The following is a 67,208-nucleotide window of genomic DNA, read 5'->3' as shown; positions in this document are numbered from 1 at the left end:
TCATAATCAAGCATAACCTCACTTTTTTTTTATTCACTTCTTTTTCTAGGTCATATCTAACCCCAAACACCCTCACAGATATGAGGTATGTGGGACAAAGTCTTATCAAATGAGGCAGGCCTGTAGCCTGATGCGTATCTGTTAAAAGATCCTAGAAAGGAAGAAAAACACAACGTTGGGTTTCTCCCTTGTCTTACAACACTGTAGTAACTCATTTGTAAATGTCTCTTTTGATAAATAATAATCTTTCTCGCTCACATCAGGGGCGGAGCCAGACGCTGTAAACATTCGGGGCTCAGCCCAAAAATAGAGGGTGTCCAGGGGCATCCTCCTCCGGGGAGATTTTTCCCTTTTACGGCAGCTATATGCTCTTTATTTCAAGCCATTGAATGCCTAAAAAACTGCACATCATTTGGGAAAAAGATGATACTTGTAAGAAAAAAAAATCCTCCTGTAGGGCCTACATCCTGTTTTCAATCCAATATCACGTCACAGTGTGTAATAGACCCGTTGGTCCACCAGAAGAAAGCGTGTCAGTGTCACGTTTGCCTGAATATTACACGTCTGTATGAAGGTGCAGTACCAACAGGGGGCAACAAAACCACTCGCTTGGGTTTAGGAAAAACATCATGGTCGGCTTAAAAATAAGTACATAAACTAAACAACGTAACATCAGTACGGAAAACACATGACAAACGTCACTAATGCAACTTGCAAAACAAAACACCGGTCTCCATCACCGGTCTCCTGGTCGGAAGTCCTGTGTTTGTTGGACCCATCAACCTCCCCTACCACCCACCATAAGCAGTCTTCCTCACTTTTTATTCTACGTCACTAGTTCTGAGCGCGGCATATTCACACGGGTGCATTTACATTGAAGTCAGTACAGACTACATGGCACGCCTAAAGCAAGAAAAGCGTTCTTATTACACGCTTTTGCCTTCAATGCGTCATTCACACGTCTTTCTGTGCGACTGGGCTGCCTTTTTTATACATAATTGTTCTCCAACCGTCTTCCTCATTCTGAAAGCATAACACAGCAAATGTTGAGAATGACAAATTTTCACACCTGCCACCTAAAAAGATGCAAAAATCATCTGATGTTACTATTTTAAGTTACATAAAGTACATAGGTAGGGTAGGAATTTGGCGTGAACAGCATTTCTAATCTTGAAACCTATACTGTTTTGTCTTTTTCCCCAGTAATAGAACTTCTGCTCCATTCATTAACCCGGCCAGGAAATGACACAAAGTTGAAGGTATCATAAAAACCAAAAAGATTCATGGCTTTTGATTAATGATTTGGGTCTGGAGTCCCAGAAGCCACCACCCTGCTGCGCCCCTGGCTCACATCTATTTGGATTCAGGAGTGCTCTTCTCTCAGCTGGACTCATTCAAGTACGTTGCTCATGCTTTGGTTCTTGAGAAAACTCAGAGACCACCCACAGGACCAAGAGAGCTATTTGCATATGCCAAGTTTCCTTGAAAGAGGAACAACTGCATTCCTTTAATAATACATGAATTTTCAGCTCGTTCTCATTCTGACCTCGTCACGGACGCTTGGTAAGTTTTTAATACACTGGGTAACCCCTGGCGTTACTTAGGTTTAGGCAACAAAACTACTTAGTTAGGTTTAGTAAAAGATTGTGGTCTGGGTTAAAATAAGTGTATATTACATAGGCTAGTTAACATGCTTACTACGGCTGTCAAAATTAACGCCATAATAAACAAATTAGTTTTAACGAAATTAACTTCTTTTATGCATTAACTTGTGATTTATAAGTTGTAGAGGGCTCAGCCGGAAGATACTGGTATCACATGAAACTATAAGACCGAAGGAATCCGTTGGTACCAACCATGTCATACTAGCTCGTCGGGAAGGAGGCTAAATAACGCTCTAAACTTACACAGATTTTGGGCACAGAAAAACTAGCATGGCCATTTTCAAAGACGTCCATTGAGACCTCTGACCTCAAGATCTGTGAATGAAAATGGGTTCTATGGGTACCCACGAGTCTCCCCTTTACAGACATGCCCACTTTATGATAATCACATGCAGTTTGGGGCAAGTCATAGTCAAGTCAGCACACTGACACACTGACAGCTGTTGTTGCCTGTCGGGCTGCAGTTTGCCATGTTATGATTTGAGCATGTTGTTTTATGCTAAATGCAGTACCTGTGAGGGTTTCTGGACAATATTTGTCTTTGTTTTGTGTTGTTAAATGATTTCCAGTAATAAATATATATATATATATATATATACACACATTTGCATAAAGGAAACATATATGCCATCGTCACATGTTGATAAGAGTACAACTAGTACTTTACAAATCTCCCTTTAAGGTACATTTTGAACAGATAAAAAATGCGTGATTAATTTGTGATTAATCACAATGAACTATGGACCATCATGTGATTAATCGTGATTAAACAGTTGACGCATTGTTTCGCATGGGAAACAAACAGCGGTCTCCAGGGTGAAAGTCCTGTGTTTGTATGACCCATTGATCCAGACCTCCTCCCTAGGGGGACTTTGTATATTTATAGAATATCTATCTCTTTGCAGAAATATGAAGGTGCTGTAATGAATTTCATAAAGACAGAAAAAACAACTATGATTGAGGTTGCAGTGACACCATGAAGTACAGTAAAGTCACTATGACCTCACTCTTGAATGCCATAGGTACAGTAAGTCCCTAAATTGCTTCCACATAGACTCGTACCACCCAATATTCCCATTACAGTGAATAAAGAACATGCAGTAAGTGCAGTTTTCCCACCAACAACACAAGCTACCATTGCTCTAAAAGTCACATCACCATCATTCATCTCTTTCTCTGACCATTCAATAGAAAAAAAGGTGCTCCCTTCATTAAGCCGGATTGCCTGAAAGGATCAATATTTGCCTCTAATATTGACAGGGTATGCGGGGGCAGGAGGTCAAACGGGTCCATAACCTCTCTGCATTTCCACCTTAATCAATAAACTGATTCTACTAACACCTGTGAATCCGTCGGTATTCACTGATTCCAGCCCGCAGTACATGGACTGTCGCGACCGCAGGGTGAGTGAACGCTGAACCAAGGACATTTACATAATCACACAGGCCGTCAGAGCTAAAGAAGTGCAGTGTATCAGCAGGATATCTATGTGTCGGTGAAGGAGAGTCTCAGTGAGGTTCGGCTTAAAATGTGTCAAAAGCTTTAAAGAGATGATATCCAGCAGCTTTGACAGGTCATTGCTACACTGCATCATTCCTTCCTCAACAGGAGCTCGTTCTGAAGCTCCGACCATCATTCAGCACTTTCTTCTTGATGTATCCATTTAATGCTGAATCATGACTTCCGCAACTTATAGGCTACATCCACACTATCTCCGTTCAGACGAGCGTTTAAGGGCCGTTTCAGAGTTCATCTCCGTCCATACTACCACGCATATATATCACATGACCATTCACGAACACTAGGCATGCGCGTACCGGTGTAAACAGGAAGCAGCGCTTGACACTGGGAATTGATGAAAAGCGCTCAATTAATAGCTTGCCTTCTGTGCATGTAGGCAGTAGTATCATTATAAAATACAGAATTTAACTGCACAAAAGATGTTAGCATAGACAACAAGGTCAGCAATGCTTGTCACTTGTTATCCATGTTGAAATTAACCCACTGGTGGTCGAGGCTGATTTGTTTTCTTCCAGAAAAGGTTCACGTGATGGGGCGTGACGAATCAGGGAAGGACTCGTCATGACTGATAAGACCCAATGAAGAAGTGAACTTGGGTGTCTGTGTCATCGTTTTCAAAGGTCTCTGTTTCTACCCATCCAGACTAAAACACAACCCTGGAGTTCAAAATTAAGACGGGGTCAGCAGCGTTTTCAAACGTCTCCGTTTTAGGGGCGTGAAAACAACGGAGGAGTGTGGACACTAGACTTAAACTTAGCAAAAGTTATACGTGTTAAACAGGGATGTCAATTGATTAAAATATTTAATCTCAACTAATCGTGATTGATCATGGACAATCATGTGATTGATGAAAAATTAATCACACATCATTTATCTGTTCAAAATGTACCTTAAAGTGAGATTTGTCAAGTATTTAATCCTCTTATCAACATGGGAGTTTGCAAATATGCTTGCTTTATACAAACGTATGTATATAAAATTTACTGGAAATCAATTAACAACACAAAACAATGACACATATTGTCCAGAAACCCTCACAGGTACTGCATTTAGCATAATTAATATGCTCAAATCATAACATGGCAAACTGCAGCCCAAAAGGCAACAACAGCTGTCAGTGTGTCAGTGTGCTGACTTGACTATGACTTGCCCCAAACTGCATGTTATTATCATAAAGTGGGCATGTCTGTAAAGGGGAGACTCGTGGGTACCCATAGAACCCATTTTCATTCACATATCTGGAGGTCAGAGGTCAAGGGAACCATTTGAAAATGACCATGACAGTTTTTTCTCGTCAAAATTGTGCATAAGTTTGGAGCGTTATTTAGCCTCCTTCCCAACAAGCTAGTATGACATGTCTTTTTAGTTTCATAGGATGTCAATATCTTCACTCTAGTTTTAAAACTGAACCTGCTACAACCTCCGAAAGATCATTTGGGTTAATGCGTTAAAGAAATTAGTGGCGTTAAAACAAATTTGCATTAACATGCATATTATCGCGTTAACTTTGACAGCCCTAGTTTTAAACAAAAAGCTATTAGTGTGGATGTAGCCTTAGACACTTCAGATGAACACAAAGCTATTTTTTTTTTATTCACACACATGTAACACTCTTTGTTTATATCGGTTTCGGCAGCACTTCATTGATTTGCATATTCATTCCCTGGAGGCTTCACAGACCTTAACCGTAACCTAAATGGAGAAACTAAACTTTTTATCTGGAGCTAAATGCAGTTGCAGTTTTATTATGGCCTTAATTAGACGCGCTGTCCAACTTTCAGCTGCTTTAAAGTCCAAAACTGGTCCCAAAAAGTAACACTGTACAGACCACACACAAGTAAACACACACACTAACACAAACACAGCAAAAAGCAATAAACACCCAAACCCCATTTTGGCACTTCCATGATTATTCCAGAGGTGTGACTTTGCAGAGAAGTCGTCTCACTGTGCCATAATTTATTCCCCAAGGAAAGTATTTATATTGATTTCACCTCCCTCATTAACTAGGCCTGTAGTAAATATATTTATGACTCCCTGGGTTTTAGGCACCACATAGCGCCACACCACATCTTGTTAAGGGTTCAGGCTTTCAAACACTGGGGAGATAATGTGTTTATATATCAGAGGATTTGAGTTGTAAAAAGAAGTTGTAAAAAAGTGAGGTTGTTAACACCGTCGTAGAGTGACGGGGCCTCAGCCACAGGTGACTGATAATGAAAAACTTTCAGAATACTTAATGGAAATACAGCATCCTTTGGAAAGTCGTATACTGTAATCTAAGCCTGATCAGAAATATGTTGGTTGAGCTAAAAGAAATAATTAATTTGTCAAGGATTTAAAGGAATATTGTATTTCCTTATTCCTTAACTGCATTGTGAATTATGTTTCGATGGAAAAGTATTTTGTCACTAATTACGCTTGTTTTTGACGTATCACAAATACATTTCTAATGATAGAAGTCCGCAGAAGTCCGCATAGGGATGAGGTCAGGGTGGATGGGTCAAACAAACACAGGACTTTAACTCAGGAGACCGCTATTTGTGTCCCGTGTAAAACCAAAAGTCAACGTTCACTTATTTTAATTTACGTCCGTTTCTTAAATAACGTAACAAACGTAGTCATTTTTGGCCAAACCATGATGTTTTTTAGTAAACTGAGTAGTTTTGTTGCCTAAACCTAACAAAGTGGTTTTGTTGCATTTTTTGTTTTGTTTTGTTTTGTTTCAAACAACAGCATAACCCACGTGTTTAAAACTGTTATGTAAAACTGAAAATTGGTTTAACTCCTGACTTATATGACATCGTTTTGGAGGAAAGAACCGGGATGATATCTCGTTTTAGGTACTAAGAGCCTGCAGTCATGCTAGCCACTCTGTGAGGCTTTGGCTTTGAGCTAAACATCATGCTCTCACTGACAATGCTAACATGCTGATGTTTAGCAGCAGGTTTAATGTTTACTATTTTTCATCATCTTAGTTTAGTGTGCTAACATTTGCTAACAAAGGACGAAGTACAGCTGAGGCTGATGGAGTTTTCATTTTGCAGGTGTTTGGTAATAAACCAAAGTATTACACGATCTGAATTTTGACCTGATGATAGCCCTACATGTAAAGTCAGGTGTTTAGTTTCTATTTGAATGCATTGTTGCTTAAATTGTTAAATTTATGGTTTCATATGCATTTTGTATTTTATTGGTATTATATTGTTTTTAATTCAGTGAATCAGGCTTCTGAGGCTCCATGTCTGCTTGGAATATGTGCTAGTTTGGATGTTCAACGAACCAACGGTTTGTATGATACCTCTGCAGTGTTTAGGCAACAAAACTATGGTTAAGTTTACAGGAATAGATTGTGGTTTGGGTTACAATAACTACGAAAGTGGTGTTACTTAAGTATAAAGGTTATGTAACAAATAAGTCAGCGTTGACTTCTTGTTTTACACAGGACATGAACAGCGGTCTCCTGGGTGAAAGTCTGGTGTTTTTTGACCCACCCATCCACCCCGACATCCTCCTTACACAGACTTTGTCTTTACACTCCGTCACCTGTCTACATTACAGTCAAATTGATTACGTGGGTTATACACCAATTATAAGGCATTGCTTTTCGTAGGCATAGCTACAAACAGTGCATGAGAACAGCCTGAAGTGTTACTGCGGCAGGATGTCTTATATAGCATGTCTCATATATTTGGGAATTAAATAAAGTCACTTGTGAGAGGAAGACCGGTTATAACAGGTTTTACTGTGTCATATCACAGGGTATGTCCCATGACAACAGACGTGCTAATTGGATGATTTTATGTAAAAAGCTGAAAACATTGACATTCTCAACATGTGAACGTGAAAATTACAAGTGAAAAGTGTGAATGTTTAATCATTATTGTTTTTTAAATGTGTGTGTGTGTGTATAATCCTGGGAGAGACGCCGCTAGGTGATAGTAAGCCTCAAGAAAGTTGCCACATTTACAAAATGTTGAGGATTTGAAATCTAAACATGTTTTCAACATCTATTTCCTGTCTACCGGCTCGTGTCTATCTCAGGGTTTCTTTCCATGAAAGTCATGTCTTCACTCTCAGTACCTGAATTACATGCTCAAGTCTGCAATTAATTCAACCTTTGATCCACCATTTTTCCATTATCCCAATATAAGCCTTAATTATAGTGAGAGGGATTTAAGAAGATCTACTCCTTTAAAAAAGAATCAATTTATATGCAAGACCAATGGTAATTAGTGAGAATGTATGGAGGATATCCCTAGTGGACCTGCAAAAGAGCGGATTGATCCTCAATGGCAGTATTAACCGGGGAATTCTCGCAACGCGATGGACTCGATTGATTAAACCATTTATTGCGATTCATTGCAAATGTTTCGCACATTTTTTATCTGTTAAAAATGTGCCTTAAAGGGAGATTTGTCACATATTTAATACTCTTATCAACATGGGAGTGGGCAAATATGCTTGCATTATGCAAATGTAATGTATATATTTATTGTATAAATATTGTCCATTACTGGAAATCAATTAACAACACAAAACAATGACAGATATTGTCCAGAAACCCTCACAGGTACTGCATTTAGAATAAAATATGCTCAAATCATAACATGGCAAACTGCAGCCCAACAGGCAACAACAGCTGTCAGTGTGTCAGTGTGCTGACTTGACTATGACTTGCCCCAAACTGCATGTGATTATCATAAAGCGGGCATGTCTGTAAAGGGGAGACTCGTGGGTACCCATAGAACCCATTTTCATTCACATATCTGGAGGTCAGAGGTCAAGGGACCCCTTTGAAAATGGCCATGCTAGTTTTTCCTCGACTAAAATGCAGCGTGAGTTTGGAGCGTTATTTAACCTCCTTCTCTACAAGCTAGCCTGTCATGGTTGCAGTGATGTAAATATCGACAGTGCACCTTCCTACACCGTGTCCACACTGAATCCCTTATATGCGCTTCTCTTACATCATGTAAACAAACCACGTAGGCTACCTATCAGCTGTGCGCTCGAGATCAGACTGGAGACGTAACCACTTATCTTCCTTCCTTCGTTCTTTTTAAACAGAAAACAGCAGTAGGAAACTTTCAAGGCGAGCGACAGGAATAAATAGTAACAGCTGTGCGTCTGACAAAAGTTCAGCTCAAAATGACGTGCCATGTCGCGCTGCATCACTCACGGCAAGGACATTCCAATAAATAAGAACATGGTTCTTAAGCAGTGTTGTTGATGACTTTGTGGAGCACAAGACCTGTAGGATGAACTTCTAGTGGGTGAGTGCTGGTCTTTTTTTTGTTATTATGGAGTGGAATCTGGGATTTAAATCTATAACACTGTCATTGTTATGTGCACCTATTGTAATCTGTGTCTGTGATTACTATTGGGCCGCTGAGTCCAGGTTAAAATAAGTTAAGTTAGCATTGATAAATGTGGTGCTCTGGCTGCTGTCCGTGGTGCTGATCTGAGGCTGGTTTGCAGTCTCGGAGATGCATGGTGATCCTCTCCATGGTGGCATAGCAATTGTTTGCTTTGCAATTGTCTGGAGTGGTTGTGTGTGTACGTGCGTGTGTGCGCAGGAGCGTGCGCTTGTGTTTGGGGCGAGGGCCCAAGAAAAACATTTGCACCGGGGCCAATCACAATTATGTCACGCTGCTGCATGGTTGGTATCAATGGATTCCTTAGATTTTATAATACCAGTATCTTCACCCTAGCTTTAAAACTGAGCCCGCTACAACCAAAAAATCACAAGTTGTGTTAATGCGTTAAAGAAATGAGTGTTATTATCACATTAACTTTGACATCCCTAAACTGAATGAAACCCACTGATGCTGTGGTTGGTCAGTGAGCTAAGGACACACCTCCTATCATGTACTGAGAGCATCACAGGTTTTGAATCTGACTCTAGACATTGCACCGTGTCATCTCCAATCCCATCTTTTCTGTGCTTGCCATCTCCACGAAGGCCATTGTGAACCGCACTCAAAAGATTCATCCGAGTAGACTGAATGTGTAAGATTGATGCAATTGCTTTTCACTTGAGAGTGCACCAGAGAGTCGTGCAGATAGAAACCAGATGACTGAAAATGGAATTTCTCATTACTGTCTCGCTGATATCTCAGGTTATTTTCTCTCGGAGAACACAACCATTGTGTCTGAAAGCCAGCCGCGAATGAGAGAGCTCACACTTTCAAAGCCCCCCTGTGAAAGCCCCCCCCCTCACACACACACACACCGCCGCCTCAGAACCACAGAGCAGCATATGATATAGACCAGAGCTGTCATCCTGGGCAGCACAGGGTCTCATTACTCAGGCCGTATTTATCCATCCATGCTCAGGAAGTCTGTGTTTATCAGGCCTTTTTATCGATGGCCGTCGGGGGTCATTACTAGGGATGGACAGCGTTTCCTGTGCAGTCATAATTAAGTCATAGCGCTGCAGTCATTCATCAGTAAGGTTATAGTTTGACTGAAAACTGTAAACGCCCTTATGGCCAGCATTTCTAAATAGGGTTTTGCAGAATTTCATGATCACCGGAGCCTCTTTGTCTTTTTTATGACGCCTTGTCAGTGGGGATGTCGTGTTAATTGAGTGGTGTGCAGATACACACACACACTTGCATGATTTGTGGAACCCCGGTGTGTGTGTTTAACAAAACCCTCGTCCTTCCACATATATTAAAATCATTTTGTCATCTCGTACACCCGAGTCATCATGTCCCCAACCCCCGGGGGTTTGGATCAGAGTTATGGGAGTGCTAGCAGGTGGGAGAATTACAGTGGCTTGTGTAATAGTGAGGGCTCAGCATTTTAAAGCTAATTTCAGCATTACTGTCACAGAGATTTCTGCTGATACAATCCTGTGTTTTGACTATTAAAAAAAAAAAAGACAGCATGCACAATATGCAAGACCGGGGAGGTGAAATGGTAGGACACATTCTTGTTAAAGACATACTTGAGATTGTTGTCAACATGCGGAATGGATCAGTGCTTTTACCCTTGCTCTTAATGGATTGAAAAACAACATGGGATGCAAGTGACAAAGTCAACAGAGACCCTCTTCAATTTGTGGCATAAGCAACGAGTAAATGTTGCAGCGAGACAATAAACAGAAAAGACAGTTAAATCTCTATTCATCCCTTGATGGAGGAGAATAACCTTGTTTTATGGGCTGCGCCACAAAGCAGAAAATTAGTTCCTGAAAAAGTCATTAGCAAGTTGCTTGTTTTATAGGGTGACATGCCCTCTTGTGACCAACACTGTGCATTTTTTCCTCCGGAGAAGCTTTTCCTTGACAGATACTTAAACACAGGAGGAGGCTCCGAGTGGAAAAATACTTACAGACACTTTCATACAGTAAATTAGTGCGGTGCTGGTCTGTGAAGGTATTTACTGGAAACAACTGGTTAAACACAAATGTACTGTTATTTGCATAAGCAGGATAACTAATAATTAGTCATTTAAAATCAAAAAGTTAGGGATACAATACATATTATATATATACATAGGATTCAGGGTGTGCACCAGGATTTGTCTGCTCTGAGGTTGTCAAAATTAGATATGCACATGTACTGTACTAAAATCATAATAACACACTTAATGCATAATTTATACAAAAGTCTGCAAAAGTTTTTTTTTTTAAAATATATATTTTTTTTGCCACTTACTTGGCCACATTGTGTTTGAACCCGGTATTTGTGCACAGTTGCAGATAAAGATCAGGCTACACTGATATTATTATTATTATTATCATTATTTTACTATTTGTAGAATTAGATTGTTTCCGACTCGTGTGATCCAAACATTTCCAAAAACTCCAGAAAGTTCAAAAGTCAAAATTTATTGAAAAAGAATTGTTTGGCGTATCCGTCAAGATGTCATCACTTTGTTTATGATGATGAAATTGACACTTTATATTCATTAAATTAAGTTGATTTGATTATAGACTAACTCATTTATTACAATAAATCACTTCATTCTGATTGAGGATTTTGTTTGTAAATATGTAATATATATAATTTGTCTATTCTACGGGCTGATTAATGGCTTTCCAGTACATGGAAAGGTGGAGAAATCTATTAAGAAAAAACATTTAAATTCCCTTAAACACACAACATTTTCATACTACGTATACAAACACTAGTTCTACATGAACAGGCCAGGTCTTTGGGTTTGAAATAAAACTAAACTATAATACTAAACTATAATCGATCATCAGTCACTGTTCTGGGCTTAAATTAAGTTAAATAATCCAACTAGAATTTTTGGTCACACCTTATCTTACGGTACACTAATGAGACGTAATAAGCTTACCTTGTTTCAAATTAGACCACCAAAACTAGAATATGATAATATGCCTTTATTAGACAGTAGATGAACACAGTTATACCCTAATTGGACATCTAAATTATGCTCTGTAATTAGAAACCGCATATAATGCCATATCAGACACGAAATATACTATACACAGACACAGTATTATACCAAATTATACTCTAATTGGAAACCAAATAGGATATCCTAAAACAAAATTAGACACCATTTTACAAGATCACAGTCTAATTAGAAATCAAATACAATGCCATATCAGATCCACACTATGCTGCAGTTACACACTATTCTACCCGTACTACCAAGCTGTAATTAGACACCACATTAAATGCTACCAACGTGGCCCTATCATAGCTTAATTAGACAACACAGGCTGTAATTAGATGGATTTAATGCCGTATGATATCAGACATAGTCTTTATAATAGTCAAAACACCGAGAGCTCAGAAGACAACACATTTATTTGTCCTTTATTTAACATTTCATTTTCTTACGGGGTCATCTGTTCCACATTAGAAGAAAACTGTCAACTAAAGTCAAACCACATCTGGACGCTACTTCACATGTTCCTTGTAGCCTGGATGTTCTCCGGAGTCCCGTGGAGTTTGTGGGTGGTAAGACATAGCCTAATACATGCTTCCTTGACGCTCTACTCCCGTACTAGTTAAGACATCAGACCATGTAACACAGACCACAGTAACAGGCTAATGCAACTTACGTTCCCACTGTTAGATTTTCTAAGAGAGTAGTTTGCAACACATGAACTATAGGGCCTACAGTAAACTAACGCGAAATCACATCCAGCCCAAAACATATATTAAAGCTGTGTTGGTGTAACGACACTTAGCCGTTACTAGATCTCTCCTCTTTTACCTGACCAACCCGGTACCGGGTTCGGCTAAACTGTGTGTTAAAACACTGCCTTTAAAAACTTCATAAAATGCTGTGTTGGTCTTTTTTTGCGAATAGTTTCTAAAAGACGAGGCCTTAACGCTACTAAGACAACACTCCAAGTGTATTTTGTCCAAACAATGTTTGTTTGGCAATGATTTCAATATTTTAGTTACAGCCCGAGGGTGCTGGAAGGTGTGGTTCGCCTAGACAGACATTCCCAACATAAATCAAGAATAGCTCGACAACTACCAGGTCTATATGCATGATCTTGGTCTCTATGGATAGGTAAGACCTCAGCGAATGCATCCCCAGTGCATCCACAGTAACATTGTGACTGTTACTATGCCTGAGTAAATCGTGAAGAATCAAAATGAAAGATTTACATTTTACCCTCGCCTAAAATGTTTTCTAGATTAGACAGTGGATAACACCCTTATAGCAATGATGCCATGCAAAACAATGCCACTGAATTCATTCAGCAACTCCTCGACTTCAACTGTGCCAAAGCAGATATAAATAACACAAAGCACATAGATTCTACAAAGGTTTTAGTAAAGATAGGACCAGACGGACTCTCCATTTGGACACTTGGATACCCAAAGTGTGCCAAATGGGTTTTCTACCTCTTGAAAGGCTATAAAATCCTCCTGATATCCACTACAGGAGGCGATGTGCACACAATGGAGCCTTTGGCCTTGATATTTACCCTGTGCATCATCACATTCTACCATTGTGCATCATCACATTCTACCACTGTGCATCATCACATTCTACCGTTGTGCATCATCACATTCTACCATTGTGCATCATCACATTCTACCATTGTGCACAGTATAAAATCAATAAAAAACAACTTAATTGTATAATTTTGTCTCCAAATGGAGTAGTTTTATTATAATAATGAAATATGATCAAGAAAAACTTATATAATAACAAATAAGATCAATAAAAATGTAAATAAGATAAAAGAATCCACAGTCAAGCATGTACATTCAATATAAAAACTACAGTTTTTGCAAAAAAACAATTTCTTGTGCGTTGATTTTTTTAATAAAGATATTAAAATCATTGCCAAACAAACATTGTTTGGACAAAATACACTTGGAGTGTTGTCTTAGTAGCGTTAAGGCCTCGTCTTTTAGAAACAATTTGGAAAAAAGACCACCACAGCGGTACCGGGTTCATCAGGTAAATATTGGACTTACATTTTCCAGGTGCACGCAAACACAACTCAAAATGGATAATGTTGCTCCACAACTGCTGGATGTGTAAATAAGCCACAATCTGCTAATAATTCAACTTTAAAGGTGATATGTCAATGTTGCGTTCATAGCTTGTTTCCGCTGCCCCCAAGTGGCCAAAAAAAAAAAAAGTTATTGCAGGTTTAAAGTTTGACATTTTGGGAGATGCTCTTATGCCCAAATGACATGTGATTTATGTATAAGAAGAAAAATAACAACAACAAAAAACATTCAGAATGTCAGGATATCTCTAAGATCCAGACAGGGGCCTGTTTTGTCAAAATAGGAAAATATGAAGCTAAAGAAGACATGACACCTTCAGAAGTTTGAAGCCTCTGGGTGAATCAGACACCGTAGAATACTGCTCGAAAACAAGGATACAAAGTTGCTGTAATGTTCACAGCATAAACTGAACATGTGCTGTATGTAAGAAAACAACTGATATAATATTTCTCTTCACTCAGACTCTCGGCTCCTTCTGTACAATCTTTATCCACCCCCAGAAAAGAAGCACTTAATCTCACAAAAGGGAGAAAGCACAGGTGGAACAATGTCTGACTGCCCTTGTCATCATTTATCTTTCCAAATGAAAGAGCATTTTGTCTTTAAAAATAAGCTCCCCTCTCGTATAAACACATTTGAGTGGATATGACTACTTGTTAAGCTCTTGTGCTCTCATTGTTCATTAACTGTTAATGAACAGTGGCGGAGTGTGCAGGGATATTACAGACAAACAATTAGACAGGCACTCAAACAGAGGCTGCACGGGTCAAAGTGCAGCAGATTAATTACCTCAGTCATGTGCAAATGAAAACGGAAGTTACAAGAGAAAAGTACACTGGCAGAGGATGTGTTGTTGTATAATTCCCTCCTAAGCTATTTTCAGGCAAAACAGGAACATGATTTTAAGATTAAAGCCTTCCGAACTCAGAGCTCAGAGAAGAAGACAGCGACATATACTCTAGATACACCGATGTCGCTCCAGTGAATAGAGATATTTTTCCTCCCAGATTGGAAAAAGATCATAAACAGAGGTAGAGTGTAAGGAGGCACAGGGAGAAGTGTAGTGTTTTAAGGCGCGCCACCTCATCACCCACGAGTGACGCACTGATCTTCATTTCCCTGCTCATCGTAGCACGTCTCATCTCATCACACCTTTCCGGGTGCCGTCTTTTCGAGCTGTTCCCTGGTGTCAGCAGCGCCCGCTGAGCTGCTAGAGGACATGCTAACAAGGAGACGTGGAGGGGACTCTGTGCTCACAGCGGGGACATGTGATAATGTGGGACCTAGTTAGACTTAAGATCAAGTTAAGCACTGTCACATACCCTACCCATACTGTGTGTTGGATTTTGAGTATACTGAAAATGACCTTATTTAAATAATCTCCTGAGCGTGACTCACAGTGGGATATTTGTATTCCATAAAGGAATTGCATAAACATTTTATAATGCCCCCGTGGCCATGCTTGCAGACTAACATGTAACTCCAGTGTACCAGACTGCTACCATCTGTCTGATGTCATTAGGCTATAAGTAAATTAAAAGACCACAAATATATCTTCTTATCTTGTTGGTTTCTTATTCTGTCAATATGAAGACACTACAAGTTTGATATTATTCATCATTACAACAAATTATGAATACTGCGTTATTACAAAAAATTGCAACTGGATTCACGGTTTTAGACTTTCAGACGTGTCACAATCCTTCCAGAGGCTTCATCAGTGCATCTGACGGGCGGCGGGGAGTCACCAGGCATTTACGTCGCTCACACATATATGTCACAGGAGGGTTGTTGAGGTCACATGGCTGTCGTGTGATGAATTAGGGTGAAAATTGGTGTGAAATTTCCTGGGAAGTGATGTCAATATAGTACGAGGAGTCGCACCACCACCCCCCTCTCTCTCTTCAGGAAGGATTATTCCAGTTTGACATAGACAACCTCCTTCACTCTTCTCTCATGTCTCTCCTTCGTCTTTCCCTTCTCAATTAGTTTCTTTTAAGTTTTGCTTGATGTTGTTTCAGCATTTAACTTTTAATTGGCCAGCATCGGCTGGGAGATACAGCTTCAAAGTAGATTATGCAGTATGGGCCAAAAACATCATTTATATTATGGTGTGATGTGTTATATTATGTTTGAACTCGGTCTCCTAAAAAGTACATTCATATTTTTTTTTTCTCAACAACATCTTGATTATATGGTTATGTTTAGGCAAGTCCTTACTTGGTTAAGATTAGGATAAATAGTGGCCTTGGTTAGATATTGTTGCTGTTTGAAATCGCATACTGACATACTATTCATACTAAGTATGACATAAAACTGAGTATGTAGTGCGTTCCAACTTTTTGTGTACGTGAGAATGCTCGGATGTGTAATACATTAACAAGAATTTCTGCATATGCCATGTGAGTTTATACTCAACGGCCCCAAAATGCACTGCGTCTCTTCAGACTGTGCAATGGTGGACTGTGAGGCTGGTGGTTGGATAAAATAAACTACGAATGATGGCGAGTGAACGTGAAACAGGAGCTACAGGAGTCAGGATGTTACAGTTTAGAGGAAAAGCGCAGGAACTCACAAATATAATGTACTGTAGAAAAAATATTTAACACCAAAATACTCAATCATTTTAATTTGTCTTAAAATAATACTGGAAAATATAAAATTGAGTGGAAGAGGTAATGTTGATTTACATTTGTGATAAACAATTTTCATTCAGTGAAAGCTCGGACCGGTAACGTTGTGATTGACACAGTCATGTGATGCAGAGGACGTATTGTTTGAGTTTACTTCAGTGTGAACTTTCTGTTGGTATGCAGTACCAACCCGGTCTCACGGGAAGGTGCATAAATACCATACCATTACACGGACATTCAGCGTGTCACGAGGACGCATTTTAGCCTTTTTGCGTGTGATTTGTACGCCACGCAAACGTCCGCAGTTAGGTTTAGGCAAAAAAAAAACACTAATTTCAGGTTCAGGTTCAGTCAAGAAAAACTCTTAGTTAGGGTAAGGATGGTTGTCATGGTTGGGCTTAAGCTTTGTTTAATGTCATGTGACTGTCCCTGTGGTCTCTCAATGAACAGTTGTCAGGTCGAAGGCATCCATGTTGAAATGAAAAGTGCAGCACGCGCGGTCGCTTCATAATTACAAAAATTCAGAGGTGCATAACAGAGCACCGTGACAACTTGCGGAGCCGTTGTACATCACATGAAAGCCGCGATGACATAATTTTCTGGCATGCACACCTCGCGCTGGCTCCACTCTAGCGAACATAAACCAGGCTTTATAATAAGTAAGTAAACTAAGTAAAACTCGTAAGGAAACAACATAACACAACTACAGAAAACACGTGACAAATGTCACTAACTTAACTTACAAAACACCAGTCAACAACGGACTCTAACACGGGTCTCCTGGTTAGAAGTCCGATGTTTGTTGGGCCCATCCACCTCACTACTCGCCCACCATAAGTGGTCTTTCCTCGCTTTTTATACTACATCTTTAACTCTTACCGTAGCACTGTAAAGACACATGGCGTACAAATGACGTGGAAATCAAGAAAGGCGTATTTATTGCACGCTAACTGCCTTGCGCATTATCGTGGAGTGTGTAAAATGCAGTAGGTTAGTATGCGATTTCGAACAGAACCAACAAGTGTGGCACTGCCAGTATTGCTGGAGTGTGATGGAAAGTCATTCTTACACAGGGATCTTGTAGAATGAACGTTTACTTACTACTTTAATCTTATCGGCATCTGCACGGCTTCCAGGTTATCTACATCCTGTCCTTTAATCAAAATCCCCTTTCTTTCACAAACTGAATGATCTTTCCTTCACCTTAACCAAAATATTTATATAACCTTATCCTAGTCAGGACTTGAAACCTGGTCCCCCTGTGTTATGTACGAGGATGTAGCATTTTATGGGATGATGGAAGAAAAAGACTGCCAGGGAACATAATCATGCAGCAATTACATTTCCTCCAAAGTACATTTGGCAAAAAAAAATAGTAGATAAAAGTTCCAGGAGACAGTGTTGTTATGTTGCAAGATTTGGGATGCACTCAGCACAAAAACAAATTATAGATCATTCCAGTGAAATGCAGCCAGAGGCATTACAGCACCAACAACTTCTTTTGTAACAACACAATGCACAGTTTTTGGACTCTCTCGTGCACTCTTGATCATTTCTCTCCATTCACTTCTGTAGGAATGTCAAGTTCTCTGGCACACGACCGACATCGCCCGCCTCCAACAAATACGCTTGAGCACAAACAATCAATTAAGCAAAGCTAATTAGAGAGGAGATCCAACAGCAGCATGTAGTGAGTGGGTTATACAGCGCTGTGTTGACTACAGCAACAATAGTTCTTTGTCATTTGTTGTATTTGGTGTGACAATGAAATGTCTCTCTACGCCTGTCCCTCACTTGTAGCACCAGCCTCCATTGTGGAACAGCTGAAAATAAGAAAAGGATGGGCGGGGGGGTTGCACCCTGACATTCCAGCAGATAGAGACTTTTGTTTCTATGAGAAGTGCACTTTGAAAGCGAGAAACTGCAATCGCTCAGCAAGTTATATTTACATTTTGGGGTCGTGGGCATCCTTAATGTGTACAGTTACCATGGTTACAGATGTTCTCGTTGTTTACATCTTTCAACCGGTCTGTAGTGAGAGGCCACATTTAATTTTGCTCTTAGATTAGTCTGGTATAAGTTTCACAAAAATAAATACTGACTTATTTAAAGCCTAAGAAGTTAGCCATCCTAACCCTAGGCTAACTCAGAACTAGGAGAAATGTTTCCATGGTAACAATCAGTAACACCAATGGCCTCATATGAAAAAAGTGGAAAACACAGCTCATAATTACCGACAGCGACAGCAGTGGCGCGAGTCTGTGTGTGTGTGTGTGTCATCCATAGACTGTATAGAAGAAGTGTACGTAGTAACTGAAGCTTTGGGTTCGGCATTTTGGCCGTCACCATCTTGTTTTTTTGCACCCAGAAGTGGCACGAGGGGTCGGAGCTAAGTACAACCTAATGTTGAATAAGACATTTTTAGGTGACCAAAATATTACAATTAACTTTCATGAACTGAAAACACTCTGTGAAAGGGTTTAAGTTCTAAGACGAAGATAACTCCCAGAACGGACAACGCCGTGGTAGCAAACTTTCAATCACAATGTAGCCACGCCCTACAACATCCCCTGCTTTATGGTCTATTTGACTCTAAATGGGACCATAATTTACTAAATGAACATCATGCTATATTGAAGAAGACTTGAAACTAGCGATTGAGACCATAAACTCACGTTTACAATGTTTACTGAGGTAATAAATCAAGTGAGAAGTAGGCTCATTTTCTCATAAACTTCTATATAATCAGACTTCTTTTTCGCAACCAGAGGAGTCGCCCCCTGCTGGCTGTTAGAGAAGAATGCACATTTAAGGCACTTCAACATTGGCTTCACTTTTCAGACCCAGAGGTTGCCCACCAGTGGGAACTACTACAGAAGCTGTTTCGAGTACTATGCCAGGTGTTTCATATTCCTGTGGACATGACTTAGTCACCACAATAGCGTCACAACCATGCAAGATGCGGTCACGAAAAATGTACGGGTGTGTAGTTGAGATCAAAATTATGGCAGAGTTCAAAACGACACTGCATTGAAATGGTTACATAACCTGTCCATTCATCCCAATATTATTTTTTATTCAGGCTTGTTCTCATTCTGGAAAAAAAGCGGTCAACCATTATTCCTCATCATAGTTAAGTTACGGATCTGAACGCAGTTAAGAAACATAAACCTGATCTGTATAAAGAGTTAAACAGATGGACTTCCTTCATAAAGAAAACATGTCACCTCTCTATTTCAATAAACCTTTACATCAGGTCTTCACAGTTGCATTAGGTAAACTTTTCCACAAACAAGTGAACAAGTTTCACAAGCATAGACAGGATGAAAAGGTCAATAGTATTGACAAGATAGTGCAGCGTTGTATGCAGAGATTATAATCAGGGTAAATAAGGCGGCTCTTACTCCATTTGATAGGCAGACTGTATCCCGAAGCTTGACTTTCCTCACACCTTTCATGGTTCTCTGCTTCCTTAGTCAGCTCAGTGGCAGAGATAAGAGGAGAAAAGCCTGTTTTGAACCTCAGCACAAAACAGCCCTAATGGTCTTAGATCATGTTCCCTCTCTGACACACCATTAAGTGCTAAATGTTAGGAATTGCATTACTGCAGCTTCTAAGATTAAGAGTGATAAGGAAAAGCTGTTATTCCTATCCTCTGAGCTCGCCAGCGCAGGCCATAGCTTTCTGCTGATGAATAATTCAAACAGCCAAATCATCCGCCACAAAAAAAGATAAAGGCCCTCCAACCACTCCTCAAGTGTATTGATTTTTGTTCTCTTTGTATGTGACTGAAGAGTGTCAAATGGATAATGGAAGCACAAACTGTAAAAAAAAAAAAAAAAAAAGAGTCATAAAGCATTTTCGTTCACTTCAAGATATTTTTTCCCGACACATCAAGGACAAAAAAAAGTCGCAACGGTGAATTAAATGTCTGGTGGGAGCTGTGGCCGTCTGATCAAACTCACACCTTTCTGATTCCAGTTTGTTTTTAGTTTTTTTATTGGAATATCTAAAATATATTTACAGTACTACACACACACATTTAAGCTTTGACCCTCTAGAATTCTTCTGGTTATATTGTTTATTTGCTGGGTCTCATTAATCAGGTTCAAGCTATTTAGATTCTGATTTGAAAACATGGTAATTATTTTTTGCCAATAATTTTTTTCTTTGACTTTGAACTTTTTGAAAAATAATTTGCATCTTCAAGTCAACTAAAATAACAAAAGTCATCGGTTTTATTTGCAGTCATAGATCAGGTTAAAGCGATTTTCATATTTATTGTTAATTTTTCTTTCTATATTTGTTTTTAAAACATTAGAAAATATTTCAGAAATGCTTCATTATTCACAAAGCCTCCACGGGGGCGCTCTGGGTCCATGTTTTGACTGACAACTGAGTAGTAAACAAATCTGGGTAACATTTAATTTTACAGGTCCGCAAATTTCATGGCAATTAGGTGATAATTAGCAAGTAACCTATTTGACATTTCTTTGGAATTACTGCCAAATTACCCTCCAATATTTACCTCAAAATTTATCGAAAATTACTTTGTTTGGCTGTCTTGACTTGGGACTTGACTCTGGACTTTTTTTATTATTATTTTACATCTATTATAAACATTATTTAATAATTATATTCCACTATTTCCCAATTAGCAGTTATACATATCTGGTAATTTATTTAATACATTTCCAGTAAAAGAATACGAAGTTAATTGATATGCTTTATTTCAATGTAAAAAAGATAATAATTAGCAAATAACTTCTTTGAAGTTTCAAAAAAAAACCTCCCTGAATCATGACATTAGCTACCAGGTTACATTTGTGTAGACAATAAGTCACACAATGGTGAGATTTGTGCCTGATCAGAAGTTTTCTACGATGAAGAGCAGCCGCTTCTCAAGCCTAAGGACCCTATTTTAACCATTGTATGCTATTTTAGCATACAATGGTTAAATAATGTTTAGTTTTTTGTTATTTATTATCTATTTACCAGCAGACATGGAAATAAAGCATATCAATTAACTTTACATTCGTTTCCTGGAAATGTATTTAATAAATTTCCAGCTATTTATTACTGCTTATTGGGAAATAGCGGAATATAATTATGACATAATGTTTATAATAGATATAAAATAATAATAATAAAAGTCCAGAGTCATGTCCCAAGTGAAGACAGCCAAACAAAGTAATTTCTGATAAATTGTGAGGTAAATATTGGAGGGTAATTTGGTAGTAATTCCAAAGAAATTTCAAATAGGTCACTTGCTAATTACCATGGAATTTGCAGACCTGTAAAATTAAATGTTACCCAAATCTGTGCTCATACCTGTAGTTTACAAGCCGGTAACATGGAAGTATAAATAGAGCTGGATGTGGTGCTCAGCCTTAATTTGTCTCAGTGGCCGCTCACTCTGCAATGAAATAATCCCCTGCGGCCCAAAAATCATTTTCCCCAGAGACCCCCATTATAAAAAAGACTGACTGTTGACTGTAACACTGTTGACAGGAAACCTCACACTGCAAACAAGGCCAATTATCACTCCTCTATTCAATTATTCGCTTATTACTGTTATTCTAACATGATTTTTTTTTAATCAGTGGAGGTTTGCATTTCTTACACTTTCTTAGAGTCAAGGAGAACTATTTGTCACCTTCATTTGTTTATTTGTTTCACACATAAAAAGACAGTAAAATACTATTCACATGAAAGGAATGTAAAATATATGTGAGGGTGTGGTAGAAACCTATAATGGCTCTAACCCACCCGAAGGACATACAAAAGGTGAAAATATTAACATACAAAAATCACCAGTACATTTTAAATATTAGTGTTCAAAAATGTCACGTATAAAAATAAGTGTAGGAGTAAAGTTAAATAAATAAATAATGCAGAGAAGCAGGAGTAACTGTCATATTTACAGTATGAAAAACTGTTTCTAATAGTGATAATTTCTTTCCCAAATCAAATGTTTTTGTCAGCAGAGCATTTCTAAGTCTCTTTCTGTACATCCCAATGTATCGTCTATGGGTCAAGCAGCGCTGCCGTGCAGCCGGCCGCACACAGCTGAAGTAAACCCAGAAGCTAGAGAACTTCATTGGCTTATGTGCTCTATGAGCCATTTTCATTCAAGTGAATGGGCGCCAGCTATGAGTCCATCCAGTTCTTATGGCACATCCATGACCAGTAACGCCACAACATTTTGGTAGTAGTTGTATTGAACACAACAATACTGATGAGTATCAACCCCCGACCCCTTCCTGATAACCCCTGATTAGAAATATACCAAACCATTTCTTCAAAATGCTAACATTGCCACATCACCTCATCCTTTTTAACCCTTTAAAAGCAGCAGACAGTTTAATAATGAGCCTAAAGGAGAGTCCAAGCTTCTTTCTGAAGAAAACTGTTCATCTCTTAAAGGCAAAAACATACCGTATATGGTCAGTATACTGTATTAATACCTGAAATTATATAATGAACTCAGTATTATCCTGAACAAATATTAACATACGGCATTCCAAACATGCTTTCAAGGGAAGATGATTTTGAATTTTCATTTCAGGAGAGGCTGAAACTCCTGTCCGTGTTTATATAAAGATTTTTTTTAATTAGTGCTACTGTATTATTACTGTCTGTTGACTATAGGTTATTCTTTTTTAAATAAGTTGATTTTAAAAGGTTGCATTCACTGCAAAGCTACTGTACATACTACGACTAATTTTCTGATACAACAGAATTTATTTAGGTTAGATTTACTTGAAGTAAAACAAGTTGGATGATCCCACTTGAATCTGTGTGGAACAGCTCATATAGAACACACTAAATACTGTACATCTATAAGGTCAATACCAGCAGTGTTCTTGTTTATAAGTGATGAGACTTTAGCTGCTACGCTGCAGTTTACAGCCTGTGGCTCTGCTGTGTCGGTGTTGCAGGCTGACGTTTGGCAGTCAGTGTCATGTCAGTTTCCGAAAGGAGACAGATACTGCAGCATGCAATTCAGTCTCAAATGAAGTGTTTCGATTAGTTACATGCACGGAGGTTCTCTGTCTACACAGACATGAAAACAAACTTTGGTAACTTTGGTTATTTATTAACAATATTCAGCTTTCAAAAATGCAGTTTTTCATGCTCTGGTCATTTTGGGAAAATTCTTCTTTCAGACTAGTGGAAAGAAAACAACCAAGAATACACATTAAGGTGTTTATTTTACTACTTTGTCTATTTGCGTCTGTAGATTTCTCCTAAATTCACCAAAAGTTAGCATTACATAATTCCTCATTTGCATATTTAAGTATACAATTTCAGAAAACTTGTAATGAATGTAATTAACTGGGATGTTTCATGTTGATCTCTATTAGCTACATGTTTTTTTACCCTATTCACCTGTAGTTTCTTTCAACTTTTAATTAAAGCAGTTTTCTCAAAATAAGTTTTTCTCAGACTCTGAGCCAGAAATCTCGACTTCAGCAGCACTTACTGTACACACACACCAAACTCTCCAGTTTCATTCCTATCTACATTCTGAAGGTTTTTACAGAGGGGTTAGATCATATCTCATTCATAGCCTGATTCATAAAATACAGTATGTTATTCCTAATAACAAGGCGAAAATGAAAATGTGTTGAAAAATGTTATGGCTGTTGACAGTATTTCCTGATTTATAGAGTGATAAAAAGAGATATCCAAAATCCCCTCGGTAAAACCCTTTGACTCTAATATGTCAACAAAATGAAATTACAATTTTGAATCTGGATTTATCCAATGTTCAGATTTCTGTCCCGGAACTGTATGCAGATTAGCACATATTTAATAAGATAATGCCTTGTTTGCATATTCTAACATACATTTTCAGAAAAATTGTAATGCAAAAAATAAATCGCAAATTAATAACAACACATTAACGCAAAGTGTGATTTTTTAGATTGTAGCATACTCAGTCTTAAAGTTAGAGCAAAGATGCTGGCATCACATCAAACTAGGAAACTAAATAATGATCAAGTTACACTAAAGTTTGGCGAGGGAAAAACTGTCATGGCCATTTTCAAAGGGGTCCCTTGACCTCTGACCTCCAGATCAGTGAATGTAAATGGGTTCTATGGGTACCCACGAGTCTCCCCTTTACAGACATGCCCACTTTATGATAATCACATGCATTTTGGGGCAAGTCATAGTCAAGTCAGCACACTGACACACTGACAGCTGTTGTTGTCTGTTGGGCTGCAGTTTGCCATGTTATGATTTGAGCATATTGTTTTACTCTAAATGCAGTACCTGTGAGGGTTTCTGGACAATATCTGTCTTTGTTTTGTGTTGTTAATTGATTTCCAATAATAAATATATACATACATTTGCATACAGCAGCATATTTGCCCAATCCTATGTTGATAAGAGGATTAAATACTTGACAAATCTCCCTTTAAGGTACATTTTAGAACAGATAAAACACATGTGATTAACTTGCAATTAATCACGATTAACTATTTGAATCGATTGACGGCCCTAGTTTTAAATAAAGAAATCAACTGAGGAAGTTTCAAGGCAATTATTGGTTATATTTTTTACCCTATTCACCTGGATGTCTCCCACTTCTTGAGATACTTTATTTGATTTCACAGAATCTATAATCTGCAGCGGCATCTGAGGAAGTTCTGGGTCAGAATTTGCTCCAATGACATTTTCTTTCACCAACAACTGCAAAATTTCATTACATCAAAATCTGATGCACATAAGTGCAAAGAGAGACACGCTTGGTTCATGTGCAAATGTTTCTGCTGTGCCACCTCATTTTAAAATACAATTATAACGCGATCCTGTAAGATCCGGCTCCGAGGCTACGGGTCGGCTTGATGAAACACGGATTGAACGGATGGCCCCTCTTCCAGTACACCTGCTCTGCCATTTGGTTCTTTTAATATCAATAAATACATCGCTTATATGACAGTTGATCGCTGGCCCCTCCTGCCCCCTTCACTCACACTGTTCACTATTCACACCACTGCAGGCCCGGGCTATAGAAACCCCTTCAGGAAGAAGGCCTTAATGAGAAATTTCATGCCGTATATCTCCGGGTCTAATGGGAATGGAGTTGGGAGGAAAAAAAGTTTTACATTAAGAACTTTATCCTTTCAACTTCATGAAGAGTTAGCTCGTGTCTGTAAAGAGAGGAGATGAGTGGTGCAGCAATACATTACAAGGAAGAGAGGAACCCTATGTTGGCTTTGTTGAGAGAGAGATAACATTTCATTGATGAAATAGTGCAGGTCTCTTAGATTTAGTATAAAAGAAGAGACTTTGAGCAGACATTTACTTCACTAGGTCTGAGGCACGAGGGGATTGTATAATACCAATGAGGAGGACTGCCTGTGGACAGTCGGCGTTTTCAGTGAGTCAGTCTGACAACGCTAATCACAGACTGTGACACATATAAAGACAATCAAGTGTGTGACCATAGTCTGAACATGCTTCATGTATTGTTGTCCTTGTTTTAAAGTACTTCATGTGCTTTTTTACGACATGTGTTTTGAGATGTACAGTATTTCTGTTCCTGTTTTAATGTATTTTATGTGTGTTTTGTTATTACACCTGCCCAGGTGCTGCAGTTGAAAATTAGCTAAGAGGCTAAAACACATTTACAGATATATTTTCCTGTTACTTTGAACTGTATAAAAAAGTTTGTAAGACAGACCTTGAGTCATCTTTACATCATAGCTTTGCTAATTCATATTAGTACACGGCTGTGTTGAATACTCAATTCTGATTGGTCAATCACGGCATTCTGCGGTCTGTAATTTCTCTATAGCAGACCGTTACTATGTATAACAGACCTTGCTATGGGCGCAGCTCTGATGTTGGACTCTGGCGGACCATTGTTGTGACAAAATATTGATTTCTTCAGTAACTAGCCTTGTAATAAGCGCAAGAATTTCATGGTTTATTTGATAGGGACGAATACAATGTACATAGAAAACTTAAAAATGTCTATCTGATGCAAGTATCATAGTGCTTATAGCGGATGCTAATTTGCAACACCTGTCCCTAAAAGGGCTTTTTGTGAAAATAAGAGATTAAAACAGAAAATGAGCACAAGAAAAATAAATAAATACAATAAAGCACACCTTTAAAAACATTACATTTAAAAACTAAACATGAGTACAGGTTTGTCGCTGAATTAAACAGGATTTGGTTGCTCTCTTAAAAGTTTAATGTTCAGCTAGCGAGTCATTGTTGTGAAAGAATCCCCTTCAGGGTGATGAGAGACCCCTCCGTGAAGCATCGCCCTGTCGGGGATTCTTTCACAACAATGACCGGCTTGCTGTACATTATCCCTTACTTATATCACATAGTCTCATTCATTGTCTGTTATCAGAAAGGTTACCAATTATAAAATTCATCTTTAGGCTACAAAATAAATTGCCTTAAATATCAACTTAAGTCTGCATAAGGAGGAGGTCGGGGTGGACGGGTGATCAAGTAAACACAGGATTTTCACCCAGGAGAAGGCTGTTCCTGTGTGAAAACAAAAATGAATGTTGACTCATTTTAATTTATGTTGTAAACATAACAAACATACTTATTTGAAGCAAAACCATGATGTTGTACTGAACCTAACCAAGTGTTTTGTTGTGTTTTTGTTTGTTTCGATTTACAACTTTAACCACGTTTTTAAAACTGCAACCAAAAATACATTTCCCTCGAAACGTAATCGAGAATGCAGTTTAGTACTTTTGTAGGAGACAGGGTTGCTTATACACTAGTGGAACAACATCAGCAACAACATCCCTCATGTCCAAACCAACAATAAATTCCAGTTCTATAAACAGCACTTTGCAGCCTGTGCATACAACTGATAATCAATTATAAATATACAGCCACCTTCCTCAGTGTAGCCTCACTGGAAATAACCAGAAAAGGGACAAAACTCAAACAAAAATGACCGACAATAGGCTGAATAAAAAGAGCTGTGGACACTGCAGAGGTACAGTAGCATAGCAAGTAGTATAAAATGTAAATACTAAAGTAAAGTACAAGTACCTCAAAATTGTACCTAAGTACAGTACTTGAGTAAATGTATTTATTTACCCTCCACCACTGTACAGTAACAGTAACATAGCTTGGATGTGCCGTAACTGTGCACAGCAGCAGTGTTTTGCCTCCTCAGAGGAGACACAAACTCTCCCGATCACTGGATCCCCGTTTTAAACGTATCACAAGTGTCTGCTGAGGATGATAAGTGACTCATCACGGTCCATTAAGCACACGCCAGCGAATGTTCCACGGAGACAATATAGAGCACAAATCGTCCATACAGCGAGACCCACAGTCAACCGTAGACTATTGTAGGCATTACTGCTGTTGAAGAAATGGAAATGGAATTGACTTGTGCCCTCGCCACATCCTAATCAATCTTTTTTCCTATTGAAGTGCCTAATATGGAAATGCGTGTACAGGAAGAGGAAGACATAAACGCAATAAATACATAAATACCCAGATTGGCAAGGCCAGACAAACAGTGCTGCCTCATTAGGCATTGTTTGCTGAGCTCTTTGTTTACTGAACCAATATGAAGCCATCCTATTTAAAAAGGTGTGTAGTGCTAACTACAGCACTTCCATATCACAGAAGAGTCTCCTGCTGCACAGTTACAGTAACTGCAGTCCCTTAGGAAAGCATACTTCAAGTTCATTTCATGAAGTATACTTAAGTAAAGTTCAAGTGAATTCCCCCCAAGTATACTTTATGTAGTAAGTATACTAATATCAATGTACTAGTAGTATATTTGTAAGTGTACTACTTCAATACTTCTTAAATTGTCCCACTTTTTAGTTTATAAAAGTATACTTTTAAGTAGTAAGTGTAAGAATAGTACATTTTGAGCACACTACTAGTTTACATCTAAGTTTAATTTTCTACTAAACTATACTAAAGGTATACTGATACTTTGCCAATGATTTATGTATGACATAAAGAGACTTTCTCCTTTTGCTATTTGACTGGATGTTTTGTGATGATAAAAACACAAAAAAATACTTTTCCTTGCATGCCTCCACGGTGAACGGAGGATTCAAAAACGTACAAAATTCTTGATGAATTGAAGTATCAAAACATCCATTTAAACACTTTAATAGGCTACTCTATCAAAAAGTAAGCTCAACTACAAGCTAAGTATATACCTTTCTGTAGGCCTATGAGGCAAGAATACTTAAAGGGACTTACTATGTAAGAATCAGAAATTGCTTGTTAACAGTGACACCTGTGGCCGTTAAGTCAGCATCCTGTTGCTCGCGCTCGCGCTTGTGCTCGCTCTACATGGACATGAACGAGCATCGGTCAACACAGTGAAGCGACACACGTCAGCTAAAACCACAATATCACTCTATATTTCACCTGCTGGGCAGTAATGTTAGCTGACCAGACGAAGGTCTCTCCATGGATCAATGCTGATCCTAGTGTTAACTTCCAGCTTAAGCCTCCCGACTGTTTTTCAGAAGGAACAGGGGAGACGCCGGAGTTTTGGTCGGAGACTACAACATAACTCTTCTGCAGTGTGTAGTGTGCGCGCATGCACGTGAGAGGTGGAGCGGGTGAGAATGAGCATGGTGTGTGAGTGAAGGCAAGCAGGCAGGCAGAGGAGCAGAGTACAGCGTCGACTCCGGCCCTGGAGACCAAAGCTAAGGTCTCCCCTGTGTCTTCTGGCCGTGGTCGGGAGGCTGGAGCAGGAAGAGTTGACACTGTTTTACAAGACGGGCTTCACTAGATATAACTTTGCGGTTTTGGTGCTTCCGTGTAGTTTGTGTTGGAACAGCGTAACAACACGCGAGAGTTGTTACGCTGTCACATAGGAAACACCGACCCGCAATGATTTATAAGAGTATAAGTGTAAGAAGTTACAAACAGTCCCTTTAATAATACTTTTATTAAGTATATCTTGATCAAAAGATTAAGTACAACTACAGGCCAATTATACTTAGACTTTTCTGTATACTTGTCAATACAAGCCAAGTAAACTTAAGTATACTTTTGTTAAGTATATCTCTGATAAGTGTGTGAGAGGAGCTCACAAACATCAGCAAAGATTTCACAATAACTTGCACGACAAAAATGTCTCTCTGTCAGATGAAAAAAAAAAAGTTAGTCTGCCCAAAAACTACTCAATAATATAGAAATTCCAGCTCAATAACTTCCAAATCAAAAATGTATGCCTCTCTGGCCGAGAGCTACTGTATACACCACAGGACATTGCTCTCGAACTGAGAGTGCCTTTGTGTAGGAGAGAGTGTCGTGTCAAAGTCAAGCACAAACTGAAACTTATGTTTTGTATAAAGGTTTTTGCGAGTATGTACCCTTTGACCTTTTTGTCCCAGTTAACATTTTAATGGTCTAACTGTGGATTTTAATGCTAACAGTGATGATCTTAGTAGACATGCGGGGTTTATAAACAATCCCACGGGCATTTATAGCTCCGTATTTCCTCTACATGTAGACTATTAAATCCCAGCAGAGATCTGAGCTTTCTACAAGAGCTTTCACCGGTTAGCAGTGAGCCTTTATGACCACATATAATGTGTAAGACTGTGAGAGATGCCAAATTGCATTGAGAAGAAACTATTTGGCCTTGCTAGGAAAGAACATTGTGTGTGGTCAGTTGCATTGCTTTTAAAATAGCATGTCATGCTATTAGTTATGTGAAAAGCAAAATGTGTTCAGGGATGTGCATGCACACACACATTTTGATGGGCAGTGGCTCAATTTAGAGAAAGGGCATCACCTCACACACATCCTCACTCTTATTGGTATTTTCACCACTCCTGATGTGGTTTCACACATTCCCCAAACAGAAATACACACTCTAGTCTCCATGTGTTTTATTCTATGTTAATTAAGAACAAAATGGTCTTGTTTAGTTTCAGACAAACATGCAAAGCAACCAAAACAGCTGGATAAATCATCTTTAGTAAAGAAAAGTTTACATTGTGTTTGTGTACTTAGACAAAGACCTCATTTACGTTTAGTCAGAAGCCTCTACAGGGTACATCCACGGTTTGTCTCCTGCGATAACGGCAGCTAAAGTTACACAAGTTATTCTCCTTCTGGCACTTTTACCAGTTACCAAACAGCCTCAGGTGCATCACCACCTCTGTCTGGACTGGAGCGCGACAAATCCTTATTTGCATATCGCCCTGGAAAAACCAAGAGGGACAGCAAAGAAATGTGTGATTAACGGAGATGCATGTGCGTGTATACAAATGTGTATTAAATCTCACACTTCGAGGCACTTCAAATGAAAAGTGTTAATGGGGCTTAATAATAATCTTAGCCGCCACAGCAACAAAACATAAAAGAGTCACAAAATCATCGGATCCACTTCTTCAATGCAGCTGTTGTTGCTGCGCAACGCATATTTGCCAAGGAAAAGAAAAGCAGACATAACCGACCGTCCGTCTGTCTGGCTGTCAGAGGCATCATAAAGATAATGTCATAAAGCTAACTCCTCAGATAAATCTGAAACAGAAACTACTTGGTTGATAAGATGAAGAAAAAAATCATTAAAGGAAGAGCTACTTGGTAAGGGAAAGATCATGACTTACAGAAGCCAATGTTGACTGACGGTCGGGTCAAAATCTGACATTTTGTACACGCGACCCTGACCTCCTTCACTGACGCTAACATCACACTACTTCTGCCTTTGTCTTAGAAAAGGACAGTCATTATTCGCTATACCTCAAGAGTTACATGTTCGGAAAACATACATGTAGCAGATGAACAAAACAACCAATAACATAGATGCCAATTCTGCGTGTGCTCAGGAGCTCGGGCAATTGGCTTCTATGTCAGGCAGCCCTAGGGAAATAATACGTTTGGCGCCTGTGACCAATGCTGTTGTTTTTCCAGGACAAGTCCAGTTGTTGTCAAATAACATGTGAGGACATTTTATTCTAGTTTTTTCATAAATTTTAGCAACATGTAATAGACAAGTTTCTGGGTACCTACTTGAAAATCAGCAATCAGCCCACTGACACACATCTTTTCATATAAGGACAAAAGAAGAATTGATAGATGAGTTCAACTTTCCAAAAAAAGATGCAATTCCAATAACTGTAAAACAATGCTTTTGTATAAACCAAATCTAAATTGCTAAACAATGTATATACTGTAGCATTTTATCTACAGTGTATACAGTTTTTAAAAGAGTTTCTTTTCAGGTAAAAAAAAACATAGTTATTGTTTCTGTCCTGGAAGAGTATCTAGATGTCACTTTTCAAAACTCATAAAAAAAAAGTAAAGGAGATTTTCAAAACTTTCCTCCCAGATGAGCTTCATGCCTCAAGAACGCTCCCAGCATTCAGAGAAACAAGTCTTTTGAAAGGTTATTTTTAAGACCGCTATATGAGACAGTTATAGTAAAAGTGACAGCTTGGTGGAGCGATGGGAGATGACAAGACACACAGGTTCCACACCGGATTCACGCATTGCCGTTAGATGATAACTCCTCATTGGCACCTTTGGGTTTCTAAATGGTGTTCTGCACAAGACAATCAGTCTTCATGCATCCACTTGGGACACAATCAACATTGCATTCCTTTTTCACTAAATTATGCAACAAAACCCACAGGATACATGAGTCAAATGCTAAACAATCACCATGTGCCAAATAAAACAATTAAGAGAGAACAAAAAACAATCTCAACAGCTACCGTATGGGAGCAGAATGGTGAAATCTCTCAGGTGTTTGTGTGCAATAAAATCCATTAATTCCATCCATCAGCTATACACACTAATCCCAGCTGACATATTGGGCGAGAGGCGCGGTCCACCCCGGACGGGTGCAATAAAATCATTCAGCATATACAAGAGCAATAATTGTCCAGGAATTTGTATAAGAGGGAGCCATCAACAAGTTCAGAATTGAAATCCAGTGATACCAGAATATAAATAACATGAGAAGCACACACGGCTGTAATTCAGAGTTCATTACAGTACGAGCAATTCCAAACAAAAGCACTATCAGAAAAAACTGAGATGAAAAGAAAACAAATTTGATAAAAATATGTTTGTTCTCTTGTATTTTCACAAAATCCGAGTAAAACAACATCAACAACATGTTCAAGCTCCAACGAAGTATTGATGATGCATCAACTCATTTGATGTCTAAAAACAGACAACACCAGGGATCGGCTTTTAATAGACACAAGTGCTCATTGTAGACTACAAAATGAACAAGCAGTGGACATAACTAAACACGTGGAGGGTGGAGATCACTCAATATGTCGTCAATGTTACTTGAGATACAAACCTCTTTCAGACACGGCGTCAGGAACAGTTAGAACTTCACACATCTGTTAAAGTAACGGCTTTTCAAACACAAGTCTTCATTATGTAAATGAGCCCTAATGGCTCAGCTCAAACATGGCAAGAAACTTACAGAAGAAGGAGATTTCTGAAAAATGGTCAGGAGAATGGAGAATGGTCATATTCTGCACCTATTTAATAATAGTTGCAAATTACCAAAAAAATCTATTTCTTCATATTTTTATATCAAAATCCAATCATCTTTTCTTCCTGTAAAACAAAATATGAATTGTGCTTATGTAAGCTAGAACCAACCAATAATATGACATCTATCCGTCAATCAATCTGCAACTTTTAGCGACAAGGAACGTCTGTGTGGAGGCTCCGTATCTCCCTACATTCTAAGCCCGCCCACCTAATAGTGGTCCAATCAAATGCGAAGGATTGGAATTAAATCCCTCAAATATTCCGTTTCACTGGGGAATACTCACAGTACAGAAGCTGAAGACGCTTTAACTTCCGTTTCACAAATTCAGGAAGCAGTGTTAGTTAAGGCCCTGACACACCAAGCTGACGGTCGGCTGTTGAACAGTTTGGGGCCGTCGGTGAGCAAGAGGTCAGCCTAGTTTTTGCGGTGTGTCCCGCACCGTCGGCTCCAATCTGCCCGTGTCGGAGGATTTTCGGCTGATTCAGCACGTTGAATCTGCGGCGGCTCCCGTCTGTGAGAGAAATCACTCTGATTGGCTGTTCAGCTTAAAGAAAATCAGTGCACGAGAAGAGAAACGGAAGTGAGGAAAGCAAGCGAGTAAAGTCGAGAGGAAAAACACAGAAGGCTCGTCTCATTTTTTTCTCTTCAACTCATCTGATCATTCCAATACACGTATATTTTCACAGCAACATGGCCGTCTGGAGTGAAGCTAAGTGGTGAGTGAGAGTGGTGTGAAAATGGTCGGCAGACGCTGCTTTGTTTCATGTATGTATCATAACAACAGCTTGTATATCCGCTGTCCTCGGTCTTCTGGTTTCCCTTTTATGAATGACGAATACAGACTGCCGCCACCTGCTGGTGTGGAGAGTTATTTCATGTCACGCAGGCGCAGAACATACGTGGTAGTTGACCGTCGGCTTTCGTCTTTGTGGTGTGTTCGAGTGCACATGGCGACATGAGGTGACGCAACTGGTGGTCTTCGTCGCAGCTTGTTCTCTGATGTCGGCTTGGTGTGTCTGGGCCTTTAGGGTCAGAGTGGCACCTCTGACTTTCATGTTAGGGGCTGTAATTAGTCTTTCGTCACAGACCTGCAATAAACTTTCAACTTTTTATTAACCACATGCATACTTTTTCGCGTACCATAAAGCATTTTAGCTGCCTAACCTTAAAGATGTTATTTGCCAGAGCTGTGATCTTCTCCTAGCATTAACCATCCCGTAGTTGCCATGTGCAGATATTGTAGAAAGTGAGAAAAATGTTGGCATTCAACACACGCCAGGATTTTGCTGAATTATCATTCTTTTCTGCTGATAGAGTTGAACATACAGCATCCTCAATCCGAGACCCGTAACAGGGATAAGGAAGAACTCAAGGAAAGAATCTATAGCAGGATTTTTTTAAAAAGGGAGAACCCTCATGGAGAGCAACAGAGGAGGGGTTCCTGTCTCCAGGATTGAAAGAGAAAGGATTTTGTACATAGAGAGAAGAGAGAAGTGGCAGTACTGCAGTAAAGAGAAACAGAAGACAATAGGTAAAGGAATTAGGTAACTGATCCAGTGCTGTATTGTGTGGAAGTCTTTGTGATCAAAGTTGAAGACAGCATTTTTTCTTTTCAGACATTTCATCAAATTGCTCAAGTAAATTATCATGTGCAAAATATTCAAGCCAGCCGTCACCTGGATCATTCATTTAGTATAATGTGTTTTTCTGCTCATTGTAGTTCGACTTCACATCGTCAAATTTAGCTACAGGGGCAAATCATCAGCTGTCATTTCTCAAACACATTTACAATACAGAGAAAGCTGAGTTTATTAACCCATAGCTTACAGAAATCTAAGGTTTCCTGTTCCTAAAACACAGATTACATGAATTCTATATGGTAACTGTTCTTGCATGTAAAAGTTTTTATAAAATCGATGATGCCGGGCACGCTGGCCAACAACTTTGTCTTTCACTGAAATGTTTCCAGTACATTTGTAGCGTCTCCAGGGCACAGACCTAAAACCCCCCCCCGCACGCCCACATAATGATTAAATATGTAGTCTTGAGACTTTAGGCATTTATTAGTCAGGATTTCCATTTAAGATGCACCGCATAACAGAACCCTCATTTCTATCAGACCTCCATCATTAAGTGAACAAGCCTATGTGGACAGGAAGTCCTTCCCCACCATTACTGAGCAGGTAAACCAAAGCAGCCTATTGTCCTTCAAAAGCTTTCAAAAGCTAATGTTCTGCAGCTAATTACCATCTTCTAGCAAACATCACGTGATGCAGCCCAAACTCATCATTAATGTTGAAGCAAAGTGGCCAGGCTCTGTCCATGAAACATGAATTTATTGTGAGTCTATACTGAACAATACAACTTCAAATGGTTATTCAAAAACCATTGTCTCATTTTGAAACAAAATTACAATACTCTCTTATGAATATGAGTTTGATGGTAGCCCTGCAGACCTTCTGATGACCCTGAGACAGCAACATAAGGCTTTATAAAATGAGTAGCTCAAATCAAGCAATCTGATTGGTTCATAGCCATGATATAATAACTACATGCCACTGCAATGATGCTAAACTTTGCACTTTGAGTATCACTACTTTCTGAGAAAAAAAATGTTAGACCCATGGTTGATTGAGCCACCTGCTAAACGACATGCAGCGCTACGTAAAGAGGAGGTTCAGTTTCCCAGAATATGCAAGCAAGCAGGAACGCTTGCTGATGTGGGTCTTGACACCAGACACATTATGGCCATAATTGGATGTGCTCCAGTGATGACGTATTTTTGTAGGCCAACTAGGAAGTTAGCATCGCCCTGGCTCCCTCGACAAAAAAACAATGGGATTGTTCCATTGGGTTTTGGATTATTGCAGAAAAAAAGCTCTGTGGCAAACAAACATTTATAATACTTGCACATTTTGTTCAGCAAGATAATCTCCACAAATGAACACCAATTTTATGATTTTTGAAATGTAAATGCATTTGCCAGGTGTAAATAGCTAACGTTAGACTATAAACGAACTACACTACGGTTGCATGTGTGCGAGTATAAACAAGAGGCTGTAACGGTGGACGAGTCAACCTGATGGTGTTTAGTCTCATTTAGCCGCTTTTTAGCGGCTGAGTGGGGTATTTATTGATGTATTTTATGACATAGAACAAAATGTTAAAATCAGCTTGTGTTAACCACAGACCTTATGTCAGGCATCTAACAAAAAACCCATTCCAAAAAAACATTGACTTCCAGACGAGGGAACCGGAAGTGCTAAAATTCGAACTCATTTCCGGGTTATAGGAGTGATTCCTGTTATTGGCAACCAAAACTTGGGGGTCGGACCAACATCCTCGCCACACCAAGCAACACACTTCCACCGAACAAGAAAACGCAATCCTCGTACAAGCAGTTATCAAAGTCATCCTACTGATGCTGGACAGTTTCTAAGTGGTTGCACAATAAATGGCAACATACAATAACGTAAATAAAGACCCAAATGATGAAATCAGTATAACACTAGTCTGTGATGAAGAAAGAAATGTGCTAGCTGCTGTTGCACGTTTCATAGCAACCACCATCCCATAGCAACCGTCTTGGTATGTGCACACAGAAAGGCCTATTTTATTGTGAAGATTACTATTTATTAATAATATAACTATTTAAATTGGAATGTGTCTATAACTTTAATATTGCCATACTTGATGACCATTTTATGAAAGCATAGCTCACTTCAGACCCTGATATACTGCTCGCGTCGGGGCAAACAACGCCTTAGCTGGGATATAATCACAACATACCATGTTCATGTCGTGAGCTGTTTCTATAGAGCCAGTTAGTGTTGAGACGACCATCAGCTTGCAAGGACAAGGACATGAAGAGTTAACAATCCAGCAACACTTGTATTATACATTTCTATGGCATACCATACGATGGTATTTTTATGACAATTCTATGGCATACTATGATTTTTGATGACATTTTTATTGCAGATTGTACTTTGACTTTTTTCATGACACGATATTACACATTTTTATTACACGGCTGTGTTGATTCTGATTGGTCAATCACGGCGTTCTGCGGTCTGTAATTTCTATATAACAGGGCGTTGCTATGTATTGCAGACCGTTGCTATGGGCACAGCTCTTATGTCGGACTCTGGCGGACTGTTTTTGTGTCAAAATATTGATTTCTTAAGTAAGTAGCCTTGTAATAAGCGGGACAATGTACAGCTAGCAGGTCATTGTTGTGAAAGAATCCCCTTCAGGGCGATGAGAGACCCCTCCGCTTTGCGTCGTGTCAGGGATTCTTTCACAACAATGACCGGCTCGCTGTACATTGTCCCTTACTTATGGCATACTATACTTACTGAAACAATGATCAAAGTATCGAGAAAACATATTACTTTACTGTTGCATCCTCTTCCTCTGAGTTCGTCCAGCATCCTCTGCTTGTCTTAGATCTCGTCTCGGAGGCGGCTGAGCTTCTTCTGATGAGCCTCCCTGCAGTTCTCCAGCTGCTCTTTCAGCATTTTCTAGAGGAAACAAAAAAACACAATACAGACACACAATCATTTAAATATAAAAGTCATGCCATTTGACTGTTTTAGTTGGACGGTATTGTTTTTCAGGTCCACCTCTCTTTCCCTGAGGACCAACAAAGACGGCAAATGAGCTCCTAGAATGGGCTGTAATGTCAGCTTCAGGTATTCTGAAGTTCTGGATCACAGATAATGATATTCTCGGGAAGTGTAAATCACACTGAATGATGTCTGAATGTCCACGTCTAATACAGACCTTATCCTATAATTTCACAACTTTTCAAGAAGTTCATAACGAAGCTAAAGAGACCGCTAAATTCAAAAATATCCTACCTCAGAGAGAAGATGTTGTCTCAGTTGGTCTGTATAACGTCCCTCTTCTTCCTTGATGTCATCTTTTGAGGCTGCATTTCTAAAAGTGTGTGACAAATAAGAGCGTCTGTCTTAACATGTAACACAACTGACAGTTGGAAGGTGGAGAATTGCATAATGTTCATGAATAAAATGACAAAGATATGCAGGATTTGGACAAACCTGAAGACTCTTCCATAGTTCCCACGGGTCATGCAAACACCAGTCCACTTGGAACAATCTATAGAATCAAGCAAAATAAATAGTCATCAGAATTTTGAGTTGCATTAATTTCAAGCTGAACCATGTTGCACAAATTCAAACCAAACTTGGTGTATAAAAACCCCCCCAAAAAACATTTATTTTGTCATGAATTAATTAATACTTTCAACACAATAAAGCTTGTATGAACATTTGTTTTTAGGGTACTGAATGACCTATTTCTGTGACATTGAGATCTGCTCACAATTCTAGGAATAGCAGTCAGACTTTGTGCCTATGAACTGCCTCAAGAAGAAAGACACACACAACACTTGTTTCCAAGAGGTGGAATAATTCAATAAATTAATCAATCAACCATTAATATATAAATAATCAGTCATGAAACATGTTGTCCCACCAGCGGTAGAAGATCTTATTGGAGAGGAGTGGATGTGACTTTGTGACTAAGTGCTCATCCACAGCTAGCTTTCCTCTGACAGAAACATGTTCCTTCTCGCAACAATCTCTAGTTTTCGCCTCGGCTTGCATCATTCTGGATCGTTTGTTTATTTTCGCCCCCCAAACAGGCAATGTATCAACTGTACAGACTGTTGGTGTGATAAAGCAGGGAGCAGGCCAGGGACTGCATGTAATGTTAGAAAGAAGCAGTAATGAGGCCGCGGTACAGATGGGTGACAGATTGAAACCGGTCGGCGATGTCGTATATGACATCAAAGTACTCTAATTACTGTTTTAGAATACCTCTGGAAACTCTCTTGAAATGGCTCTGGTGTGATCGAGTCCCTTTCAGAATAAGCTTTGTAATCTAGCATGGAACAACAGTGTCTTTAGAGACTTTATAAAACTGATAAATCCAACATTGAATGTCTTCTGTGATCAGTTATCCATGTGTCCATGTTGAAAGGGGTTGTTGTTGAGAAGATGTATGCCAATTAGGCATGGAGTCAGTCTTCTTCTTTAGTGTTTATTGGTGGTTGGCAAAACCAGTTGAGAGGTGCATTACTGCTACCTGCTGGACTGGAATGTAGAGCTGTAGATTGGCAGGGAAATAAATATTAAATAAATAAACAGAACTAAGAAAATTAATAATTTATACTCTCTATTACTCTGTTGCTTGTAAAGCAGCAGTGGGTGGAAATGGAGGAAATATGATTTAAAAAAAAGTTAATTATAAGTTATTTATATAATCTGAAAAAAGTCGTGTCCTGCGGTGCTCCTAAGGACATCTGCGAGATTTCACAAATTTATGTAGTATTAGGTAGATCTGTGCTGTTTGGGCCGCAACTTAAATAATGAGGTAGATAATCATTTGCACATGTTCTGAGCATTCCATAGATATACTTCCGCTTTTAAACATTTTATTTGGCTTCTGTAATGTAAATAGTTTTTGATCTCTGTTGGCAATAATGTTTATTTTTCCCCTGATCACCAAGGCCTGTAGCGTACATACTATGATAGAAATACCAAAAAAAAAGAGTTTGTATAATCAAAACAGTGTTGACGTGAAGCCATTGAATGGGTCAGATTGAACCCTGCATTTACTATTGTAGCCTATTGTTGTTGCTAAAAGCAGTGAGTCAGCGCTGAGTGAATGCAGATCTTAAGGTCACGCTGAGTCTACTCTGCGTAAGCCCGGCTAATGGATGCTTTGAATGTAACTCTGTTTAGATATTTTTTTTAAGACGTGCACAAACAATCTGCCCACACTGAAAACCTGTGACACTAGAGAAACAAACACCAAAATCCACATTTTCTACCTCAGTGATCCAGTCGACAAGAAATCTCTTCTACTTGCTTCCTTGTAGCCTAAATTACCTGTGTATCTGCTGTGTGGAGATAGGCTCTTATCTTATATTGAATAAGTTGACAGGAAGCAGCATGGCCTGTGAGGTGGATCCGATGGAAAGGCATATCTCGAAGGCAGTGGCTCTCTGCATCATCGACAGGTCATGCATTATTTGCTTTAGTTGCTCCAGTTCAACTTCTTGTTTTACCATGTAAGCAGTATTGTTTTCCTCCCTGCTGAACATCAGCTGTGGCTTTGCCTCTGATCATGCTGAACATAAGTGGCAATGTAGAATTTAAAGACTATGACTTTGTGTAATGTAAACAGAATATCTCACAAAGAATTACCACCCAACTATGCAGTTTCCCTCAGCTCTATGGAGACATTTTTTTCAGGCCCGCAAATTCTGCTCTCATCAACTTTGTTTTCAGCAGCTGCAGCAGGCAAAAAAAGTTCTGATAAACCACCCGTACACCTCCTTCCCAACACCAAAAGCTACACAGACAAAACTAGTGACTAGCTGGTGAACATAGTGGAGAATTTGACACCTAAAAGGCTGAATATTTTTTTCTCAGTGAATATTGGACCTACTTTTGTTGGATGCCCAAAGTTGCGACTCTTGCTAAGGTTGCTCTGTGTCTGCTGGACAGTGTTGGGGAGTAGCGACGCCACATGAAGTATCCTACTAGTTTAACTATACGTTTACCAGTAGTAATCATGTAACATTTCCAGTCAACTGGGCTATTGAGAACAAATACTACATCTGATTTTCTCATATAATATAAAAGTATAATACTGCAAGTACCCCCTTTCAAAGTGCAATGAAGCAATTAATAATTTCCAAACATTGAAATGTGAATAAGACATTAAAATATTCTAAATACAGTAAATAAAACATAAATAAAATAAAACCACACAACCAAAACTATAAATAAAATGGACTCTCGGGCTCAAAAATGTAACTTATATAAATATTAAACATTTATTTAACAGGCAATATACTGCAAATCCAGTTTCCCTATGATTAGGACCTTTGTTAAAGTGCAAAGTGACAACATATAAGCTACCCAATTTGGGGGAAAAAACTCATGTTTTCATGTACACCTAGCCATGCAGTTGAGGCTTGCGATATTGAGGGTTGTGATACCCTAATCTGAGATCTCTGCGTCCATTCAGGCACAATTGAGATGACTGAATTGATCATCTTTATATTCAAAATGTGGCAGAAGTAACTCTGAATTAATCAGCTATCTGCCGTCAACACGGTCTCCTCAGTTGGATGCTGAGTATCAATCCAAGCTCACAACACCGGCTAGCACGTTAGCCAACTACTGTATGTACAGTATGCAGCATGTGCAGCCTTGTTTAGCTAAATGAATAATTTATTCATGGGATTGTTTACTTCAAAATCATTCATTTATTTATTATTGAACACTTTTGGGCTCCATAGATACTACTTAAGCAATATCTGGAGCATAATCTATACACCTTGATCAAACAGTTTTAACACATTGAACAATAGCAGCTAGATATAACACATATTGTATACATTCACAGCAAATACAATATATTTTTTTCACTCTTCCCTTTTCTAGGATTCTAGTGCAATAACACTCTTGTGGTCCTAGCTGGGCTTTTCTTGAGACAGTGAAGCTATACATCATGCTGCCCCGACCTGCCATCCAGCATGGGTGAGAAATGTGCAGTAAGAGACTCGGGCAGGCACATGCTGGACTTTTTTTTTTTTTAGCTTGTGAAAGAATGAAATAACTTCATCCACGAACAGCTTCATCCATATCACAACCTGAGTCCCGTTTCTGCCATGCTTTAACACATTTAATACATTTTATTCCCCAATAACACGTCCTTACAACTTACAGTGGTTTATTTTTAAACTCAACATAATCCTCAGGCTCAGAATCAGGAAGCAGACACATATAATTGTGTACTATAATAAAAAAAATAAAAAAAGTTCATGCCATCAAGTTGTCATATTGTTAACAGGCCTTCCCACATTCTGTATACGAGTAGAAAAGCCATTAACAGGTTAATGCTGCACTGTGACACGGACTAAAAAGTCGACCGGCTGGGAGATTGCCCTCAGGTGACAGGGCCACATTCTTCCCAGCAGCAGCAGGGGGCTGGATTCCATAATGGAGGACTTGTCAGGGCTCAAAAGAGGATTCATAATGATATCTTTGACAATAGACAGCCTGGCTGCCAATGAGCCCCCGCCTGTCAGAGGAGCAGAGCCAAATAAGACGCCACGGAGGTGCACAAACGGCCGGAAAATTATGTAAATCGGAGGTTTTCAGAATTCTAAAATCAGCGTCCATATATTCATTTAAAGCTCGACTAAGCAGGTAAAGTTGAAGACAATGAGTTTCGACTATTTCCTGTATTTGACATGACTTTCTCGGCAGTAAAGAGAGGCTTCAGTCTTCTCACTCATTCTTTTCTTTTTGCCCCAGAGGTGTATAATAACCCCGCGCTGTCTTCCTTGTGATAACACACCCCAAGTTCACGGCTCTTCCCTGACATTATTATTACACAGTGCCAAATTGGACGTGTCTCAGGAGGGTTGAGATGACATTCAAATATCCTGTCCAGCTCTATTCATTATGGCCAGTGTAAGTGTTTCTCCAAACCGGGAACCAGGTGAGGAACACTTCTCTCAACTTTCACCTAATCAGCTCCCTGGGGAGATCCTCTTCCTGCGGAGAGGATGCTGTTGTGAGGATGACATTCAGATTTTTATTTTTTTCAGTCATTAGTGTCAAATTCGTTAAAAACAAAGTTCTGACTGTACTGTTCTGTACAAGCTCCTGGTTCAACCCGATATCACGCCAAACCGTGTAATAGACCCGTCTGTCCACCAGAGGATTGTGTGTCAGTGTCACGTTTTGTCTCGCTGAGGCAACTTAGGTTAAGGCAACAAAACCACTTAGTTAGATTTAGGAAAAACATCATGGTTCAGGCTGGTCTCACACACTGGTTGTAACTATACCTAAAAGTTCTGTACTGTAATTTGTGTATATGTCACAAAATCAATTTGTGTGTAATTCACGTAATCGTGAACCAGGAAATATAAAGAGCGGCGAACGCCACATAGGGAGGAAGTCTGGGTGGATTGGTGGGTCAAAAAATTACCGGTCTTTCGCCCTGGTAACCGGTGTTCATGTGCCGTGTGAAACCAGAAGTCAACGTTGATTAATTTGTCATGTAACATACGTACTTAAGTGACGCCACTTCTGGAGTTAATTCAACCCGAACCACGATCTTTTCCTAAACCTAACTAAGTAGTTTTGTTGCCTCACACCCAAGGAAGTTGTTTCCTGTGAAGACGGAAGTTTATTGACTGTATGCATGTAACTATTGGAAGTTAACACGTGTCGCTGGACATTCGTAGGAAAAGAAACAAAAAAGGAGGAATAACGTTTTCGTATGATACTATACAAACCGTAGTTTGAGAATACGTTGCATGGTTGGCCTTAAAATAAGTATGGAAACTAAGTAAAATACGTATGGAAACAATGTTACATAAGTACGGAAAACACGTCACAAATGTAACAAAAAAAAAACTTCACTAACGTAACTTACAAAACAAAACACCGACCTCGAACACCGGTCTCCTGGTTGAAAGTCCTGTGTTTGTTGGACCTGTCCACCTCTCTTCCCACCCACCATAAACCCAATGTCTTTCTCACTTTATATTCTACGACACTAGCTCTGAGCGTAGCATATTTACATATATGTATTTAATGTATATATGTATATACTGTTTATATATATATATATATATATATATATATATATTACATATTACATATTTACATTTATATTGGATGCATTTACATTGCAGTCAGTACAGACTAAATGGCGTGAAAACCTTATTGCACGTTTTTGCCTTGCACATTATCGTGTCATTCATACGCCTTTCCGTGCAACTAGGCTGCCTGATTAGTAACAGGCAGGCAGCTTTAGATAGGTCCGTATCTGTAGGCTATTTTGATGTTTTTTTTTTTAATGCTCTTTCCATTATACTTTCAATAGAAATAGGAGCTATGACAGCTATTCAATAAACATCCACTTATGTTTTTTTCAGGTGGTGTGACATTACCCTTAGGTGCCATAGCAGTTGTGCAAGTTATTGACTCTGTTTAACAGAAGTGCTTTCTTCCGCTGCTTATGTCCCCTAAAACTATATTCTGAAACTCGCAAACATGGATGGAATTTCATTTTTGTTGAAAGAGTACACTTTGTGTGTCGCTGCATTGTGTCAATCAAATGAACAACCTAAGGGCGCGGATCCACTTTTAGGCTTTCAATTGCCTTGAAGCAAAATCCCAAAGTGGGTGCACTCAGCTCATATTTCCAAATTAGCGTGTCCTTTTTTGAGCGCAGAAAGGCACACTAACAAGAAAAGCAGAGGTGGTTAGAATGCACAAGATTCACCCATTTCCTACTGAGGAATTATTGGAGCGTATCCCTCCGGCTGGCAGTGTAATAAGTGGGCTGAGACACTATGTACTAATCATTTGACAGTAAGTAAAAAAAAAAAGGAAAGAGAATGTTAAAAGGAGGACTACTTTGACCTCTGGTGTCCTAGGAATAGAAGTGGCATGTAGGTCTCTTTATGAGTAATACTGCTGCTGACAGGGAATGGGCAGCGCTATTATCTCCCGGGGGTTCACTTAAATGTTAACATCTCCGTACTGACCGGATTTCTAAACCTCATTCCTGCTCTGCATCCTGGAACCAAGAAATTAAGGAAACAGGATATCGGCACAAATGTTTTGCACATCTTGTGAAGCATGTGTTTTATACAGGATTTTAGTGCTGATCGTTATTCTGGAGCAGTTCAGAATTTAAATAAACATCACAATAGAGAGTCACTGAAATTAGTGCTGTCAATTGTCATTAAAATATTTTAAATATTTAATCACGATTAATGGCATGATTGTCCATAGTTAAAATGTACCTTACAGGGAGATTTGTCAAGTATTTAATACTCTAATCAACATGGGAGTGGGCAAATATGCTGCTTTATGCAAATGTATGTATATATTTATTATTGGAAATCAATTAACAACACAAAACAATGACAAATATTGTCCAGAAGCCCTCACAGGTACTGCATTTAGTATTTAATGTCAGTGTGCTGACTTGACTATGACTTGCCCCAAAACCGCATGTGATTATCATAAAAGGGGAGACTCGTGGGTACCCATAGAACCCATTTTCATTCACATATCTTGAGGTCAGTGGTCAAGCGACCCCTTTGAAAATGGCCATGACAGTTTTTCTTGCCAGAATTTAACGTAATTTTGGCAAAATATTTAGCCTCCTTCACGACAAGCTAGTATGACATGGAGTCTTTTGGTTTTTTAGTTTCACATGATGCCATCATCTTCATTCTAGCCCGCTACTACCTATAAATTCCAAGTTGCGTTAATGCGTTAAAGAAATTAGTGCCATTAAAATTAATTTGCGTTAATGTGTTATATTGTGTTAACTTTGACAGCCCTAATCAAGACTGTTATGTTTTGCATTACAAGTTTTCTGAAAATGTATGTTAAAATATGCAAATAAGGAATTATCTTATTAAATATGTGCTAATATGGTGCTACTGCACTGGAGATTTCTGGCTCAGAGTCTGAGAAAAAAACTAATTTTCAGAAAACTGCTTCAATTGTAAAATTCCACACAAGTTGAAAGACACTACAGGTGAATAGGGTAAAAAAAAGAGAGGTCAAGGGACCCCTTTGAAGATGGCCATGCCAGTTTTTACTCGTCAAAATTAAGCGTAGGTTTGCAGCGTTATACTTAGCCTCCTTCCTGACTCGTATGGCTCCTTAGGATTATGGATTCCTCAGGTTTTCTACTTTCATATGATACCAGTATCTTCAGTATCAGTATCATCAGTATAACTGAGTCCGCTACAAGCTAAAACTTTCAAGCTGCATTAAAGAAATTAGTGTCGTTAAAACATATTTGCGTCAACGCGTTATTATCGCGTTAACTTTGACAGCCCTACCCCAAAAACATGATAATGTTGCTCTGTAACAGATTCGCCATTTCAACTTAAAAAGGTGGTGACACTGATGTGTTGACAACCTGTTTCTGCTGTCCCCTAGTGGCACAAAAGATCAGTTATTGTGGCTTTAAGTAAAGGATACTAAGAATACTTCTTCCACCACTGCCTAATAATAAACTGCACTGTGATTGTGATTTAAAAGAAAAACATGCCCAATGATAATACCCATTATGTAATATACCCGCTATGTGCAGAGTTTCATTGCGAGCAGTCTCAGGAGAGGAACGTCCCTGAGGGAGGAGCTTTTAGTGCTTTGCAGATGTCACAGCGAGACAGGAAAATCCATGTTCAAATTAAAAAATGCAGTGTAAACTCGCATTGTAATGTTTAAAAACCCACAGCTGTATTTCCTCCCAACAGTCCCTGCCTACACTCACCTGCTGACCCCAGGCGTTGTTGTTGATGAGACAAAGCGGCCGGATCGGTCTTCTAAATAGAATTCCTGTGTTGAAATGTGGCCCAGCAGCAGATCCACTCTGCATTTAATGAAACACACACACAAACACTTCATGCTGGGGTCTCAAGGTGATAACAGGATTTGATAAGTATTGATTTACGCACGTAATATGTGACCCTCCGACATACTGTATATCAAAAGTCTTTGACATCGCCGTTATTTGTTTGAAATCAGGCTATCCATCATGAGACACTCAAAAATGAAATGTGAAAAGAGTTGAGAAAAAGTGTATCTTTGGAGCTGAAGATTCATTACACTTTGATTCCTGTACGCGATTCCCTCCCCTTTTCTCTGTCTCGGCAGTCAAGTAAGATTCTCTCTCCTCACTATCCTCTGAAGAGCATTTCTGCTGAAGTTCTGGTTCGAACTAACGAAATGAATCCTAAAAAAATCAGCATATCCTCAACAACTGTGCCTCCAAACACACGACCGCTCCCCCCTCAACATCCCCCGCACACCTTTGACACAACAACAGCACGTAATTCCACCGAGTTGCCCGCCAAAGGGAACGGGCCTATTTCATATTTATACCTAGTGAGGAGATGGTGTACTTCGCTGCGCTTTTGAGCGAGAGATTTCCCTAGCCTCTCACAAAAAACGCTACCACCCTTTAAACATTCAAGTCATGGTTCAGTAAGGTGCCTGCTGTCAATTTTATTTATAAACCTCCCTGGCCTGTTCTTTCATTCAGACAGGCGCTCCACCACCCCTCCATCCACCTTTTGGATATTGCCAGGAGGGATGCAGACACCACCTACAAGGCATCCTCAAAGGCAAAGGGTAAACACGGCTCACAACAGCACTTAATGTAATCACTGGGCAAAGAAACACATGCCTCAGCAACATCAAGCTACAACACTCTGGGAGGTGTTAAGGTGAATAAAATGCCTCACTACATCCCGTGGCTTTAGAAGTGTAGATTTCTTCTGAGAGCCACATCCCAGGAATTACCCCCTTCCTCTGCCCTGGTATTCGCCTCTCGTACAGCAGACAGCGAGGTGCTGTGAGGGCGTGATGACTCCCCGGTTGTGAGTCTGACAATAGGCTGTGATACTCACAAACCAAAGTGATGGTTCCCAGTGTGGAAACGCAAAGAGAGAAGCCGCAGTAAAACAGATAGATGCCCTGGATAATGCCAGAGGAGCACTCAAACTGTGGGATTTTAATGACATAATGAGGGCAGTTGCATGCATTTCCTATTAATTTGCAGTTTCGCTTTATGCAAGAGGAATAACAGTAACCGTGTGAGCGGGTGAGACAAAACATGCTGCTCAGAGGTGGCCATCGCAGAGGATCTCGGTAAACTAATTTGCATTGTATTTTTTTAGTTTTAAAGGTTTCAGCTCCACTATTCCCAGCTGTACCTTGTTTTTTTACCTGCTACCAGCGTTGTTTTGCTCTCATTCCTTCTGTGTCAAAAGACTCATCTCTGCAAAATGTTATACCATGCCCTGGGTGAATACTGGCTGGGTGGCAGATCTCCATATTTTCTGGGTAACCTTTAAGATGAATGCTGCTGCAAAAAGTTTGATGAATGGGTCTACAATTATGAAAAAAAGTGTTTTTGAAGACACAATTATTTTGTTCAAAAGTTTTTGCATGACCAGTAAATCAGTGTGTGTCGGTTAGTTTTTTTCCCTGTTGGATATATATTGATATTTTGCATATGGTCTCGTTATTGTTTATGTGACTTTAAAGACATAAACTAGGCTTATTCAATATGCAAAGTAAGAGCATGAAGTTTAAATTAATTAGCCTATAGCCTGCAGAGCTAGCCTTTAAAAGTGCCAGCGGCTGCAACACTATTAGCATATACATCATTATATCAACATTTCAAACTGGCGTTTCATATTAATTCACCCATTAGTAGAAAAAGCTGGCAACATGTGTTGCTAAACTTGAATAATATTGGCTTTATTTACCGTAACCCAGTCTTAAATCAATTAGCAAATTAATAGAGATGAATACACAGTATAATCCTGAAATCATTAAAATGTTATTTTAAAACTTAAAGGGCCAGTGTGTAGGATTTAGTGGCGTCTAGTGGTGAGGTTGCAGATTGCAACCAAGTGAATACCCCTCAGCTCATCCCTCCATTTCTGAGCATGTCAGAGAGCTACGGTGGCCTTCAGGTAACGTAAAAACAGTAAGTTTTGGTTTGTCTGTTCTGGGCTACTGAAACACGGCGAACTCAGTGAAGAAGAATGAAGAAAGTTTCAGGTGATTATACACTAATGAAAACATATTAATGAATATTATGTTCCATTTCTGCTGATGGATCCCCAGAAATACTACACACTTTTAGTTAAAGGTGCTGAGTGGGGTACATGGATGTATAAAGAGAACTGGAAACAGCGTTGTAGGCGGGCTCCCGTTCATTCCTATAAGAGAGTTGCTCAGTAGCGAATGAAGCCAAAATGGCTCGACTGTTGATTGATAAAGTACCCGGATCATCCGGCAATCTTCCGCATCCATTGGACCCATAGAGCAGGCGTAGTAGCGTTTCCTTTAACTCCGCCTCCCAGCCCTCACTGCAGCCTCGGTCTCGTCTCATTCACATGAACGGAGGAAGGGAAATAAATCTGCATTCGGCTATTAGTGCATTTTATAACTTTTCGGACCTCAGGATTTAAATAAGGACTATTTAAGTGTCCGTACTGGAAAGTTGATTCACCTCAAAAAAAATGTATCCGCTGAGTTACAGACGTCTCTTTCCCAATGTAAGTCTATGGGAAAAAGTGTTTTTGGGCATAATGGCATCATGTAAGTTATAGTACCGTCGTTTGGCCACTACAAAAATTTGCTTCAAAGCCCAGCCCTCTTGGGTGGGTGCTACACTTCGGCAACAGCGCCGCCGGTGGGGAGGATATTTTCAGCTGCAACCACCTTATGAGAGCAGTGCAGTGCAGCAGCCGTGAGCTATAGCCATTGGGGCAAGCTCGCGTGCACAAACATGCACTGAAAGCATGCACGGCCGGACCGGCTATAGGACAAAGCACGGAGAAGCTCTGATTACAACACACACAGAGGGAGAGAGAGTTCATTCTCTGCTCAGCTAAATATTACTCCTCTATACTTTTACATAGCAAATAGTTGTTTGATGCTATGTTAATGCTCCGAATATCGCGTAGAGTACCTTTAATAGAAATACAAATCAATTGTTTGCCATCCACCGACGTGCAACCGACAGACTGGCATTGCCATACCTAGAGCCACACCGTGGCTAAAAACTTTGTGGGAAAGAAGAGAGCGTGAGCCTCACTCGCCCCAACTAGGTCATCAGCAAGAGAATATCTGAATAATGGCCAGGAAGCCAGAAGTAGTGCAGTCACCTGAGCCAATTCCTTACGTTTCCTCATTCTGTACCTGCAGACCTCTTTGCTCATACTTCTGCATATAGGTTGTTGAAGACCATGTATAAGGAGGTGAAGGTCACAATAAATAGAACACCATTCAGTACACCTTATCAATGACATCCTTCATATGTTGTTAGAAGCAACAGCTGCCTGATCTGTGCTTTGCATCGACAAGAAACTCCTCACCTCTAAAACTTCATCACCTTATAGGTTTCCGATGTAGGATGTGTAGAAACACCTTCACGTGTCACTCTGAGGTGAGAACGTTTCCTGTCAGTGCACCAGAATTACATGTGATTAATCAACAGGGTTTCAATTAGCAGGGAAGAAACCTATCTGATATCACAGCTTCAATTTGTGAGTCAGGTTGTGTTTTCGCGAACAGAAGTCGGCCTAAGTGCAGCTTGATGACGGCTGGGGAAAACCTAGGATTGAAGGACGAGGCGTTGCCTCACATCTGTTGAAGATGTCAAAAAAATGCTGATCAGACTCTCAGAGAGAGTGTGAACATGAAGCCCCTGTGGCGCTTGGGTTTTGTGGCAGAGCCGTGGCCATCACTGACTGCCCACACACAAGTAAGTGATACACTAAATAGTGTCTACTCAGCTGCATTTTATGCGTCTGACGATACAGATACTATTTTAATTGCCGCAAACTGGCTCAAGGAATGTGAATGGAGGGTGTCAATCAGCAAAGTTAGCAATGAACACAGTGCATGGATGGCGTGCTGCTTTTCGTATATGCAGACAGGGTGTAATGGGAAAACTTTATGATTTTTAAGAGGCATCCTCAACAGTGAGTCAGTCTCAGTGGAGATACAACGGAGGTAACAATCAAAAAAATCACCAATCAAGTGATGGGATTCTTTGCATGATTAAGTACGATAAAGGTGCAGTGTGTAGGATTTGGGGGCATATAGTGGTGAGTTGGCAGATTGCGACCAACTGAAACTTCTCCCATGTGCCAAGCGTGTAGCAGGACTACGGTGGCCGACGTGAAAATGTAAATGGCTCTATCTAGAGCCAATATTCGGTTTGTCCGGCTACTGGAGAAACATGGCTCCGTGAAGAGGACCCACTCCGTTTGTAGATATAAATGACTCATTCTAAGGTAATGAAACTAAATATTGTCATTGAACGGTTGGTATGATGTCTTACAAAAAAGTTTTCATACGAATGTCCAGCAACATGTGTCGATTTCCGCTCGTTACATGCATACAGTCTTTTCAAAATAAACTTCCGTCTTCACAGGAAACAACTTGGCTAGGTTTAGGCAACAAAACTGCTTGGTTAGGAAAAGATCGTGGTTTGGCTTAAGTCTCCTGGGTGAAGGTCCGGTATTTTTTGACCCACTCATCCAGCCTGACCTCCCTACGCAGTGTTCGCTGCTCTTTATATTTCCTGGTTCACCATTACATGAAATTGATTTTGTGGGATATACATGAATTACAGTGCATTACTTTTCGTAGGACAGTGTATGAGACCAGCCTGAACAAAAACACCATCTTATTTTCAGATGATTATACACTAAAGAAAACATACTTATTAATATTATATTCCATTTCTGCCAATAGATCCCCCTAAATGTTTCATACCATTCCTTTAAGTAAACTATATCTTCAGTTATCATGGAGAGCAAACACAGAGAGAAATGTCACAGATTGGATGGCTACAGAGCTACAACTGCCTTCAATTTCTGTGCAAACAGCCAGAACGGCACGGACGGAGCACACTTCATTGTTATTTTTTCACGCTTTTCACAGATCCGCCATGTATATTGTTGGATTGTCGGCGATGCATGGTCTGTATTTCTTTGAATAAAATAGCCCCGACTTGGATGTATTTGCTCAGTGATGCTTCAATAGCATTTACTACCCTCGCAGATGGCTGCTCTCCGATATAGCCTGGAGGAACGTAGTCAAGTCTGAGCTGCTTTTAACTGTAACCCAGTAAGTTGGCTTCAGCTGTGTTAGTATTACAAATATCTCAGGGAGAGGAGAGTATTTTATTCCCCCAACACATGGAAATATGAACTAGAGAGGGCTCTGAACACATTACATTTCAAGCAGAAAAAAAAGAATGCATGTAAGTGTCTTTGTGGCAGTCTGTAGATGCTCTCATTGGGTTAATAATAAGACATGATCCCTTATTTTCAGCACTTTGCATCCCTCATCTCCGCTCTGCTATTTCTAGTGAAGTCAGGGAGCTCAGTCATGTAGCAACTTTCGTGCTTTTCCCCCATGAGAGAGATGATGAGACTAATCCAGGACCATTCGATCAAATAAAACTTTTCAGTCAAGCTATTTTTCAATGTCACATTTCTTTATGTTTGATCCATGAGGTAGGCTCGTCCCATTGGCATCATCTATCATCATCAAGTCGAGCTACCGTGCTCTCCTGGCCACTGAGCAGTCGCTCTCGGGAGACGGATGCCTCCGAGGAACATCTGTCAATCAAAGACTCGTGGAGGCTTCGCTGCATTTCCATCTTCAATCAACCACAAAGACGCTCATGAATCTTATACGCTGGAATCTAGTCCTTGCATACAGTAGGTATGCATGCAAGTGTACTGGTAAATACGTGCATGCATGCGACACACATGCACACACAAACTCTGCATGTAGTCAGATTGTGTCGCTCTTTGATACTGCAGTTATAATAATAATAATAAACTCAACCTCATCACCTGGGGTGTCTCCCCTTAAAACAAGAGCAAATAAACAATAAAAACTTACTTGAAACTTTTTCGTGAAATACCTATCATTAAGAATAGTAAAAATGAGACTTTGTAAAAAAAAAAAAAAAAAAATACATTCATTATAAGCCAAATTAAATAAATAGGTTAAATAGGACCCACCCATCCACCCCGACCTCCTCCCTATGCAGCGTTTGGCGCTCTTTATATTTCCTGCTTCACAATTATGTGAATTACACATATGTTGTTCTTGTAGGATATACACACATTACAGTACATGTTTGTAGGCATAGTTAGGAAAGGTGCATGAGACCAGCCTGAAAACAGCGCAGCTGAAATAGTTATCCATATAAAGATTTCCACATGCCTGTCACAGATGTGATTCCTGCGCCAGCTTTGTTAAAAGTACAGCTTCCAGCGCTTCAAGAGGTTGCGGAGGTGAGTTGTGCACTCAAAACACCCGCTATCACTCTGCATTCAAAAGATTTGTAAGATGCGGTTATAGCTCAAAGACGAATGTAAAATAAGACTTTGTCGAGCCTTCGGAGGTGCAAGAGCAGCACTTAGTTCTGTCACTCGAGAATCATTTTTGAGCGTCTTTGAAGGCTAATCAATGACCCCTGACATCTAACTACAGACACCTCTGATTGAAGCAGTCTAGTTAGCAGAAAATATCTAAACATGCCAGCGCTGCTCACCTAGATGGACCGACTGAGTCCTTGAAATATCAATGCATCGAACAGCTGCTGAGTGAAGTGCTGACAGAAAGACTGTAGCGGGGGTAAAGTCAGTGAGCGGGACAGTCCCCCTGAAGAAAGGAAGGACAGGACAGGACAGGCAACAGATTTCGGGATGTTTGCGGTCACCAAAGGTTGAGCACTATTCAGACACAGACGATGAAGACGTTAATTGGGGTCACACCTCCGGGACATCGTCTCCTTTCAGTGTAATTTTCTTCGGTGGATGATTTGCCCGCAGGATCAGCGGAGAAACTGGTGCAAATTAGCCAATTTTTTCGTCCGAGACTCAGTAGTGAAGTGGGAAAACTGAGATAATTTCATCAAATCATATCGTGTTTAGACACAATATGTAGCAAACCTCCTTTGCCAATAATAATAATAATGAGTACTAGTTGCCAAGTTGCAAACACCATGTCATTAATCTGTTGTGCGCTGCACTCAATTACTCAATTTTCTCCGAGGAGCGAGGAACAGACTGTGGCCTTAACTGTGGTTTCACAACATCTATAATTAGAAAAACAATTATTCAATTCCATGATAATCGTTGCAACACTGTGTGACACACAAATCACTCCCTGTGTACCGCTACAGTGTCTTTCTCACCGTTCCCTCTCACCTTCAAAGTTCATGTGGGGCTAATGAACACAGCTCATAAGAGCTCCGCGCTCCCCGATGGTTCAGGAGGATATTTCTCTTGTTTATGTTCACCATATGGTTGGTGTTACTCTTCTGTGGGGACATGGGAATAAGGGTTACCTTCAAACGGGGTCTCTACACACAAATGGCCTGTATCGTGTTTGTGTTAAATGTGCACAACCTAATATTTTTAAAGGCTATTTTTTTAGGTCACATTGAGGACACTCTCACTGTTCTTTTACGAATACATTTTTTAAAAAATTATTATTACATTTTATTCAGCACGTAAATGGCCTTGTAGTGCCACAACCCTATGTTGGGGACAACAGATGGTTGGCAAAAAAGGGACACAAATCTAACCGGCATGCATTGTGTAGTGATTGCCGGTGATCGATTCTGCGCAGGCCTGGCTCATCTCCAACGAGTCTACTATCATCTATCGGTAAGCTGGATCACCGCAGGGAGGTTCACAACTGTTAGGCCGCGACCTCTAGTGGCCGTATTATGATGGGAGCAAAGGAGGAAGTCAGGTGACACGTAGGGAGGAGGTCGGGTAGATGGATCGGTCAAACAAACACAGGACTTTCACCCAGGAGACCGCTGTTCGTGTCCTGTGTAAAAACTAAAAGTCAACACATTGACTTGTGCGTAACACACTTAACTTACGTTAAATTAATAAACATTGTTATTTCAACCCCAAACATGATCTTTTCCTAAACCAAACCATGTATTTTTGTTTCAATTCACAACGTTAACCACATGTTTAAAACTATGACTATTTCACAACGTGCGGGTATAGGTGCAGTTTGAACCATCTGAAGTATTATAATGATAGAGATAAAAACTGATACACAGTGGTAGAATGTAACTAGATACATTTACTCAAGTACTGCTCTTAAGTACAATTATAAAAGGTACTTGTGCTGTACTTGAGTATTTACATTTTTATGTTACTTACACATGCATCACTAATTATAATCCAACAATATTATATATATATTATTCTGACATTGGCCATTCTGCATTATGGGAATAGTTTTGCTTTTGATACTTTAAGTATATTTTGATGCTAACACCTTTGTACTTTTATTTAAGTAAGATTTTGAACACAGGACTTTTACATTTAACAAAGTATTTTTACACTGTATATTATAGCTGATTTTATTTAAGTAAAAGATCATAATACTTATTCCATCACTGGCCACACACACCTATGAGTGCACCAACTTTAAAGCCGCTATGATGGATATTTTTTAAAGAACAAGGCATTAAATGACAATTTGAAACAATGAGAGTGAAAGGGTTGGCTGATAGTGATGAACATACTGAGAATCATCAGCTGAATCTGCAGCTCCTCTCGGCTTTACGCAGCTTTAAAGTGAGTTTCAGCTCATTGTTTATCTGTCCGCTCTGTAACTTTACTGCTCTGGTTCACTCTCACTGCTCTTATCATGTCATTTCTGGCTGCAGCAAGCAGATGACTTCTAAAAACCCACCGTCCACTACCTGCTCAGCACCAAGCAGCAGACAGACACAGTTAGAGAGGAGCTGATAGAGCAGATATTTCCCTCAGGAGTTTAGACCATAACAGCTAAAAGAGAGTAAATATTGGACTTACATTCATCAGGCGGCCGGAAACAGGATTCCAGATGGATGAAAATGTTGCTCCATTACTGTCTGATGTATAAATAAACAACTGTCTGCAGACAAGTTTTCCATATCAACTTTAAAGGCGATGAAAAAAAATCAGTTTACAGGTTTAAAAAAATGTAATTCACTGTTCCCTTTTCTCCCACAACTCAGTCAGTCACTGCTCAGTGGGCTGAATGATACACACCTGTTTGCACTAGCCCTGATTGACAAGCCGAACAACACCACAGTTAGAGTGACCTGTTTAACTCTTTAACCTCTTCTTTATGATTTCATAAACCTCCACAAATTAAGCAACTGCAGCTGATTAACTGAAACACTAGACAGAAATTAATGATTTAAGCCCAAAATTAATAAATGTTGGGAAAAGTGAGAAGAGCAGCCTACATACTATTTATGAAAAATATAACAAATATAAAACTGTTGACGTGGTAAATTTTACATTCATTAATACAGGTTATATTGGATATTGTACAATGCAATTCTGGTGCATATAGAGTGTTTTGTTTCCTTTATTTCAGACAATTAATCACAAGTCAGAACAACTGCTCCAATAAGGACGTGTCAGCATATTTGGGCCATTTTAGGTGAAAAAAAAAATATGAATTTGGAGCCGGGGGAGTGGATAACATTCAGAGAAAACTCTGAATTTTCTAGATTAATGTGGTAAATTTATGACAAAAAAAAAATCACAAATTTACGAAAAAAAACTTGAAAAAATAGTGTTTTGTTTTTTTTGTCAGGGAACCACATGGCTTCACTCTTCAAGGTTGGATAAACCTCATCACCCCACAGACGCTGCTGCTTGCTGCGTATTATGACCTATGATTGGATGACCTAATCAAATTATACTTTGCAATCGGATTTAGAAATATGGAAATAGTCGTGATTATAGCCCAGAACCACCATATTATCATAAGCATCTGGACTTTAAAGAGACATTGCCGTGAAGTGGGCCTATTTAGGAAAAAAATTTTCTCATAAAAGACACGGTCTCAGTCTTTTCTTGTAAATTTATTCTCCGAAAATATTCAAGTTTTTTTCTCGTGAATTTATGACTTTAATCTTGGAAATTATGAGTTTTCTTTCAGAATATTACCCCCCTTCCCCCTTTTTTACCCACAATGCCCATTATATGCCATCGTATAAATGGACAATAGTGGTAATAATCAGTGATAAATAGTCAGTATTCAGTGGCTCTCCCATCCAAACACACACACACACATGTTTTCAGCAAAGCAGCATGCAGCCTGTGGTCTGCCCTGCGTCTCCAGTTAGCGTCGGATAGTGCTGACACGGTCCAGATGTCTACACAGTACTCAGGCTGATTGCCTGAGACAAAGTGAGCAATGAAAATAAATGCCTTCACCAGAAGACCATCCAGATCAGATCAGCGCTGAAGGACAGAAGGAAAGACAGCTAGTGAAGTAAGACGGGGCGTTTAAGGTAAACTGCTGAGTGTGTCTTGTTAGGTTGCTGTGTGCGCTTGATTTATTTATTTCAATTCTTGGTCAGTTTAGTTTGTTCCGACATTTCAAAGTGATTTTTTTCTTCTGGTGATATAGCTAACAAGCTTATTTGTTTCTGTAACATCTATGCATCTTAATGATGTTGAAGCAATCGGTTGTCTCAGTAATTGCATCTTTGAAGACGACTGCTTCACAGAGAGCACAAATGGCAATCCTCAGATAGGTAATTAAAAGTGTGCAGTGGAAGCTGGGATGGGATGATTAAGGCAGTGCAGACTCTCTACTGACAGATGACGGAATGGAAATTGTATTGATAACAATGCAGAGGCGCTATCAGTGTAGCCCCGTCATTCATCCACATGCAGCACAAACACATACGTTTGAGATATTATGGTCTTATTTAGATGTTATGGCTAATTTCTTAGCAAACGGTTACTCATTTTACACATCCAGAAGACAACACATCACCATTCACTTGCAGTTGTGTTTCTGTAAACCTAACAAACTTAAAGGGACAGTGTGTAGGATTTGGCGGCATCTAGTGGTGTGGTTGCAGATTGCAACCAACTGAATACCCCTCAGTTGATTGTGTGCGCCTCGCTCAGAGGCCATCCTCACCATAATACCACTACTTTAGGAGCAACACAAGTCAGACGGCGGCTGGCGGTGCCACGGTTTTGCACTTTGCGGCTCACATTCCACATGCATGTTCGAGAACTATGGTGGCCTTCAGGTAAAAACGTGAAAGGCTCTCTCTAGAGCCAGAGTTTTAAGTAACATGGCTGACTCCGTGAAGATGACTCGCTCCCTACGTAGACATGAAGGGCTCACGCTAAGCTGACGAAAACACAACAATTCTTAGTTTCAGGTGATTATACACTCATAAAATCATAGTTATGTATGTGATATTCCATATTTCCATTGCCATCATTGGGCATAAATTGTTATCATAACCTTTCAGCATATTGTAATTCAAACGTCTGAGAGAAAACTAGACTTCCACTCCTCCTCATGGCTCTGTTTTCATGCTATAAAAAATCTAGCCTGTGACGGGAGACTTTGACCAATCATAAGAGAGAGAGCGTTCCTATTGGCTGTACTCCGGCTGCTAGGCGGTGCTTGGTATTTCCTCGACATATCTCAACATGGCTGCCGGGTCACAATCTTTCTCAATTTACAGCTAAACAGTACACTCCAAGATTATTCTGAAAACATTTGAAGAGAGGTAATCGGCATTACAGTTACAGAATATTGATTTATATTTGATCAGCGCTGCCTCGTTTGAACGTTTGATCGGAGTTCGCGAGTGAGACGGCAGACTCCAGCTCGGCTCTGATTAGTTGTTTTCCTTCGGTCTGTGAAATCTTGCAGATGCCATTAGGAGCACCGGAGGACACTGGAGGAACATAATTTTTTTCAGATTACCTGTCTCATGCACTACTGTCAGGATATAGTGACCGTTTTATAAGAATTACTCTTTTTAATCATATTTGCTCCATTTCTACCCACTGCTGCTTTAAGTATAGGGAAGTATAGGCTATTTTGACTCACATATGGTAAGTGATTGACATTCTCCATTAATAATAAAAAAAAAATCAACCATTTCCCTTATCTAAATCAGGCTCATGTGAATGAACTGTCGCTCTGCCTCCTCCTGATTAATGTGTTTACCACTGTGTCAGTGTTGAGCATGTAACACATCAACATAATCCAACACTGTTTCAACCTTTTTGGCATTTCTGAAATGCTCTTTTCCTGTCACCTTCTGCGCCTTCTCACATGCAATTTCACATCCATTGTGAAACTCCTCAGCGTGTTGGTATACTAGCGCTTCTTCAGTTTGGTAACTCGTTCACTGTTATCAATTTGAGTAATCACACAATGATGGATGAGCAGCTTTCACACACACACACACGCATCCATTAACGCCACCGCAAATATTTAGTAAACACGCCCAATCTGGCTGCGTGGAGGCGGCCTTTACAGTATATCAGTGCAGTGCTGTGCTGTATTATAACAGAGTTTATCATCCATACTACTGTATCATCCTATTTACAGAGTGGATGAAATGTGCTGTATGTTCATGTTTATCAGCCAGAAGAGTCCGTAGAAGATAGAATCACACTATTTACACATTAATAAGATATGAGCCTCGAATCAATTTGCTCAAAAAATACAGTAAGCATCTACTGTATTCAGTGTTTTCCAGACTGAGAAGAATAGAGAGGACTCAGATAAGTCAAATCACCAGTAGATTACAACTATGATATTGTGAAATAAATAGAGGAAGCTGCATGAGCCAGTTCTGCTAGCTCTTATATGTATGCATCTGAAGCTCCTGTGCAACTAAAGTGACATAATGATGGCGTACAAACTCATGTTTCGCTGATCAATAATTCACAAAGGAGTGATGATCGACACGGGGACGTCCAGATCCCCGGGGATGCCCAAGGTTAATGGCATACATGCATTAATGGGCTGAAATGCTAAAGGTCGCTTGGCAGGGTATAACAGATAAGAAGACCTCATTGTTCTGTACTGAATGACAGAGCAGGCGGTGTGCCTGATGGCGAATGAAAAAAAGACTAATCGCTCTCAAGTGCAAAACATGTAAACATTGCTTCAAATACAAAAAAAAGAACATTTGATGGTGGATTCATGAGATGATTGTTTGCTGTTAGTGTTACAGCCCTACAGCAGGTGATCAATAATGGAAGACTGACACACAAGGTAGTGAATATACTCACCAGGAATCCATACACAATGCAGAGAAGACATGCTGTACTATATGACAGCAGATTAGACGAAGAATACATTCAAAACGACAGAATCCTATCAGTGTTGCAGCGGTGTCGTTAGTAGCAGCATTCACACTGGAGCAGATGTGTAAAATAGGCCACATTCACGACGCAGACCTTCATGCTCGGCTCTCAATTGCTGCTCGTATCTGACTTTTTTTTTTTTCGGGGATGTTTTTTTTCATATCTATTCTAGGATGTAACCAATACCTGACACCAATATGAACTGACAGCCATGTTGAAAAGACTGCGAAGAGTGAGAGTAACAAAAGATGTCATATATCTGCAGCTTGTTTTGAACACATCCTGATTTTGATGTCTGCCCTCTATTTTTTGACTTGAATTGAGGCTTCTCCCCAAATATCAGTCAAGCCATCAATTCCACTTCCTTTTTCCACGGTTGTTTTATTATTGTCCTTCAGGACAGAGAACATACTGGGCTGAACAAGCTGCCGTAGCACCAAAGTTAAAACACTAGTCGATGATATAACGTAATGAATTATGGACAAAAGTATTGGAATAAGACATGATTCAAAATAAACCACATTTATGCTTTAAGCTTTTTGTTTAGGCTATAGCATAGCCTCAACATAGCCACCATTACGTCAACCATTTGTGACTTACCAGTTGTGTTTGTTACTCACCGGTTTGTGGAAGCCTCAAGTTCAGGTAACGACTTGTCAATCACAAGGTAGACACGCCATAAAGCACACCCTGCTTTATCATGTATTTTATGTTAAGTAGTACCATAATTTACAATGAAGTGAACAACACAATCTTATCCCAAATCATCACATACTGCCGCTTTGTCACGCCCCTTTGCGTCACTTTAGGTTTAGACAACAACACCACTTAGTTAGGTTTAGGAAAGAACTACATGGTTGGGCTTAAAACTACTCCATTTGTAAAGTGAAAATTAAACTGAACATTGTGAACACAGAACATGAATGAACAGCTGATTGTAATGTGAAAGTGAAACTTAACACACGGAACACAGACAGCGGTCTCCTGGATGAAAGCCCTGTATTTGTTGGACCCATCCACCTCCTCTCCCCTCGCCCTTAGTGTGTCTTTTCGCTGTTTAAACTACTTCACCACACTCCCGGCGCACGTTTTCTGAGCATTTACTGTTGCCATGGATGGGTTTACATTACAGTTGACGGAAAGTGTCACACACAGGTGCTAATGGGGTGCCTTGTGCTGCGATATCACACATTGACGGCCGTGACAAAGCTTTGGTATTTGACGCTCTGGGAATGAGAACGAGCTGGACATTGAATAAGACTTGAAACTAGCGATTGAGACCATAAACTCATGTTTACAGTGTTTACTGAGGTAATAAATCAAGGGAGAAGTAGGCTCATTTTCTCATAGACTTCTATACAATCAGACCAGAGGAGTCGCCCCCTGCTGGCTGTTAGAGATAATGCAAGTTTAAGGCACTTCAGCATTGACTTCACTTCTCAGTGAGGTTCCCCCTTGGGTTTTAGCCAGATCCCTAAGGACCAGACCAGGCCTTGTTTTTATAACACTGGCTATGAAAAGTCTGTTTTTCTTCCATGGGTTTATTTAAATTAGATTTATAAATTATTTTACTGTATATCAGCAGGCAGCAGCAACACAATATCCAGTGCAAACAGTAAGATTCTGCAACGAAATGTTGGCCTCCACAGACCACAGTGAAGAATCAAAGTGATGAGTGCAGTGTTTGTCAGTCCCAGCCTTCACCAGTGGTCTTCCACACAGAGCCTTTTTCCCTGTGAACCCAGGAGGAGAGCTCTGCAGGCTGCCTGTCAGCTGTCCCATGGTGCTTGGAGAGGGCTCATGGTCTTTTTTAATTCCCGGCCAATCTTCTGTCCATCACACCACTTTATCCCTACTTTAGAGCCCAGCTCAGGTCCACACACTGTCACTTTCTGACATATCTCGCAGCCTACACCTCCACAATACTAGAAAATATTGTCAGTTCCTCCCCGCCCCCAACTCACTTTCAATATGAACATCAAATCATATTTTCAAACTGGATGTAGGAACAGAGCCTCCTGCCTATACCTCCCCCCACCAATCCACTCCATATTTGACTTTTCCTCGCAGTGTGTGTGTGCGTGTGATGGGGATGAAACCATGCGGAATAAAATAAGAGCGTTGGATTTAGTTTGTGACAGATCACCCCATGCTTATCAGGTGACCCAAGCAGTTTCTTGGGATTGTCCCACATGTTGATAATAATGAGCGGAGGTGGATTCTAAGCAGCACAACATGCACAGCCCAGCAAAGGTAAAGAAGCCACCCCTCGTATGCTGCCATTCTCAGGAGATTTCCATGAATAAAGGATTAGCTTCAAGCTGTGAGTCAAGCTCTGGTTCTTCTAGTTGCTTTACATATTTAAGGCTGAATTTTGCACCAGCCGAACAGGCGGCTTAAAGTCAAAAGGAGATTGTGCAGCAGTTTTGTAAAGTGGGAACGAGTCTCGGACGAGTATATTCATGTAAGTTCCTGAAATTCTCGACATACATGCCTTATCAGCTTTATCAGAGTTCATCTTTGACTTTCCCCTTGGAAATTTGTAACTGAGAATGTTTAGTTGTACGTAGTGGTAAAAAAAGCCAAATATATCCCGCCGTGTTAGACATATTTACAGTAAATCAATTTCTTTATGACACAGAGATGATGAGCTGAGAGATCAGAGAGCTTCCGTGGAGCTCTGAGGAAAGTCATATCGCTGCTGATTTTATCTTCCAAGACTAATGCCAGGGATAAACGGCCTAATCCATCATACATTTAATTGCCTCAACCAGGATCTTTGCTACTGATATCAACTTTATGACTGTATGAACATAACTTCTGCCTCTCTAAATATCACATGATATGACACTGAAAGTCAGACAGTTTTCAGAAATGCCTGTTTGGTGAGATGATGGTTTTCTTGTGATGAGTAATACTGTTTTCTTGAAAGGTTTGGCAGCTGCCATAACACTGGTTGTATTTGTACAGACTATTGGTGTAATTTAGAGTGCTCCAACGCCTGTATCTTAGTGACCTGAGAAGACCTTCCTCATGGGAAGGTGTTAGCACAACACTTATGAGGACGTTTCGTGTGTCATGTCTAAGCTTTTCACGTGTCATTTAACGGCCCCTTCTCATTCCTGACTTGTTACATACGGATGGACAGTCACAGTTTCAAACACGTGGTTAACGTTGTGAATTCAAACCAAACTATTTGGTTAGGTTTAGGCAACAAACCTACTTAGTTGATTTAGGCAACAAAACTACTTGGTTAGGTTTAAGAAAAGATCGTGGTTTGGGTTAAAATAAGTATGTTTACTTAAATTAAGTTATGTACGTAAGTTAAGAAGTCAACGTAAATACCACCTAATATCCGCGTCTAATATTGGCGAGGCATGAAATGACACGTAAAAAGCATAAAATGCGTAGTGACAACATGCAAAATGACTTAAGAAATTTGGCATGGTATTCGGACGCCATTTGTCTGCAGATGTTCCATGGTCTTGACGTGCAATGTGACCTCATTAGAGGGCAGTAGCACACCACTTATAAGGACATTTTGTGTGTCATGTCGAAGCATATTACGTTTTTTTACGTGTCATTTAACGCCCTCTTCTCATTCCCAACTTGTTATATAAGGACAGACGGTCGCAGTTTTAAACACCTGGTTAACGTTGTAAATTCAAACCACACTACTTGGTTATGTTTAGGCAACACAACTACTTTGTTAGGTTTAGGAAAATATTGTGGTTTGGGTTAAAATAAGTATGTTACGTAAATTAAGTTATGTACGTAAGTTAAGTAGTCAATGTAAATAAGTAAACGGTTTTACACATTTTAGTTTCACATTGTACACTAACAGCGGTCTCCACACCGTCCTTCTCCCTACCCAGACTTTTTCGCTCTTAATGCTACGAGTGTCTAATATTGGCGCAGCTTGAAATGATATGCAAAAAGCAAAAAATGCACAGTGATAACATGCAAAATTACTTTGAAATTGGCATGTTATTAGATTTTTCTGTGAAACTGGTTAAAAAAAAAAGTTTTTGCAGGTAATATTTGTTGTTGTAATACTCATTTGAGCCACAAGAGGCTGAAGTGCACCACCAGCCTATGTTCCAAATAGAAGTAAAATCATTCAAGTTATCTTCCAGGTGAGTTTTAATTTCTCCATGCAGTCTAACACATATTATGTGTTGGAAAGTTCCTGGTTCCTGGAAAGCGCCTGGTTAGCTCAGTCGGTAGAGCGGGCGCCCATGTATGGCCAAGGCTCAGTCCTAGCCGCGGTGCACCCGGGTTCGAATCCGGCCTGTGGACCTTTCCGCATGTCATCTCTCTCTGTCCCCCTTTCCAAGACTCTATCCACTGTCCTATCAATAAATGCTTAAAAAATGCCCCCAAAAAATAACTTAAAAGAAAAAAAAAAACTCACCTGGACGAAACAACCTATTGAGAACATGGGGTAGTGGTGCACCTCAGCCTCTTGTGGCTGAAATGAGTATTACAACACAAACATTTTTCACAAACAACAAAAAATAAAAAATGTTCACCTGCCCAAACTTTTTTTTTTTCTCACTTGTTTTCACAGATGAAAAAAAAGTAACTTAGAAAAATATTCCTTGCAATTTTTTTTTTCACCTAGCAAAACAGTTCTATAAACCTTTTCTGAAGTCACACAGAAAAAGAAACAGTTTAGATCAGACTAAGAAAATGGATCACCATAATTTTTTTCCTCATTTGTCTCTCGGGGCTTCCATATGTTACAGTCCCACAGGACATACTTACTCACCAAATTTTGCTGTGATTCTCCGCTGCACGCTCTGTAGCACAGCAGTAATCTCCTGAGACCAATCCCCACAAAGAAGAAGTCTGTTACCTCTCAGAGGGGTGCATGAATCACACGTGCACTGATTAAAGGGTTTCAATGTGAAGGATTTATTGAGTCTTGCCATCTCACAGAGATATCTTATTATATTAATACAACGGTATTACTTTACTGAAGTAACAGCAGGTTCAGTTAAAGAAGCAGATTAATCAGAAATAGAAAAAAACAAATACAAATCTGACATAACGAGATATTCCAGCAAGACAAAGGTAAATAAACGATAGCATTAAACAGAAAAATATAAAGGGATTTCATTTCCTAGTGTTAATATATTCATGAACATATGGTATGTTAAAAACTAATAGGAAAGCGTGTTGTCCCAAAAATGAGAAACCCCTGACTGCATGTACAACATAAGAAAAAGACAATCAAAATAAAATCTCCGCAGAGCAAACAAGTCTGAAATCTAAAATATTACAGTAGCACGTCTTTACATTTCATCACAACAACATTAACAACATCTTCTCTCTTATACCTTTAATCAATCAGTGGTGCAATGTATGAAGGTGACAACTAACTGAAAACTTGTATCCTACAAATTATGTTCATCTACAACTATTTTTGCATCAGGGAAATACGTTTTGGAATAAATGTAATAATGCAGATTATGTTCATCATCATATCAGACAATGTTAAATGCAAAATATCTACAAATTATTCAGTGTTATGATGTGATATCCTGTTAAGGTATGTTAAATGGCAAGATATGAAGGCTGTTATTCAAAAATGTCCTGTTTATGTTGCAACTAGGTGAAATGCTGTTACACTTTTCAGCATTCTGTATGTATTCACTTGGTTATGGTGGATGCTAATGGTAGCGTTTTATGAAAAGCGCGTTCGGGAATGCTTTTATACGTACTTCTCTTTCAGGTTTTGGGGTATAATAAATTTATATAACAGGTGTTTTGAGTTTTTCCCATCTCACGCCATGTCTCCCCACTAAATAACACAAAATCACATAAAATACAATTTTACAAATAAAAAATAAAGTACATAACATATATTCTGTGTTTGATAAGCCTGCCCTTTTGCAAAATAATTACAATCTGTATGTTTTAAAGAGTTGAGTTGACAATAGATTTGAAGAATATAAACATGATAAGGCAAAACAGCTTCGTTAAACACGTGAAGAATTCATCTTATCTGTGTTCGCATCCGCTCCGAACATACAACACAACCCATTTAAGCTGCAACTCCAAGTGTTTCTTGATACATGTTTAAAAAGCATCTTGAGATTAGCCGCTGTCTCCTTGCATAAAATCAACACACAAAAACATTCACAGCTGTCCTAACTCATCCTAACTCTGTGGATGAACAGAGGCTGGTATTAAAGTGTTGATGAAGATTGTCTGTTTTAATGGACTCGGTGACACCTGTGGTGACGGGTGGTCACATCAGGTTACACATGTAACCCAAGTTGTTTCATGCATAATGACACATGGAATGTCGACTGAGGAGGCGGCAGTCTGACGGATATTCATCTGAAGAATCTGTTCAGCTATAACCCCAAATAAACTAGCATGTTATGGACAGCATTGTTAACTAAATTAATACGAAGCACAACAAGATTGGATTTATTAATCCAAGAGTAGAAACCTAATGATTACTACTTGAGCTGCATTAGCCATTATGGTGTAATGAACTTTCATTCTTATTTGGAACAGACAGGTCATTATTAAAATGGATATTGTTACGCATCACATTTACTAAAGTCTATTAAAATTGTTTTTTTATTTTCTAAGGTGTTTGTTTTCGAAAAAGCTAAAAGAAAAACAAGTTTTTTTTTTTCAAGAGTTTTGCAAAGACAAATGCCGCTGTGCTGAAAGTAGAAGTCTGTTTGGCAGATTTAAAGGGAAACTCCATATTTTTTAAACATCAAAATGTGTTTACAAGTCTTGGGGAGTATATAAAGCCTTTTATACAACCTTTAAAACTTATGTTAAAGCCCTTTCTACACAAATCTGCAGCCTTCTAAGGTGAAGATTTATAAAAACTCTGTTTACCTTGTATCTGTGTGGACGTGTAAAACGGAGCGTTTGGGAAACGATGACGTCCTCTCCTCATTTCGCACACGCCCATTGCTGCTTTGTGTAATGAGCATGCTCCAGAAACAATAACAAAGATGTCGGACTATCGGCTTTGCGATTTATTAGTACTGCTCGGACTAATTACTACTTTACATTTTAAAAACGTTCCAGTCATAGGAGGCCAAAGCAGGAACACATTAAACATGTGGTGGCCGAATGGTGATTGAAAGAGCTTTTGGGGCGATTGAAGGCGAGGTTTGGAGCACTCAGAAAGGCGACGGACATAAACCTGAATGACCTCACTTTTGTCGTTTATGCATGTAAAGAGACGGTTGATGACAGCAGAGTGATGACAGGAATCTCAGCCCCCCCCACCAACAATAACTGTTATCCAGCTGACTGTAATGAAGCCGAGGAAAAGGGAGAGAGAAGGGTGGTAACAAAACTCCTTGACCCTTAACTTGTGATCTCACTTGTGGTGACATGTAAATATTACGGCGAGCGTTCGGAGTCGTTTTGGTGTCAGAGTGTGGACGGAGATATTTTGTAAAATAAAACAAATTGATGATCAGGTTTTGCTGCATCGATTCTGACCCTTTTTTTGGATAAACTGTCCATCCTGAGTCTGACAATGTTAAATGAGTGCAACGCTAAATCAGTGGAGTACTACTTTAAGGAAAAAACTTTGTTTGGGGTTGGGCTAAGGAGTTGAGATAA

General features: G+C 39.5%; 3 long non-coding RNA genes across 3 annotated transcripts; 1 reads left to right on the top strand and 2 right to left on the bottom strand.

Annotated features, from left to right (window-relative positions):
• Nucleotides 1–26,409: 26,409 nt before the first annotated feature.
• On the bottom strand, nt 26,410–28,825 carry LOC119495827. Its single transcript, XR_005208574.1, has 2 exons — nt 28,769–28,825; nt 26,410–26,799 (listed from the first exon to the last, which is right to left on the bottom strand). It is a non-coding gene; the product is annotated as an uncharacterized LOC119495827 (long non-coding RNA).
• On the top strand, nt 26,666–30,680 carry LOC119495822. Its single transcript, XR_005208572.1, has 3 exons — nt 26,666–26,801; nt 30,251–30,254; nt 30,669–30,680. It is a non-coding gene; the product is annotated as an uncharacterized LOC119495822 (long non-coding RNA).
• A 6,471-nt stretch (nt 30,681–37,151) lies between these two features.
• Nucleotides 37,152–55,533, bottom strand: LOC119492653. Its single transcript, XR_005207825.1, has 5 exons — nt 55,275–55,533; nt 46,151–46,249; nt 37,852–37,909; nt 37,651–37,729; nt 37,152–37,311 (listed from the first exon to the last, which is right to left on the bottom strand). It is a non-coding gene; the product is annotated as an uncharacterized LOC119492653 (long non-coding RNA).
• Between the last annotated feature and the right edge of the window lie 11,675 nt (nt 55,534–67,208).

Source organism: Sebastes umbrosus, chromosome 1 (assembly GCF_015220745.1).
Source record: "Sebastes umbrosus isolate fSebUmb1 chromosome 1, fSebUmb1.pri, whole genome shotgun sequence".
In the NCBI taxonomy this organism is placed as follows: domain Eukaryota; kingdom Metazoa; phylum Chordata; class Actinopteri; order Perciformes; family Sebastidae; genus Sebastes; species Sebastes umbrosus.
Note: the sequence above shows the minus strand (reverse complement) of the source record. Positions and strands in the feature narration are given on the sequence as shown.